This window comes from Polypterus senegalus, chromosome 8 (assembly GCF_016835505.1).
Source record: "Polypterus senegalus isolate Bchr_013 chromosome 8, ASM1683550v1, whole genome shotgun sequence".
NCBI classification, from domain to species: Eukaryota; Metazoa; Chordata; class Cladistia; order Polypteriformes; family Polypteridae; genus Polypterus; species Polypterus senegalus.
In genome coordinates this window covers 155,718,662-155,790,750 of record NC_053161.1, presented here as the reverse complement: position 1 = coordinate 155,790,750, position 72,089 = coordinate 155,718,662, and the positions used below count along the sequence as shown (strand labels likewise).

Below are 72,089 nucleotides of genomic sequence, written 5' to 3'. Positions count from 1 at the left end.
GAGCGTAGAACACTGGAACTTCATGAAGCCCATTTGAAGCGTGCACTAGAAACAGCAAGTATGTGTTGTGAAGTTAAACGGGATTGTATTTTGAGTAAGAATCTGAGCCATTTTCATGTCCATGCAGGCTACCCTCCAGATGTAGCACATGATCTGTTAGAGAGTATAATACCCCTGGAGCTTGCTCATTGTTTTTCTCTTTTAATCTCTAAAAAGTATTTAACCTTAGAAAAACTTAACAACTTGATCCAAAATTTCGAGTACAAATGGGCAGATAAAACCAATCGGCCTCATGCTATACCACAGGCTTTCTCAGTAAAAAAAAAACATTGGTGGAAATGCACACGAAAATTGGTCTCTACTTCGATTGTTACCTCTAATTATTGGTCCACTTGTTCCAGAGGATGAACCTGCATGGTATATTGTTTTGGATCTGAAGGACATTGTGGAGCTTGTTGTAGCCCCTGTCCAGTCTGATGAGTCGATTTCATACCTTGAGTGTAAAATCAGTGAACATCGCCAGAGATACCAAGAACTTTTTCCAAACAACAGTCTTCTCCCTAAACATCATTATTTGGAGCACTACCCGGCTCTGATTCGGCTCTTTGGGCCTCTTGTCCACAAATGGACAATGAGTTCGAGGCGAAACATAGTTTTTTTAAACAGATTGCTCGCCATACCAACTGTTTTAAAAACATACCCCTCACACTTGTCAGAAAGCATCAGCTCATGATTGCCTCTGACTTGCACTCTTCTGACCATAGGACACCTTCATCTCATCAGTACCAATTGATATTCTGCAAAGTGACATTGCAATAGCTATTAAGCAAAGATTACCAGATGAAACTGATGTCCATATTACAAAAAGTATGTCATAGAATGGCATGAACTACAACAAAGGAATGATAGTTGTCCATGGGCAATTATTTGGTCTGCCAGAGTTTGCAGAAATTCTGCAGATTTTTATTTTGATTGGCAGGATATACTTTTTTGTGAAAAAGTTCTCTGCTTGGTATTGAGAGCACTTCAGAGCTTTTGAACTTGACATGTCACATGTGAGAAAGGTGTCTCTGATTGAGCATGGGGAACTACTCGATGACTACCCGTTAGCTGCCTATTCAGTGGGAGGCCTACATCTGATTACTCTGAAGAGACACACTAACTTGCAGGGTAAACAGGAGTAATGTTTGTAAGTATTTTCCTACTGTATCACATGGTACTGTAAATAATAAATTATGCTTTGCAGACCAGCTGCTACTTAATTTATTGAGAATTGACTGTTGATTTTTTTTTAACTAATGTCATTAACTAAAAGAATCCAAGACAAATCTGGAAAATGCACTATTCACTTGTCCTTTTCCAGTTACAATTTCCTAGGTGACATCATCAAATTATTATTGATTGCCTTAATTGTTGACATTAGAATTTGACCCATATATACACACACTCACACATTATTCGATGAGTGCATCTTTATTTATTTTTTAAATAATTTTCCAGGTGAACATCATGGCCCAGCCCATAAGACTGAGGATCATACTTGGAGAAGATGATGCCAGGAAACTAATTTTACCAGCGGGGATATCAGACTCCATTGAGGAATTGTGCCAAGAAATAAAGACTAATTTTGGAGTGGAACAGGATTTTCGCCTTCAATATCAAGATCCTGATTTCGGAAATGAGTTCATAAACCTGACTTCGATCTCTGAAATAAATGATAAAGCAACTTTAAAGGTTGTATACTTATATACTCTACAGTTACAAAGTTTTACAGAAGATGAAGCAGTGACAGGTCAACCTGTTGCAGTCCAGAGTCCAACACATTCCTTTTCAAGCTCATCAGACACGGATAATACAAAGCCTGCTTTACCATCAGATTCATCGCCATCTACAAGACTGTCAGTGTGGCCAAGTGTCTTCACAGTCCCTCGTTTTAGCTATGAGGCCGAACTGCAACTTGAAAAGGCCAACACTGAGTTCAGTGCTGGTGGAACTCATTTGACCCCCTCACCAAAGCTGAAATCCCACATTTTAGAAAGACTGGCTGAAGAAATAATTAAATTTAAAGTCTACCCAACTGACAATGACCTGAATGAAGTTGCAGAAGCCCGTGTGAAAAAGCATCCTTTTCTGAGGGAGCAGGGATCCTTCAATGGCTGTTATGGCTTGAAGATTAGCCTCAAGTATAAAATGGCCAATGTCCGGACCAAACTCAGAGGCCTGGGCTGTGCTGAGGTGATGGTAAATTCACTAAAGAACAAGGCCCAAGACAAAAGTCAGGCAGCGTTGAATGTGAAAAAGCCTAGAAGGGCAGAAGTCAATTATTGTCCTCAGTATCCAAAAGGAGAAACCACTGACAGTCTGGAAAAGGAGAGAATTGCACTGCTTTCAGAGATTCAGAAGAGAAACAATGACCATATAGTGACAATGAAAATGGAGAAGACTTTCTCATACAGAAGGCAAGAAGTTATTCAAGGACAGCCCTTGATTGTAGACTTCAAAAGCAGATGGCCATCTCTGTTCACTCAGAAAGAGGTGCATATCCTATATGTAAGGCTTAATGCCCCAAGAATGTGTTATATAGTTATAACCAATTGTTTGTTTTTTCACTAATATTGATATAATATTGTGATCAAACGGCTAATAATTCCTGGTATGTCCTTTCTCTGTTGCATGTTGTGTTCTAACAGTGCAAGTCATAAGTGCATTGTTCATGTTTTTCAGATCGACAAGGAATTCCTGCGCATATTGACTGTACCACTGCAATCTACATTCTTTTCTGACATAGACAGGTACACTCCACGCATGATGGAGATCTTTCGATGCAAAGCAGGGGTGGCTGGAAGAAAAATGAGACACATCATGATGGCTGTTTCCAAGGTTTGTGTTAAAATAGTTAGACCTGTGCTTATGAAGTACTTTTTAGGCCCATATCATAAAAATTTCATGAGCAAAAATATCTATATAGATATATATTTCTATATCAGATATATCAAAAATATCATATGGTAGGCAAAAGTCCTAAGATGTTTTTACCTAATCAAACACTTAATCATATTGTCATACCAATTACATAAGCGTCAGTCTGAGATTAATAAGTAATTGATAAAAATTGATAAAATGATAAAAGACCAATTTCCATATGGTTAATTTTAAAACATTAGTGTGTGTGTGGTTGCCTTATTTTGCGTCTGATGTAGTTGAGATAGATGAGTACTTGCCTTTTGGTCTCCTCTGACCTAAGTATTGTCAACCATAGTTCTTTTTTCAAACTGCTGCCTAAAAGCTAAATATTGTCATAATGGATTTCCTTTTTACCCCAGGATGACACAATACATACAAGACGAGCATGCATCCTCAAGTCCTTGTGCGTCTACTTGAACGAAGACCACGAGAAACTTGTGAAAGAATACACAGTGAGTTACATTCATAACGTGTGACAAAGATGTAGACTTACAGCACATTTCATTCACACATTTACTTGTGTGTTAAGAAATTAACTGCAGGAGTTATGGGTAATAAATTTGAAATGTGAAATAGCAAAATGTGACACCCTGTACGACTAAAACATAATGTAATTTGTCCTTGTTTTTGTTTCATGTCAAATTTCTGAGGTTGGAAATTAGAGACATAGGATTTAGAATTTGGTAAACATATCAGTTTCTAAAACAATATTATTTTAATATATTTTGTACAGAGCTGGGCAAGTGTTGTAAATAATTCATGCATATGGATAAAATGCCCCACCTAGTTCCTCTAGGAAATTGCAGATGGGCTTTTTTATGTTGTGTAGGCAATGGTAGGCCACGTATATACAATTGTCTTGATGTGGTAGAATGAGCTCTTTTATAGCGATCATTGGTCTCTGTTACTTCCTCCTTTATTTCTACAGTTAATTCTCTCATTGCGCACTGGGATGTCCAAGCTTAGATTTCACTTTTTACTATTTGGTGCATCTGTGTTATGCTTGTACATATCTAATTGAACCGAGTACATTTTTTTTAGTCATAAAATTATGTTTTTATAATGTTATGATCAGCAGTCAGCATTTTTTTTGCACCCATATCTAGTCTCAAACAAATGTATTTATTATCATATTTTACTTCACAGAACACTGAGGCCAACACTGAAGCCATGGAGCAAACTGTGATGGGAGTGTATGTCATACAGCAGGAGGGTGCAGAGCCTGGACATGACCCAGAGAACATTGGTGTCCTGATTGAAGGTGTGGAGGTTCTCACTGGTTTGAGGAGCATCACGATTGATTGTGCTCTGTTATTTGGACTGATATACTGTCTGAACCTAAGCTACCCACCGGAGCTCAAATGCACTTTTGAAGTGTTGCAAAAAATTATCATGAATTTGGATGGGCAGAGGTTGTCATCCAAGGCACAGTTCCTAAAAAACAAGCTAATGGGGTGAATGATTCTTGAAACAGACTAATGGAAGCCAGATATTTTTCCATATCTCTGAAATGCAGATTGTTTTGTGTTTAACTTTGAAAGTTCAAAATTACAAAATTATAAAAATGTTTAGAAGCAGTATTTGGTTAGCTCAGTAGACTTGAGACAAAGATTGTTGGCTCAAAGTTAAAGTCTCATACACTTACAGTGTAAACAGCGATTTTACCACATCGACAATTGTTACGAAGTCAAATGTACACACTGGTTTTCAAAAATTGTTTCTAAGTGGAGCAGTCATACTCAAACCTTTACACACATTGAATGCTTTCTGCACATGTAAATAGACTACATTAATGGATACAGCCTGATTAAAATGGAACACTAATTTACAAAGATTTGACATCTCAAGTTAACAAAAGGTATACAAGCAACATTACAGTAATGTTTCATTTCTTTTGATTTATTTTTTGCAATGCAAGCGTCGAATGTTATAACAGTGCTTAAAATGGTGTTAAAAGGCATATTGTTGGTTCCAATGCATATTTTATTACATTTTTACAAGTGAGTTTGATCTGAATTGTTGCACTTAGAATTTTAAAACTTAAAATGACAAGTTGCGCACAAATCCCAAAAGATTGCTTTAAGGCTGTCATTTTTTGTTGGCAAAATATTCTGCATTTGTTGAACGTTAAACCTTATATGACAGAAGTGCCAACATTTTGAAGGATTATTTCTGAACTGTTTTATTTCCCACACATTTCCAGAATATGGCAGCATTGACATGACAATGATAGTTAAGATCTGGTGTAATGTTTAGTCCACAGAAAGTCAGCATGTCTTCATTGTTCTGGAAGTTCTGTAAGTCCTGCAATGCTGTTAATAAAAGATTCTAAATGTACCTGTTATTTACTCAGCTCAGTAAGATCTCTTAGCTTTGAACCACCCCTAAGAAGAGTGTGGTTACAATTTGGACTATTGATTTAAATTCTTGCGTGGTATAAAGAAAGTTATTGAGCTGAGTGGGTTGGTGCTAATAAGTTTAGTATGAGATGGTTGAAGGGGAGAAAGCTGGGCTGAACTGGGATCCTTACAGTTGTTTTAAGAATATTAGAGCAAAATAAAAGAGATGGTTTTGCAAGCTATCCTTTATGTATATTTCAGTAATTGAATTAAAATTGTTTACATAAGCAATAAAAAACACTAACTGAAACAAGTTTGATGCGATTATTATTACAGACAAAAGCTACATTAGTTCATTCAACAAGATTAACATTGGTGTAACATACAAAACATTTACTAGTTCATATAACATGGCTGAATTTTGTTGTGCCAAAGTGTTTAATCAATTTAAATGAATTTAATTAGACTAACTTGGTACAAATATGTTAATTTAATAAAAGCCAAATTAATTGAATGTAAATGTTAATATTATGTTACACTTACAAACATGGGTGGTGTTGAAACAACACTATCAAGATGAATTGATATACTGTAACATGATTTGTTTAGATGGAATATAAGTGGCAAGATAAAATTACATTCATCCAATGAATTATTTTTTTGAGTGTGCGGCCAAAGAACGTTGGAAAGAATGTATTATATAATTTTTCGTTTCATGTCTCTTATCTAACTTGTTGGAAATTTGTATACAGTTTTCTACTTTAGGATTTGATTAGTTGATTGTATGTTATGTTTACCTGTTTGCTGTTCACGTTTTGTACAACCTTTTAATAAAAACCTTATCTGTTAAAAAAAAAAAAAATCTGTTTTTATCAGTTTAATATCTGATACGTCTCCTATCTGGGGACCATATATTACATTGATTTTTTGAACAGGGAGATGGAATAGGGGCTTGCTCCGTCCACTCCACGCATCGACCTGGTATTGCAGTACTTCTAGGAGCGGTGTGCTTTCTCCTTTATTGGTATAAAAACAGACAAGCATCCTTGGCTGGGGTTTGGTTACTATGAGAGAAGGGAAAGAAACTTCATCCAGAGCAGGATTGATTCAATCAATCAATCAATAATCAATAAATAAATAGATGTTCCTTCAAACCTGTGTGCCTGTACGCCACTATTGCTTGTAGTACTTCCTGCATTCCAACAGATGTCATGCAAGGCTTTGAATTAGAAAGCTGCTGTTGTGGGGTGAGTGCAGTGCTGCTAGACGACCAAGCCTGTACCGCAAGAAGCCTTTGTGGTACTGCTTCTCGGCCTTTTGGCTAAGATCAAGTGTGCATCTTAGTCTTAAGTGTCTCACGACCATGCTCCGAGACGGATGGCTCCCCAGCCTATTATGGTGGTAACAGTGGGAGGTCGAGATTTTAGTTACAGGGCCCCTAAACTGTGGAATGGTCTGCTTGCTACTATATAAGATGCCCCTTCGGTCTCAGCTTTTAAATCCCAGCTGAAGACTCACTACTTCAGTTTAGCATACCCTGACTAGAGCTGCTGATTAACTGTACAAACGGCATCTTTGTTGTCAGTCATTAGCACTAAAACATAAGTAACATGATAGTTATAATTTGTTACTAACCCTCACCTATTCTGTTTCTCTTCTCGGTACTCAAATGTGGCACTTAGTGCTACGGCCCACCGGCAAGTTGTTTTGCCTGCCTAAGGTAAAGTCATCCCTGATTGAGGATCACAGGAATCGTGGGGTAGAGGGGTCCTTTCATCAGATCTTTGCTCAACAAATCCACAGGCAAGAAGTTCGCAATGCAATCCCAGCAATCACCAACACAAACGGAGACAAAATCATTGACTATGAAAATATAATGCACACATTTAGAGACTACTATAAATCCTTATATTCTACTGAGTTTAAAGAAGACAAGACACAATCTAATGTAATTCTGGATGCATTACAGATACCACAAATAGAAAGTCTCAGTGCAGAAGAATTGGATAAACCTCTGGCGCTATCAAAATTACTAGATGCTATAAAATCACTTATCACAATAAAATTCTACCCCAAACGTTTTGCCAAGCATTAATCACTGTTTTTTCACATAGGACTTATTACAATGGGCATCATACAGACCAATTTCACTTCTGAATAATGATGTTAAGATACTCTCCAAAGTCCTAGCTAGAAGGATGGATAAAGTGCTGCCTTTGGTATTATCACAAAACCAAACAGGATTTATTAAAGGTTGACATTTAGCTTCCAATCTTTGTTGCCTGTTTAATATAATATATTCACCTGCAAAGTCAAACACCCCGGAGATATTTTTATCGTTGGATGCAGAAAAAGCATTTGATATGATTGAATGGAACTAAATTTTCACTACATTGGAGAAATTTGGGTTTGGCCCGAACATTTGTGTATGGATCAAACTACTGTATACCAATCCACAAGCTTCAGTTTGTATTAACAACATTTGTTCAGACTACTTTAAACTAGAACGTGGTACCAGACAAGGATGCCCCTTGTCACCACTGGTTTTTGCAATCGCTATTGACCCACTGTCAGTTTACTGTAGAAATGCTTATGAGATAAAGGGGATTATCAGAGAAGGACTTGAACAGAAAATATCTCTATGTGCAGATGATATGGTACTGTATATATCAGACCCACAAAATACTGTGCCTGCAGTCCTAACAGCACTTACAGAATTTCAAAAGATTTCTGGTTTCAGAATTAATTTGACTAAAAGTGTGCTTTTTCCAGTGAATTCTCAAGCACACAATGTAAGATTAGACACCTTCCCTTTTATCATAGCAGATCGGTTTAAATACCATGGGGTAAACATTACAAATAGACATAAAGCTCTCTATCAACAAAATTTTGCTGTCTCTATGGAAAAAATAAGTAAGACTTGCATAGATGGTCAACCCTCCATCTCATTTTAGCTGGAAGAATTAACATTTTTAAGATGAATATACTTCCTAAGCTTCTCTTTTATTTCAAAACATTCCAATATACATCAATAAAAATAATTTTAAAAAGTTAGATTCAACCATAAACTCATTTATTTGGAATTCAAAACATTCACGTATCCAAAGAGCAACCCTACAAACCCTTCATGACTTACAAACCTGAGCGCACATTAAGATCTCAAGACACCGGTCTGCTTAGGATTCCAAGGATTAAGGATTAATAAAATAACAGTGGGAGGTCGAGCTTTTAGTTACAGGGCCCCTAAACTGTGGAATGGTCTTCCTGCTTCTATAAGAGATGCCCCCTCGGTTTCAGCCTTTAAATCCCGGCTGAAAACTCACTACTTCAGTTTAGCATATCCTGAATAGAGCCGCTGATTAACTGTACATACTGCATCTCTGTTGTTAGTCATTAGCACTATAACATAAGTAACATGATAGTTATAATTGAATACTAACCCTCACCTATTCTGTTTCTGTTCTTGGTACTCAAATGTGGCATTTGGCGCCATGGCCCACCTGCCAAGTTGTTTGCCTGCCTATGGTAAAGTCACCCCTGATGGAGGATCGCAGGAATCATGGGAAAGAGGGGTCCTTTCATCGGATTGGCTGGCCCAGCACTGTTTCAGCCGTGGAATGGCCAAATGGGGAGGCAGCTTGATGGATGAGGTCTCCAGGACTCTAAAAACATCCAAATCTTATTATGTGATATCATCTACTGTTAAATTCTGCTCCGTACTTCTAAAATTTTTATTTAATTGCTGTATTGAGGATTTGTTCTGTTCTGTGTATTGTGTTGTATTGACCCCTTCTTTAGACACCCACTGCACACCCAACCTACCTGGAAAGAGGTCTCTCTTTGAACTGGCTTTCCCAAGGTTTCTTCCATTTTTTCCTACAAGGTTTTTTTGGGAGTTTTTCCTTGTCTTCTCAGAGAGTCAAGGCTGGGGGGCTGTCAAGAGGCAGGGCCTGTTAAAGCCCATTGCGGCACTTCCTGTGTGATTTTGGGCTATACAAAAATAAACGGTATTGTATTGTATTGTACAAAGACCTAAGGCAGAAGGTGGCATGGCTCTACCTAACTTTCAACTTTATTACTGGGTAGCAAATATACAAACTATAAAAACCTGAACATGGACACAAATAGATGAACATACACAGTCTTGGTCGGCAATAGAAATAAAATCCTGCAGTACATCTTTATATTGTTTTCTTTGTAACCCAATAAATGCAAGTTATCGCCAATATACTAACAACCCAATTGTGCTTCACTCACTCAGAATATGGAACCAATTTAGAAAACATTTTTAGATAAACAAGCTTTTAACTGTGGCACCTCTGCACAAGAACCACCTTTTCCCACCCTCTCAAACATACAGTATGCAGTTTTTAATGTCTGGAGAATATTTCGGATTAAATCACTTAGAGATCTGTACATAGTCAACGTCTTTGCATCCTGTGAACAATTACATTCCAAATTTAACTTCCCAGCAACACATTTCTTTCACTACTTTCAAATCAGAAGCTTTGTTAAACAGAACCTGCCCAGTTTTCCTCACCTCCCACCAACCTCTATGCCGGAAAAAAATACTGATCACTTTTGAGGGCTCAGACATCATTTCTGTAATATACAAAACCATTTTACAGTCCCACCCTTTCAAAGATCCAAGAGGACAGTGGGAAAAGGATCTCTCACTCAATACTTCAGAAAAGAAGTGGAAAGAAGCAATGCAGAGAATCCACTCTAGCTACATATGCCCACAGCATACAATTATTCAACTCAAAATTATATATCAAGCTCATCTGTCTCGCTTAAACTTGTCCAAAATGTTTCCAGGGCAAGATCCAACCTGCGAACACTGCAATCAAGTTTCAGCCTCACTGGGCCACATGTTCTGGACCTGCACCAAACTAACATCATTCTGGACCAAAATCTTTAAATGACTATCAGACAGCCTTGGTGTCACACTCCCTCCTAACCCATTAACAGTTGTATTTGGTGTACTCCCAGATGGGCTTAAAGTGGAGAAGGACAAACAAACTGTAATTGCCTTTACTACACTATTGGCATGTAGACTTATCTTGCTCAGCTGCAAGAATCCTATCTCTCCTCTTTTAAGTCAGTGGGTAACTGATGTTATATACTATTTGAAACTGGAAAAAATAAAATTCTCACTTAGAGGATCTGTGCACAGTAGAACTTTTTCAGAACCTGGCAGGATCTAATTAGTAACATTTTAGAATAAGCTTTTAAAGCACTGAGGCTTTCTCCATTCATCATTATTCACTTATTAATTCATCTATTTACTTATTTTTACTAGCTTTAAGTTTTACTCTGCCTGATTAGCTCTCTTTCTCAGGGGTGGGGGTTGATTTGTTTTCGATCTTATGTTTGTAAAAATTGATTTATTTGTATTGAATGATGTGATTTTAATAAAATCAAAAAAAAAAAAAAGCATGAGCAATAGAAACCCAAATGCTAACGTCTTTTGGATTCATCAGAATCACTTTCTGTTTCATTGTCCATTCCAATTTCACTGTCTGAAGAAAGACTCACTTCATTGTCAACTGTTGATGAGAGGCTCCTCAACTTCACTACTTGTATCAGTGTCAAGAGCATGCAACACCTGGGGGTATTTTCCGTACATCGCTTAAATCATCCGAGATCAGATGCCTCATCTTCGATGAGTTAATGCCGGTGAAGCTCATCCGGGATAAGTCGGTTTTTCAAATGCAGTCGTGTAGTAGATTAGTCTAGCTGGATCTAATCATCCGAGATGAATGCGCGCGCCCGCGCTGATTGAAAATCCCATATATATTGAGTCTAGAAAACATGATCAGCAAGTCTTTGATACGCTGTAATAAAATGACGAAAGAACGGGCGCATTTTTTTTCACACAAGCAGAGCAGGACCTTTTATTTAAAGGATATGAAGAATTTCAACATTTAAAATGCACTGCAAAAGCTGCCCAAACCAGAAAAGACAGCTGGAAAAAAGTGGCCGACAAATTAAATGCTAAGTAGTGTGCATTGTACTTACTGAATGCAGTGTTTCATTTCTTATGTGTCAGATTATTATTTAATATGTCATAATTCCAGATTAAACATCAGCACAAGAAGAACATGGGAACAGGCTAAAGTGAAGTACAAGAATATACTTCAAACTGGTAAATATTGGTATATAACTATTTCAAGAATTGTTGACATAAAGAATCATATATAATAAAAAAACATTAATTTTAAAGCTAATAAGAAGGCAGACAGGCAAAAAACAGGTGGAGGTCCACGCGGTCCAGACCTAACCCCTGCAGAAGAGTTGGCTCTCCAGCAAAATGCCCATTGCCCTGTTTCTGACGGCATTTTTTTATTGGGGCAGTTGCAGGGAATGTCACATCCCTAGAACTTGTGTCTGACCAACGAGATATTGACGAAGGTCAAATATTTGATGAAGACACTGTGTCTGATTATTCATCAGGAGGAGAGGTACATTTTCCAAATAATGTTTGCTCAAACTCCACTCTGATCAGTCCCATGTGCCCTAATCACATTTGGAAATCCTGGGTAATGAGAATGTGAGATTCTTTATGGAATTGTGGGTGTTTTTGCCTGTGTACCTGCAATGGCATGAAACACTTCTTTTATTGTCTGCACACGCTAGTGTCCAGGAAACCCTATGAAAATAGTTCAGAGCCAAACAGACTTTACAAATTGCCTGGCAAACTGCACTTTTAGATGGATTTTCTGCATCACCTACAGTATATAAAAAAAGTGCTGCTTGCAAAAAACCTCAAAGCAATGCATACTGTCAGTGTGGTTGTGAGAACCCGACTTCGCCTAGTTTGACTTTGAATATAAAGTGCTAATAAATCTTTGAAGTACAATATTTCTCCGGTATCTTTTGAAAAGAATTTCCTCCGGGAGCAATAAAGGATCTTACCGATCACGCAAAACCCTCTCTATATGAAATTCTCTTCTTATAATTTGCGCACCGATATCAATTGATCGCTCATTCATGAACAGCAAAGCCATGACTGAATGAATTCCATGCACAGACACTGATTAAGTGTGTGAGTGAATCCTTGTTTACATAGAACAAACCTGCTCCGAGCAGGTTTGAGGATTTGGATGTACTGCTATGACAACACATCCAGCTAGAGTTTCGAAAAACTGACAGATCTAGGATCATGCCAAATCATCAACAATTACATCCGGCTAAATGAGTAATCCACGTATGAAAAATATTCCCCTGGGGTCTTATGTATAAATGGTGCTCCACTGTATCAGCCTGGCGAATTCCTATTGGCAGGCTATTCCAGATTTTAGGTGCATAACAGCAGAAGGCCGCCTCACAACTTCTTTTAAGTTTAGCGCTTGAAATTCTAAGCAGACACTCATTTGAAGATCTAAGGTTATGATTTGGAATATAAGATGACACTCCAATATATAAGATGGAGTGAGATTATTTAAGGCTTTGTGAACCATAAGCAATAATTTAAAGTCAATTCTGAATGACACAGGTAACCAGTGTAGTGACATCAAAAATGGAGAAATGTGCTCAGATTTTCTTTTCCTAGTTAGGATTCTAGCAGTTGCATTTTGTACTAGTTGCAGTCGATTTATGTCTTTTTTGGGTAGTCCTGAGAGGAGTATGTTACAGTAATCTGGTCGACTGAAAACAAAAGCGTGAACTAATTTCTCAGCCTGTTTCAATGTTGTAAGAGCTCTAACTGTTGCTATATTTTTTAAGTGAAAAAATTCTGTCCTAGTGATCTGGATTTAATATGTGATTTAAAATTCAGGTCACAGTCAAAAGTTACCCCTAAATTCTTTACCTCTGTCTTGAGTTTTAATCCTAATGCATCAAGTTTATTTCTAATAACCTCATCATATCCATTATTGCCAATCACTAAAATTTCATTTTTTTCTTTATTTAGCTTTAGAAAATTGCTACTTATTCACTCATAAACACAAGTAAGACATTGTGTTAGTGAAACAACAGAGTCTGGGTCATCAGGTGCTATTGATAAATACAGTTGCATGTCATCAGCATAGTTGTGGTAGTTCACGTTATGCCCCGAGAGAATCTGGCTTAACGGAAGCATGTAGATCGAAAAGAGCAGCAGACCCAGGATACAGCCTTGCGGAACACCATATAAAATATCATGTGTCTTTGAAGTATAATTACCACAACTAACAAAGAATTTTCAACCTGCCAGATAGGATTCAAACCAATTTAAGACACTGCCAGAGAGGCCCACCCACTGACTAAGGTGATTTCTAAGAATATTATGATCTATGGTGTCAAATGCAGCACTCAGATCTAAGAGATTTGTTTCGAAACCCGACTGAAACTTATCAAGAATAGCATGTTTATTGAGGTGTGCATTTAGCTGCAAAATGACTGCCTTCTCCAGAATCAGTCCATCAAGTGCTCTTTGTAGAACTATTTGTATTTATAAGTACAATTACTGTACCTCACTGTAAATTTGCAATACACTTATAATACTGCACAACCTGAGCCACTTTATAAAGCGCCTATTTATATATGATGACAATATCATTTTTAAGATGAAATGCAGCAACATATTACATTTTACAAATAAAATGTTAACATGTTTTAAATAATCTATATTAAAAGATACCTAATAACTAAACATGAGAGGACACAGTATCGCAGCACTACCGGCGAGCTGGTGCCCCGTTCAGGGATTGCCTCGTGCTGTATTCTTTCTTGCTGGGACTGGCGCGACACTAGATAGAATAATTAAACATGTACTACGAAGATATTTCAATGTTCCTTAAAAGTTTTGAAGAATTGCCATTCTAAGCTTACAGATGGCTTGACATCTATTACAGAGCTTATTGTGTGGCGATTAGGGACTTGGAGGAAGAAAATGGAAGGACAGGAATTTGAGGTTAGTACATTTAAAAGAGACAGTACTGCTGCAATAAATTATTTCATTGAAGGACACACATGGCATAGGAAGCATCTTACAGGAGGCAGGAACAATCTCTGGACGGGGTGCTAGCTCGTCACTATCACTACACCTCCATGTTCCCATGTTTAATAACATGCTTTAATTCTTATCATCATGAAAATGACATCAGACATACACCTCAGTATTTAAATTATTCAGAGAGCTGTAATATCATGAATGTAATGGATTCTGTGTCCTGTCGCAGAAAGAGAAAGCCCGTTTAAGAAGCACGTAGTGATTCACACACATAGAGCACATACAAGAACACATACAATACTAAACATTTAACAAGCTACTTTAGTTACGATGGTATTTGAGAAACTAGTAAATTTAAACAATTTTAAAATGAAGTTTCTGATGTTCTAGTTTAATGACAAAATAAACTACGTAATTAAAGTGGAAATTTCGAGATCGAAGTTGACATTTCGAGCTTTTCCCACTGTGTGACTAATTTTTTTTCTCTGTACTCTAATAAGCTTCCATATGACTCTCAGACGGTGGGCTACGACTCGCCTTTTCACTACGACTTTCATATATGACAACTGTCTCTGAGCGACTTTGTGAACTTGAACTTTCGAGTTTCTCCGACACTCTATGTTATTCCTTCATCTTCCTTTTGTTGTTTATACCACTGTTTAAACCAACAAATAGTAAGTTTTTCCTTGCCTCCACTTGGTTTACGCTGAAATTATTCTATATTTCCCCATGTTTTTGCCATTGTCTTTTCACAGAACGCTGAGCGTAAGGGCTATTTATATAGATTTGTATGTTCAAAGAGGCGTAATTCTGGGAGGATTTGCAAAGTGGCAACAGGCGCGTGCACATGCATTACTTTTCACGCTGTCCGGGATTTATGGAGCGGAAGAACATGGAAAGTTGGTGTACGCACAGATTTATGCATCTGGAGTTTTTTTTGCGTACTCACATTTCCGCTTTTGTCTGTACGCCACATTTTAGTGTGAATTTTACACACGGCGTTATGCATAAGGCCCCTCGTTGTTGAAAAACATTTCTTACGAGACGTCATTATGAGGCTAGGAGAAGATGCGGCTACACTGTGGTCATCGATCTGGCTAGTAATAGGAAAACAAACAATGTTAATCAGTGACAGGAGAAAAAATGAACTAGGCACTAGATAAATTTTATCCCAGGGGCCCAAATGATACATAATTTTCTAATTTATAGATTGTTGCTTAGGAATACTTAACTGTTACTTTATTTATGTATTTAACATTTATTAAATTTATGGACAATGTTTAACCAATTTAGAATAATTTTTTTCCTAACTAACCCAGCCAGTGCCTTAATTGGTTTTAATTATCTTAATGAATCTGTTTTTAATGATGGAGGATTTTATTTTAATTTTAATAGGGAAACACAATAAAATACTATTATAAATTTTTATAGGGTTTATAAATTATTAGATTAAGTTTTTAATTTAACTTTTTTCAGTAACAAAGGAATTTTTTTCTTTAGAAAAACACTTGAAATAAAGATTTTCTTATTTTTAGTTGACTTACAGTAGATTAACAAAGAATTTTTTTAACTTCCTTTTTTTATAAATATAATACTTTTTATTCAAAAGTGAATAACAAATACATGATTGACAACTTGAGACTCATTTGATTGTCCTAGTATTAATTGGTTAAGGATCACGCCTTAATTTTCTACATCTGGTTACCTACTTTTTACACCTGCGCCCTAATTACAAACCTTTGGGCCTATAAATAGGTGTCTCTCCATACAACTATGTTTCCCTGAAGAGGGTGGACAAGTGATATGTTAGGATAGAGATTTTTTTTTTGGCCAATATGGGTTGGGTCAAAAACATTTTTTCTATGAACCAAAAATGAGTACTTATTAAACTTCTAATTTTCTAAAATGAATTTACAAGGGCCCTTGTAAACATATTTTCTTTTTACATCAGGCATATTTTTATATGCACAATTTCAGTTTTTTGTGAATACTTTTATTAGTTTTATTTTTGGGAACTCTTATTGGGGTCTCTTTCTTTTCTTTTTTTTTTTTTTCTTTGAATTATCACTAACCTTTTTAAGTTTTTGTAAATTTTTCATTAGCATTATAGCACTTAAAAAAACTTTAGCACTTTCTGCTGATTGTAAATAAAACAAAAATATACATTGGAAACCCAACTGTTTCCCTTGGCTGATTAATGGAGTATTAGTTTAGACATGAAAGAAACCACTTTTTGTTAAGCAAAAGATTTGTATTTTACTTTTTGTTTTTCCAGATTCATTAAGTAGATGTAATAGATTTTTTTTGGAGTTGAATATTTCTGTTAACAGTACTTTTAATGTATTGAAATTCTTAATTTATACAAAAAACTTTGCCTATTTAATATTGTTTTAAGGTTCCAACTTCCAACTAATTTTTCTGTTTCTCATTCACTTGATGAGAATGGAATTTGACTTTACTCACAAGGCCTTTCTACTCAACAAAACAACAACAGCCTTTGCATAATAATACTAGATAGGACAAAGAGTATTCCAGATTATAACAAGCTATGCATCATTTGGAAATAATTTATAAAGCTCTCAAATTAAATCAGATTTCTTCCAATATGTTTAAACATTCTTTGAAATGAATTAACTTTATTAAACTAACTTCTCCAAATGAAACAGTCTGTCATAAAAATAAAACCAACACTCAAAATTGTCATCACAGTAATTTACAAATCTTGTATGACACTACTTAATTTATAATCTTGTACATAACGTATTGACCATAGAATCAAATCAAATTGAAAGGACAATTCTGCAAAAGTCAGATCCTGGGCAAACTTCTCACAATACTCAATTTCAATGTTTAATTCTTTCTTTATTTACAGGTTTGATTCAGGAAATTTAAATAAACATACCTCAGCTTTCTAAAAATCTGGACTGCAAGCCACTAATTCAACAACTACACCAAAAACATTTGAGTGGCAACAGGTTAAAATGTCAAAGAGAAATTTTAAATTCCATGCAGGATATACTCAAAATAACGAATTGCTTTCTTCAGAACAAAATTCTTTCTCTTCTTCATTTTTTAATATTTCTAAATCTTCCCAAAATAAAGTTCCTCCAATTGCTTCTTCTTGGCATTGTCTTTTTCCAATTTTAAAACATTTACCAGATATTTTAGAGTCAACGATTTCTCATCATCTTCTTTGTCATCGTCTTCAGATATCTCTTCTAAACATATCTTTTGCTTTTAATCTTTTCCCAACAAAATACAAATTTACTTCTAAAATTTCTTCACAATATTTATCTCTTTCTCCTAATACACTTTGGATTCTACTTCCTTATAACAAATTGACACACTTAATTCTTCTCATTCCATAACTAAAAACCCAGATTGTAAATTACTTTTTTGACTTTTCCATCTAATACTTTTCTCTCAGATTGCTTCTAGATTCATCACCTGAATCTCGTATACCTTCTTCAAATGTTTCTTCTCTCCAACTTCTTTTTAATTCTTCTAAAGATCAAATTACTTATTCCATATCGTTTAAAAACTAATTCCTGCACCATCTATATATATATATATATAATTCACTAAGGCAAGACAACCATGGAAAGCACGCCAGAAGGGGCGTGGATTCACTAAGCCGCTGACAAGTGACACCTATGGCGCACGCAGGAAGGAGCCACGCCCACCAACTCCAAGACCGTTGGATACAACGACAACTCACAGAGACACGCCCACCAACTCGGACGCGACGACACAGAAAAACCGGCGTCATTTATATTCATCTGTCGTAGAGGTCACATGCAGCTCCCACGTTGACTGTTAATACAGGAATGTTTCTCGCTGGACTTGAATCGCCATATGCGGCGTGTAAAACTGTTTGCGAGGGGTATCACATGGGATCCCTAAAACGTTCCTTTACAACTGAGGTTAAAGCACAATGAAGTGAGCAGTGTTTAAAAAAAATGAGTTTTCGGTTACGACGCATGATCGCATGCACCATAGCAAACTGTTTTACACGCTATATACAGCAATTTGCATCCGCGACAAACATGCGTCTTCTTAGATACTCCTGCACTTTGTACACACCCCCCCTCCCACCGTGGTCGGGCGTCATGGTGGATTATATATAGAAAGGCAGCCAAAACCGCACAGAGCAATGAAATGTCTACGTGAGTCACAGGTGCATCTGGACTGTACAAAGACTCGAGTGACGGAGTGGATGTCCTCCTCTCCTCCTGTTCCACCCTGAGCGCCGCACGGACGATTGTGTATTGGTTCTTTCCGTGCATTGGTTAAAACCCAATGAAGGAAGCACTCTTTAAAAACCAATAAGTCCTGTGCCTCTGTTTCATTACCGTCTCGCCTGCTTCACCAATACAGGCCCCGCAACAGGCGATCCGGGCAGCCAACCGGGTAACCAAAGTCTTAAGCTGAAACTTAAAGGAATTGACGGAAGGGCATCACCAGGTGTGGAGCCTTTCGCTTCATTTGACTCAACACAGGAAACCTCACCCGGCCCGGACACGGACAGGATTGACAGATTGATAGCTCTTTCTTGATTCTGTGGGTGGTGGTGCATGGCAGTTCTTAGTTGATGGAGCGATTTGACTGGTTATTTCCGAAAACGACTCCCGCCTGCTAAATAGTTACACGACCCAACAGCGGTCGGCGTCCAAATTCTTAGAGGGACAAGTGGCTTTCAGCCACGTGAGATTGAGCATTAACAGGTCTGTGATGCACTTGTATGTCCGGTACTGCACGCGCGCTACACTGAATGGATCAACGTGTGTCTACCCGGCGCGGGGAGGCCGTTGAACCCCATTCGTGATGGAGACCGTGGCTTCCAGTTGTTCCCCACGAGCAAGAAATTCCCAGTACGTGCGGGTCATATGCTCGCACTGATTACGTTCCTGCCCTTTGTAAAGCCCCCCATGGTCGGGTGACTTGGTGGATTATATATAAAAAAAAAAAGCAGCCGGAACCGCAAAAGAACAATGAAAAATCAATGTGGAATCCGACTGAGGCGGTGTTTGGAAAATTAACAGTCAACGTGACTCACAGGTGCGTGTGGACTGTACACAGACGAAAGCGACTCAGGTAGGGAGTTGGGGGCGGGCACATAAGCGTGCAGTGCGTACTGAACGAGCGACGTTCAACCCCGTCCTTCGCTTTTGGAAGGAGAGCGCGACGGCGCTCCTCCGGTTTTCAGTCACGGACAATTGTATGTTGGTTCGTAGCATGCATTGTTGCAATGTTACTTTTCTTGGTGGTTTATTAAATTACGGATTTTTCAAATGTTTATTTTTTCTTCTGTGCTTAAAAATCATTTAAAAAGCGGCCTGATTATGCGCGTATGCTACGCCGCAGGTTGGCTAGTATCAAATAATTCTTTGATTTCTTCTAATCTTAAATTAATTTTCTTCTTTACATATTTCCACAATTTCTAATGTCAAATGTCCTGCTGTGACTTCATCTCTAACTCCCATTTCAATATTTTTCATCTTTTATCTTCCATTAATTCTCACCATCACCTCATGCCTCCAATTTAATTTTCTTCGCAGCACAATCCCTTTTCTACACAGGATAATTTTTGGGGTGTGGGCCATAAGGCCTGGGGTCTCAAGCAACTTGGGTTCTTCTAATACTACAATAAACTATAATTCTCCCTCTTCCCTAACGAACCCTAATACTACATATTTTCTTGAAAAATGTAATCATTTTCAAATTTCATTACCACTAATGGGGAGGGGGTGGCAGAGAGAGCTAATGATGGACTAATCTTCAGAAAACACAATGTATGAGATTATCATTCCCACACAACCAAATGCAGCTACTATGGAAATTGTTAAATGGCCTATCATTTACAAAAGAACTGATTTAAAAAAAGAAAAATTGAATGGTCATTATACCCCCATTTGCCAAATATTACAATAGGTGACAATACTTTGGCCAGAATTCCTTTTTTTTTTTTTTTTCCAACTCTGCTATTAACAGTTTCCGAAGGACTAAGATTATTAATGTAACAAAACTCAATGTTTTACTCTTCAGTTGGCATCAACAATTTTTTTTTGGGGAACTTCATGGAAAAAAAATCTAAAATATAAAGTTCCATTTCCTGTTTCATAATATACACAAATAAAGGAATTTGTTACTGCAATAATCTTTCCATGCTACCAAATTCACTTGATTCACTCTTTTCAGACTTTATAAAATTAACTCCCAGTGATTAGTGTTCATTGCTCATTTGAATCTGCTTTCAGAATGTTAGACTATTGGCTGGAGCAGTTAAACCTTTGATGGGTTGTGGAAAATCTGTTTCATCCCTGAGTTAAATCTTTACCATCTGTCCCACTCTTTCAGAATTCTTATAACTCTTTTTTACAGAAGGGCCTCTCATTCATTCCCACCCCATCCAACGTGAACATGGAGGAACTTAGATGGGACATTCACAATTACCATAGGAAAGCCAAACATTTAGATTTTTATGAATATACTTAATCCCGACTATTTAAGGACCCATCAACTTAGATCCCTCCATCATCTAACATTAGTCAACCCATATTAGACTTAATGAAAATAAATTTGCATACCTTAGATCACATTCATTTTTCAAAAACACCATACAAGATAATTCAACATTCAGTTAGGTTTACACTGTCTATTTGGAAAATTTCCACATCCAGAAAGACCTGATTAAGCAATTTTGAAACTACTTAAACTCGGTTTATAATACAATGATTTTAAATTCAGTAGTAGCATTTTTCTACAAATTCATGGTACAGATATGGGTAAACAATCTGGTCCATATGCAAATATTTACATGGTAGAATGGGAGGAAAAAAATCCCATTTATTTATCAAGTATTTAGATGAAATATATGGTATTTGTAACAAAAAAAGTACAAGTTCAATGTCCATCATCCAACCATCAAACTTAAGGCTACAATAAATTACCAGAAATCTCTTAAATATGTTTTGACCATGTAAGCCTAATTGAATGTTAATATTAATATGGAAAGATTCCACATTCAATGCGAACAAGAAGAAAGAAGAGGTTTTAGGTTTTTTGATAATTTTCAGAAAATGACACGTGTCCGTAACAAAGCCGTAGTGTTTTTGTGAGATTGGACTGATGAACCAATCTATGTATTCAGAAATCCTATAGGATTCTGAAGAGCTATCTGAAACTATTGGTCTGCTAGACGGTATTTTAAAAGCACAAGGTCCATGATTCTGGAAGTTTATGGATTTTAGGGAAGTAAATAGAATTTATGTAATAATGGAATTGTGGGGCCATACAGGTTTTTTTTGTGTAGTCCATGTGTCCATCCTCAAAGATTGGATACCAAATTTGAAATTTCTCCTTTGGTTTTTGTTTGTAAAGAGGGAGAGAATGGTATTAAGTTGACACTTGGATCTCCGCGGTTTATTGCAGTTGTGGCTCAAATGCTTTAAAACCAAGAAGTCTGATTCAACAGCCTACATATTAAAAGGAACTTGAAGTCAATTCTCAGACAGAAAGAAGAGATTATATTTGAAAATAACCACATTTGTTTTTTCCCCAGATCTCTCCCCTTCAGCAGCTGCCAAATGTGCTGTTTTTTACAGTACAAAACAGTGCTTATGTAAGCTGAAATTGGATAGAGCCTTTTATTTGTCAGTCAGTCATTTTCCAACCCGCTATATCCTTACATAGGGTCAACGGGGGGTCTGCTGGAGCCAATCCCTGCCAACACAGGGCGCAAGGCAGGAACAAATCCCGGGCAGGGCTCCAGCCCACCACAGGACACACACACCAAGCACAATTTAGGATCGCCAATGCACCTAACCCACATGTCTTTGGACTGTGTGAGGAAACCAGAGCACCCAGAGGAACAACAAATAGTGAACTTTGTGAGCTGTAATATTAAAGGTCTTAATTATGATCTAAAGTGAAAAAAGTATTTCCTCACCTGACAGGTTTAAATGCCAAGGTATTATTTTTACAGAAGGGCTTACTTAAAAAGTAATGACCAGTCTTGGCTGCAAACAGATTGGATTGGCTAAATTTCTCACGCCAGTCGTACAAAGAAAACTAGTGGTGTGTGAATCTTAATACATGAAGTATTCTCATTTGTAGTATCAGACGTAGTATCTGATCTTGAAGTACAATATTTGGGTAATTTATTTAAATCTTAAGTAATTTTGATAAGTACCTACACACCTATTGTGTATGATTAGATTTCATTCAAAATGTATTTGCATCTATTTCTCATATGAACATTCATCAAATTATAATGGTAAGAGACTATGTTTTAAATCCAGACCGGGATAGGTCTTTAACTGTAGTTGCAGTAACATCTAATACTGCAAGAATAATCACATAGTTTGTAATGAATCATAACTTCACACCCCTGGAGATTTTTAAATCCAAACTTAAGAGGTATTTGTTCTTTTCATCAGTATATAATAATCATTTTATTGATTATTTCATATGGATAATTACTGCCTGTTTTTAAATGTTGTAAGTACAATACTATTGTTGCCTCTAATCCTGTCTTTTTGATCATGGAACTTAAATTATTATGCTCCACATACTTATTTTGTACCTGGCATATTCATTTTTTATTTTTGTAGGTGATGAGACCCATAAAGAAATTCACCTCCATGCAAATTGATTCTTTTTTTAGAGAGCGATGCATGCTCGGAGGTTTCTGCAGAAATATTTTGGGAAACTCGGAAGGCTTTTTTAAAAGGAAATGAGAAGGAGTCTGAGTTAATCAGTGAAATTATAAAAATAAATCAAGAATATGCCAGGTCTCCAAATGAGCCAATTAATAAGAAAAGAGGTTTTTTTTTACAAACATAATTTAACCTCTGAAACAAATGAATCGAACTCATTTTTAACTTGTATTACTATGAGCATGGAGAGAATGCTAATAAGGTCTTAGCCTAATAAATCTAAAAGAACGAAGTTGGCAATGTAATAACAGAAATTACCAACACAGATGGAGAGAAAATCATTGACCGTAAAAATATAACCCATGCATTTAAAGAGAACTGCAAGTCCTTATATTCTACTTAGTTTAAAGTAGATGCAATATTTACTGAGTTTTTGATGTATTACACATATTATAGCTAGATATTTTTAGCTCAGAGAAATTAGATAAACCTCTGACACTCATAGAATTATTAGATGCTATTAACACATTAAATTGAGAAAGTAGCAGACCCTGATGGCTATACAGTGGAATTTTATAAAAAAAAAAAAATTAAGCTCTACTACTTTTAGCAATGTTTATAGAAGACAGAGGAAAACAAAATTCCATGATAAACCTTTTGCCAAGTATTAATTACAGTATTTTAAAGAAAAATTACTGATTACAATGTGTATTGTACAGACCAATTTGACTTCTGAATAATGATGTTAAGATATGCTCCAAAGTTCTAACTAGAAGAACTGAGAAACTGCTTTCTTCTGTAATATCACAAAACCAAAATGGATTTCTTAAAGTTAGACCACTTCTAATCATCAACACTTATTTCATGTAATATATTCACCCAAAAAATCTAAATAGCCCAGATATTTTATTATCTTTGGACAAAAGAAAAGCATTTGACATGGTTAAATGGGACTACCTGTCCACCACATTGGACAAATTTCGGTTGGGCCCAAACATACGTGCATGGATACAATTTCTTAATACCAGTCCAGAAGCCACTGTTTGTATTAACAGCTTTATTTCAAACCACTTCAAACCAGAATGTGCTACTCGACAAGTATGCCCCCATCACTGTTATTTTTTGCGCTTGCCATTGAGACATTGGCCAATCACTTTTGAAATACATCAGAGATAAAGGGGTTTACCAGAGAAAGACTTGAATGGAAAATGTCACTATATGCAAGTTATGATTATCTCAGAATTATCAACTTCTGTACTAGTAGTTCTGAATGTATGAGAAGAATTGTAAAAGATATCCTGACTCACAATTTGATTTTTTAGTAAAATTTCTAGCACATATAACACAGGATACCTACCCATTTATTTTATCAGATCAGTTTAAATACCTTGGGGTCAACATTGCAAGTAAATTTTGCTATCAGCATGGAAAAAATAGTACAAGATGTGAAGAAATGGTATACCCTCCAGCTTAAATTAGCAGGGAGCATTAATAATGTCAAGATGAATATTCTCCCCAAGCTTCCTTTTCTATTTTATAGCATCTCCATATAGATTTAACAATAATTTAAGACATTAGATTCAATCATAATCTCATTTATTTGGAATATGAAACATCCATGCATGCAAAGGATGACTCTACAATGACCTAAAGCAGAAGGAGACATGGTACTACGTAACTTTCAGTTTTACCAGTGGGCGGTAAATATACAGCTATAAAGACCTGGAAATGGATGAATATACACAAGCCTGCTACAATAAAAGTAAAATCTTGCTGTACTTTATATGCCCTGCATTTGTGCCCTAGTAAATACAAATTGTCATCAATATAGTAGTAATCTAACTATCCATCAATCACTCAGAATATGGAACCAATGAAGAAAGCACCTTTTCCACTTATACATGATGATCACCTTTTACTGCCTTCTCAATCCTACATAGCATTTCATGTTTGGAAAATGTCCGGGATTAAAAAATACTTTGAGGATTATATATAGATAATGTCTTTGAATCTTATGAATAATTGCACTTTAAATTTAACTTCCTATTAACATATTTTCCATTTTAAAAATAGAAACTGCTAAAAAGAACTTGCCCGATTTTCTGAGCTCTTACCTATTTCTATTTTAGAAGAAATACTGATTAGTCTTGAAGACTTAGACAGAAGCTTAATATTTAAAAATATTTTAAAATCCCTTTCTTTTAAAGATTTCAAGGTATGGTGGGGAAAGGATCTTTTACTTTACAATGAACCATAGTCTAAATGAAAAACCCAAACAAAGCGGAATAAATGCAAAGAGTTTAATTAGCAATTCACCTATAGATATGCATTGCATTAGAACTTTAAAAACTGATTAAAGATTAAATAAAAAATCCATGCAAAGCGGCATAAACACAAATAACTTAATTACTATTTCAAGCAGTGACCCGGCATTTACGCGATAGACATATGAGCGCCGACAAAATAGCGCCCATTAAAACGCGGCGTCAAAATCGCAAAAGTTTCATTAAATATGAATTACTAGTTTAAAGCATATATAATAATGCTTATTTTAGAAGTCAATATTATGAGACACGGCACGCCATCAGCACGGCACGCAAATAGTCCTTAACATCACGCGCTGCATATGTAGAAAGAATTGCAGCAAGACGTCTTGATAGTTGAGCGTATTTAGACTTGCTGGCTGCCTGACTGCTGGTAATTCCGCTTTGTATATGATGCATTATGCCAACCCTCGACTGAGTTATTTGTTTGCGGCATACCATCAGCAGTTATAACCTAGCATAATGTGTACATAATGCGCACGTACGCATCCCACTCTCTTGGCCTCTCTCGCGATTTTGTCGGCGCGCATTTGTCGAAAACCAGTTAGCGAGTTTGTTGGCGCGAGTTTGTCCATCGCGGTTTTGTCGCTGCTCATATGTCTATCGCGCTTTTGTCGGTGAACCATTTCAAGCTGCCATAATACTCTGTCTGATTCAGCTCTGTTTTTCCGAAACCTTAAATGTGGCTTAACTAAATAGAGCATTAACAAGCAATATCTTTTACATTAATAATTTTATTAGTGATTGGAAAATCGACTTTTTTACTCTAAGTGAAATGTGACCCAGCTTTAATGGTGTGGCCGTGTTAATTGAAGCAGTTCCTCCAAATTACAGTTTTCCTCATTTGGTTCACCACAGCAAAAAAGGTGACAGTTTAATTGTCCGTAAATACTTGCTAAACCGTAAAGATGCCAGCTTTGGTACTTTTGCTTCTTTTGAGTGTTGCAGTTTCTTGTATTGACCATTTAAAGACCTACAAAATATAATACATAGTTTATTGAGGAATTCTTGGACTTTGTATCTATTATAATAACTATCTATGATTAGGTTCCTATTTGTAGGTGATTTCAGTTTTCATGTGGATAACCAATGTGACCCAAAAGCAAGAGAATTCATGAACTTACTTCACTATTTTTGATCAATATCAGCACATCAGCCAGTCCACACATATGGGAGGACACGTGCTGTAGTAATGTTTAGTAATTTCAAAAACATTCAAAGTTGACATGAGCCAGGTGGTGGATATTGGTATGTCGGACCATTTTTGCTTTTTTAATGTAGAAATACTGATGACTACAACTAATGAGAAGAAAGAGAGTAGTTAGGAGTATGCACTGATACAAATATTGCCGCACCCACCACATGACAAACCACCTCAGGATGCCAAGTTGGGACCCAAGTGCTGTCATGCAATGGGTAACACCTCAGCACTACACTAGTTCAGATGGAATAGAACAGTATGAGGTTTTTTTGTGGCTGGAGTGCCAATCCTGCTACCACCCCCAGGTTTTCCCAGCAGGTTGGAGGGCCTACTTGCAGGGCTGGATGCAGGTTAACGTCATACCCAGGATATCCAAATTCAAATTACCAGTGCAGATCCCTAGCCTCAGAGAGACCACTCTGCCCTAATGACAAGGGTTTTGTAAAAAAAAAAAAAACATAATTTTGATACATCTGCAGCTTCAGTTTTTGCTAATATTTGAAAAAAAATAAGTCAAGTTATAGTGATTACATTAATAATGCTGAGAGTATAGCCAGTAATGTAGAAAACGTTAACACTAAGTTTAGTGCTGCAGCTGACATAATGGCTGCTGAAAAGACTGTTAAGAAATCCACTAGCACTATCATGCTTTGGAAGACCCAAAAGAATATCTGATTTAATGAAACCACACCAGAGAGCTAAGCATAAATGGAGAAAAACTAAACTGATAGTCCGCTATGAAATATAGAAGGCAAAAATAACTGAAAATAACAATGAAGTTCACTTTGAGAGGTGGTCCTATTTCTCTAAAATAATGCTGGTAATCCAAGAGTTTTATTCTCAACTATTGATAGTCTTCTAAACCCAGCTCACTCAATAGAATGACTCATAAAAATTACTAGTGAAACTTGTGAGGATTTTGTTATATTTTTGAGCATAACATATATTGTTTTTAAAAGTAATATAGTACATCTGCCCAAAGTTAATCCTGTTGAACCCCAGTATGCCCTTTTAAGCAACTTAAATTTTTTCACTGGAATAGATCCACCTGAATTGCACAATATAATTTCTCATCTGAAACCCTCCACCTGCATCCCTGACCAGTACCTAAAGGTTTTTTGAAAGAAGTCTCTGATGTCATAGTTGATAGTGTACTTGACACAGTGAAATCATCATTAGATACGAGGTCTTCTCTGACTGTCTGAAAACTACAGTTGTTAAACCCCTGCTCAAGAAAAATCACAACTTCAGACCAATTTCTAACCTGCCTCTCAAGTAACATTCTAAGCAGCTAAACGATAGATAGAATAAACATTCTATTATTGGTAAGGTTCAGTCAATTTAGAACTAATCATAGTATACTAGTAGTATACTGGTTAAAGTAATAAATGATTTTGGGGTTAATACAGACAGAGGCCGTAGATCTGTTTTTGTTCTTTTAGAATGAGTGCAGCTTTTGACATCATAGACCACATTTTACATCGGTTTCAGTCTTATTTAACAGGATGATAAATCTTTGTTTGTTTTGATGATTGTACTTGGGAGACCCATGATATTTTATATGGTATAACACATGGATCTGTTCTAGGTCTGCTGCTTTTTTCAACCTGCATGCTTCCATTAGGTCAGATTAACTCAAAACACAATGAGCTACCACAGCTATGCAGATGACAAACCTTTATTTATTATTAGCACCTGATGACCCGGACTTTCTTGGCTCTCTGATCCAATGTCTTAGCAGTATATCCGACTGGATGAGTAAACATTTTCTCAAAATAAAAAAGGAAAAAACAAATCTTAGTGATTGGTAAATCTGGAAATAGCAAGAGTATCAAAAACAAACTTGAACCCTTAGGTTTAAAACTCAAGATGGAGGTAAAGAATTTAGGTGTAATCATCGACTCGGACCTAAACTTTAAAACACATATTAACCAGATTACTAGGGTTGCATTTTTTACTTAAGGAATATAGCAAAGATTAGACCGCTTATAACTTTACAAGACACTGAAAAAATTAGTTTATCCTTTAAGCTTTTAGTCAACTAGAATACTGTCATGCACCTTAACAGGGCTACCTAAGAAAGACATCAATCAGTTGCAATTTCTTAAGTAGAAAAGAAAAGTGTCGTTAGACTGGTTACCTATGTCATTCGGAACTGACCTTAAAATACTACTGAAGTGTAAAGCCTTAAATCTCGCTTCATCCTATATTTTGGAATGTCTGTTCCCCTACTCTCCCAAGACGTAACGTTAGATCTTCAAATGGAGGTCTGCTTATAATTCAAAGAGCCAAACTTAAAAAAGATGTGAGGTGGCCTTTTCCTGTTGTGAACCTAAAATCTGGAATACTTTACCAATAGAAATTTGCCAGGCTAATAATTTGGAACATTTTTTTTAAAAAAACTGCTAAAAATCCAATATTTTAATGTGTTTTTTCTGTAGATACTTATTTTAGTTATACAGTAATCCCTCCTCGATCGCGATGAAAATCCGAAAAGTAGAAACCATATGTTTGTATGGTTATTTTTATATATTTTAAGCCCTTATAAACTCTTCCACACTGTTAACATTATTAGAGCTCTCTAGACATGAAATAACACCCTTTAGTCAAAAGTTTAAACTGTGCTCCATGACAAGACAGAGATGACAGTTCTTTCTCACAATTAAAAGAATGCAAATATATCTTCTCTTCAAAGGAATGCGTGTCTGGAGCAGAGAATGTCAGAGAGAGAGAGAAAAGCAAACAATCAAAAAATCAATACATGCTTTTGGGCTTTTAAGTATGCCGAAGCACCGCGATAAAGCGGCATTTTTTTAGAGGAGCGTCCGTATCCTCTAGGCAAACAGCCCCTCTGCTCACACCCCCTCCGTCAGGCGCAGAGAATGTCAGAGTGAGTGAGAGAGACAGAGAAAAGCAAACAATCAAGCACCGCGCGAGAAGCATATTGTATATCATTGAGGCGTTTTAGTTAATACGTAATACATGCTCTGATTGGGTTGCTTCTGAGCCATCCGCCAATAGCATCCCTTGTATGAAATCAACTGGGCAAACAAACCTGAGGAAGCGTGTACCATAAATTAAAAGACCCATTGTCTGCAGAAATCCGCGAACCAGCGAAAAATCTGTGATATATATTTAGATATGCTTACATTTAAAATCCGCGATGGAGTGAAGCCACGAAAGTCGAAGCGCGATATAGTGAGGGATCACTGTATTCCTAAAAGGCTATATGGGCATAGAATTATCATATTCTTCAGGGTCTAGAATCTTTTATAATCTCTACTATTCTGTCTCTTTCGGTTCTTCTGTGGTGGCGATCTGCACCACCACCTCCTGATCGATGCACCATGCAGCCACTTGTGATGATGGATTGAAGGCGGGTGTCTCAGCTGTCCATGGAAGAGGAATGCATTAAGAACACTTGTTAGGTAGAATGCCGAGTTTGGGCTGGGTGGACTTTTGGCCTTGGAACCCATGCAGATTTTGTTTTTCATCCAGTCTAACTAGAGTTTTTTTCTGTCCTTACCTTGTTTTTGTTACTTATTCTTTAACTTTATTACCTAATCTTCATTTTCATTCTGGTAACTTTCTCTTTGACATCTTTGTAAAGCACTTTGAGCTACATTATTTGTATGGATATTTACTATATAAATAAATAAATAAATGTTGATTGTTGCAATTCCATAAAATGAATTTATGGCATCCATGCATAGAATACATCCTAGCTTTATATGCACAAGCATTCAATCATTTAACTTAAATATACTTGATAAAAGGATTTATCTTGTTTAAAATTGTCCAACCATGTATCAATGACAAGATTTATCCTGTGAACATTGCAATCTAGCTCCAGGCTCACTGGGCCACATGTTTTGTCCGTACATGAAATTAATATTATTCTGGGCAGAAATCTTTGAATGTCTATTAGACAGCTGTCCTGGTGTCAATTTCTGACCCATTAACAGCTGTGTTTTGGTGTGCTCACAAGATGGGCTTAAAGCGGAGAAGGGCAAATTGATTGTAATTGATTACATTATATCACTAGTACGTACACTAATCTTGCCCAACTGGAAGAATCTCACCCAACCTGTTTTATACTGTTTGAAGGTGGGGAGAAAAAAAATCTGTTTAAAACATTTTTAAAAATATGGTAAGATCTAACTAACAAGTTTACAATAAGCACTTATATCAAGGAAAGGATATTCACCCTTTTTTGTTTTCAAAGATTTGCCCTTGCTGTAAATAATTCCTTATGTTTATATGATGCTTTTCTCACTAATCAAAGTGCTTTAGTGAGTGGAGAACCACTTCAGCCGCCTCTAATGTGCAGCATTTATTTGGATGACCTGGTGGCGGCAGCCATTTTTGCGCCAGTACGCTCACCGTGCATTAGCAATCAGAGATGGGAGATGATTAGGAGGCCAGAATAACTATGCTATGGTGAGCATTTTAGCCTGAACTTTGGGATAAACCTTACTTTTTATGAAGGATGTCCAGGGAACTTTTATGACCACAGAGTCAGGACTTCAGTTTTACATCTAATATGTAAGCTGGTGCCGTGTTTAGAGAACAGTATCCCTGTCACTGCATTGGGGCATTGGGATCCACTTTCAGATCACAGGGTAAGTGCTCTCTATTGGTCTCAACAACACCTCCTCCAGCAGCAATCCTAGCTTTTTTCTAGATAGTCTACCATCCAAGTACTGACAGGGGCCAAACATACTTAGCTTTAGACAGAGAGCTTGTTCTGAAGTGTATGTGGTATGGCTGCTGGCTCTCCTCTCTTTCACTCAGTTGGGTTGAATTCTGGTTTGTTTTGGCTTGATTGTATGTAAAGTTATTTTCTTGGTTGTAAAAGTTAATTTGTGCCTTGTGTGCTTATACTTATATTATCATCTGTAATACTTGTGGTTAATTTTTTACTGAATATTTACTTTGTGTGACTACTGGGTGATTATTTTTATATTTAATATTATGTTTGGTGTGTTCAGTGTAGTCATTTTTACTTTCTCGTATACATGGTATAGAGAATAGGAACCCTGAAAAAATCTGATCTTGAGATTTTGATGAATCTTGACATTTTTGTCTGTTTGCATGTAAACATGATAACTCATAAAAGCTTTGACCTCGGTCAATGACATTTTGTATACCTGCTTTATATCAAAAATAAGGAATCCTATCAACTTTTGGGCCACTTTCAGCAACTGGAAGTGGTACTTTCCTAAACACGTTTAAGATTTTTTCAAGTAAACTATGGTTATTAATAAAGATATATGATTCAAATTTTGTGTGGAAATTAGAAATGACAAAAAATAAATAGATGTGAAATTTGAGAAAAATCCCACAACTGGAAATGGTAACTGAATACTTTTGCAAATTTTTAAGTAAACTATAGCTATAATTACAGATAGATTAATCAAATTTTATATAAATATTTATAATGATAAAAAGCAAACAGATATGAAATTTGAGAAAAATTACTCAATCGGAAGTAGTACTTTATTTAAACAACCATCAAATTTTTTGTATTATGGAAATATAAATGTGTAAACAATATTAAACTGTATTCAGTATAACGCATATTCTTTCACTAACTTAATTTTATTGTAATTTATACATTATCAGTTTAACAATACTATGTAAACATTGGACATGCCATGTAAACATAAAGATGTAATGGGAACAATAAGCTGCTACATCCCCATTTGTATTCTTGGTAATACATTTAATTTTACTTTTTTTTTTTTTGCCATTATCATAATTAAATGTAGCTAAATGCAGTTTTATGTATAGCAATTTATTGCAACAAATATAATGCTAACACTTTTTATTTTTTTAGGTGAATATACAGTAACTCTTTTTACTTTGCATGTAATTTATGTAATACATATGTAATCATGAAAACATTTCACCACCGTTTGACCACCCTAAGTGTGAAAATAGTATATTTTAATATAAAGTTTGATTATAAACGGATAAATGATTGTGCATTGATATTAGATATGATGAGAAACAAGATATGATATTTGAAAAATATTGCGCAACTGGAAGTGGATCTGATAACCTTTACCTATATTCTTAGCATACGAGAACGTCGAGGGGAGTACCCTCCCAATTTTTTTTATTGAATATTTATGCTGAACACTGACTTGTTTATTTTTAGATTTATTATTAATGTATATTACTGCTGTCATTTTTTTATTTAATATTTTTTTAAATGAGTGATTAATAATGTTATTTTAATATTTGTTATTATTTCCAGGGTGTGTCCACAGTGGTAATTTGTTATTGTACATTTTTTACACACAGCTGTACCATGAATTTGCAGCAAAATGCTACCACTAAATTCAAAATCATTGCGAATTAAACTGAGTGCAAGTAGATCCAAAATTGCTCTATCAGGCCTTTCTGTGTCAATGGTTTTGAAGCTTTTGAATCAGTTTCCTCTTTTGCTGTGTGTTTTACATACTGAAAGAAAGCTGAAGACATGACCTTGTCCTGCTCTTTAACTTCTGCTCTGTCTTTAACAAAGTATCAATTTCCCTTTTTTGTCATAATCTTGCCAATGTTGTATTGAGTGATTTCATCACCTGCACATTATAATCCCGGCCAGCATTACACCGACTATATTTGTATGCTAGCTACTCCTGTAGCCACCTAACAGCTCTTTGCTCTCTGTGAGCTTTCCTTCTCCCATAATAAATGGAGAATAGCTGAATGTAATCTTTAAGACCCTGCCTCCACTCTGAGCAACTGTTGATTCACATCCGATGCCTGACCAGGGGCCTCATGTATAAACGGTGCATACGCACAAAAATGTTTCGTACGAACGTTTCCATGTTCAAATTGCAATGTATAAAACCTAAACTTGGCATAAAGCCATGCACATTTTCACGGTAGCTCCAACCCTGGCGTACGCAAGTTCTCCACTCAGTTTTGCAAACTGGCGGCACCTAACCCACTGCGCAGAGACACGTTGAAGCGACGTCTTTTCTACGTCATTTTTGCACGTACCATTTTGGTCCTCTGAAGGTGCAGATAGTGACGCCAGATGACGTCTTTTTTTCGACGTCTTCCGAACGTCAAGTATTGACGTCCCCAGGACCTCCAGATAAGGGCTAATTCTAGTCGAAATGAGGTCGTTGTGAGGTCCAAATGTGGACGTTTGGATTAGAATTACCATAGCATGTTATGCTAATTCTAATAAAAATGTTATCTCGACATAAAATTTAAACATATTTAAACTCATTTAAGACATTGTTTTTACAGGTCTACTGTTTCTATTCTCTGTACACTGTAGTTCCATTTCTGAAGGTGGCATACTGTAGTTCCAGAAGGTGGAGGACCTGTTTACTGTACCAGTTTAGTTTCCTATAGCTTCGTTTGACTCAGCAGCCGATTTGAACTGGAAATGCTTTACACTTTTGTATGCATTTTGCATGCATTTCCAGTCATCATATTTTTATTCAAATAAGAAAAAAAAACACAATTCACTCATCACACATTTCTTTCCATTTTTATTAATTCCATCCACCATATTGAATACAAAAAATTAAAAAGTTATGATCGATGAGAGTTGAGAGATGAGTGTGTCCACTCGACCTCCACATCTTTGTGGTGCATGCTTTAAATGCTCTGAAGCACACATCCTTATAAAGCCCTCTGTGGCTGCCTGGTCAAATTTCATGACTCCATCTGCACGAGTTGAAAAAGACAAGTGATTAGAATTATGAAGGTAATCTGCAGTCATACACCAAGTCCCCATATTTGAAAGCAAAACTTGGTTGCCTATGCATCCACTACCAATACTGGATTATTAAAAAACCATGTCTGCAAATGTTAAAGATAGTCACAGCTAGTAGACATTAGGCGGAAATCAAGTTATAAATCAAATTATTACAGGTTGGCAAGGGGTAATGTTCTTGTCTTAGCCAACATGGGCTTACCTTGTATTGCTCTATAAACCTTTGTGTTCTCCAAAGGTTTCTTGCCCCTTTTCCCCTTCCCCTTCATATTAAACCTCGCCATCAGGACATTACTGAAGAGCCTAAAAAAAAAGACATTTATAAATCAATGTGAATGATATACATAGGAACAACATCAATGTAGTATAAAGGCTTTATGACGTGTGATCAGTGTACCCTAAGTTGGCCCCCTCTTTTCAGAACAGCTGGTGATGGTCTATAAGACCACAATGCGTTGTGAATTTATAATTTCACTTAATTTTTATCTATTATGACATACTCAGACATTGTTTTATGCAAACAGAAATGAATGTTATAATGGGAGTCAATGGTGCAAAAAATGTCTGCAGGGTAAAAGATGGAACTTTTTCTTCTGCAGTATATTATATTCCTATTATTAGATCCAAGATTCAAAATTTCATAAACTGAAATCCAAAAAATTTATCAAGGGGCACAAAAGGGTTAAGCAAGAAAAAAGGCAAATAAAAACATGTAGGCTGGTCCACACCCAGAATAAAAAAGTTCAAGCAGAGCTACCCATCCACCCACCCACCCACAATTCATACTGTATGTAGAAACATACCGGTCAAGGACTTTGTGGACACAGTCCTTGGTGTTCTTCCCTCCAATACGTGCAATTTGCAGCACCTGTTGGAATAAGTCCATTATAAAGTTGACTGACACTCCTCAGAGGAACCGAACAGTTTTGTACTGTATTGTATTGTGTTATGCAAGACTCCATTATTTTCAGACTTGTAAAACCTACCAGGGTATCAAAAGCTTGCGCATCACAGAGGCGTTGCTCCTCTGCCTCAAAATCCACCATAGTCTCCATCCTCAAAATGTGCACGGCTGAAGAGGCAGGTTCTGCTTTTTTGTACTGATCGCGCAGGTCAAACAGCAGGGTTAAGACCTTTTTCTGAAACACTGAAATACATTTGTTGATTACTATGATTACCTTAGAATAGCAAGGCTAGCTAGCTGGTTCAAAATTATTTTTGTAATCAGTTTCAGTGTTTATCAATACAGTAGATAGTGTTGGAGAAAGAAAAAAGTTCAAACAAATGTTATAATTGAACATGATTGAAACTACCCTACAATTGATGGTAGAAAAACAAGCCACTGCTATAACTGAAAAGCAGTTTGTGTAGAACGAGAGAACAGTAGACAAAGAGAAAGTTGTAGTATTAAGTCTCTCTCTCTCTCTCTCTCTCATCTCACACTGCCAATAGATCAAATACTTACCATCCGTAGGCAATGGGAATGTCCATTTTAGATCTGTCACTGCATCTGCACCACAGAAAGTTTAATTTAGACATTACCAAATGACAAACTTTAACAGATTCGGGCAGGATTAGAAGAGAAATAATCTTAAATATTGTGATTAAAACAATTACAGGTTCATCAGTACGACTAACTGAATTGCAAAGTGTTTTGATGAAATTGCGGCCTTTGGACAACTCGCCATGCCTTGGCCCATCATAGGGGGAGCTGGTAAGATCACTGTGCCGGGATCTTTCATCACATCTGTAGGCATCAGTAGGGTGTGACCCATCATGCCTGTCCGTGTGCCTCGAACCACCGTGCCGTGACCTGGATCTGTCCGTGTTCCTCGAACCACTGTGCCGTGATCTGGACCTGTGTCTGGATCCTCTGCTGGACCTACCTCTGGACCTAGTACCATTTAAATTTATTTTAAATCACTTGGACATAATACCATAACACGGAAACAGACTAACACCTACTGGTTGGCGAACAATATGTGCTGGAGACCAACCAGTAGAAGCCAGCCAATGCTGTGCCTTATCCTGTTTCTTTACCTAGAGCGATAGCCATCCATGGGACAACCTCCTGCTGCATGTCGAGATCCTGAAAAACCACAAAGAATGTTCTTACACAAAGATGATAAAATAAAAAAGTGACTGTTTAAAGTGAGATGAGATGAATTCTCACTAGGTGTCGACAGATCTCCACACCGAGGTGCTGTGCTTGCAGTTTGAGGGCCTGAAAAAGACAGAATATTCAAAGGTGCAAAATTATTGAAAGGAAACAAAAAGATGACCTTTAGCTGTGATGGACACTTGGGCTGAATCCCATTTTTACCCTTAAGCCCTCTTTTTAGCCCTTTCCCTTTATGCTCAATTCAGAAGCAGTGAGAAATTCACCATCTTGAATGGACTTTTAACTTTGTTCAATGGGATGGATGATGCAAGGGGAGAAGTAAATACTCACAAGGAGTGGACATTTCACTGCCCTGAGAACTGTCCGCACGCTCCACAGACCTGGCTTCATCTTCAGAGGCTGAAACACATGAATCAGTGTGAATTGTGTGTATACACAAGACAGTACCATGCTTCATAAGTTGTCATTATTCCCACATGCATTGAGATTCAAGTTGGTACCTTGAATGGACCACAGCTTTTTTGGTGCAGTGGGGTATTTGGGCAGCTTGACACCTATACAGAGGTAATACAGTGAAAATAAGCATATGCATCTCCAAAAAAAATGGAATAACCTTATTAAAAAAAAGTTATTAATCCTGAAACAAATTATAAAGTCATTATAGAAAACCATTACCCCTGTTGTTCTCCTTATCTGAATCTGTCAATTCTGCAAAAAATGTTTATACACATTTAAGTCAAAAATTTGAGGCCCAATGTGTCAGATTACAAATGTCATCTATCTATACATGCAAGAAACATCTGCCTGTGTACGAGTGTCTGTGTGTGTTTTCCATGCATAATTCTCAAACCATCCATCTGACTGACCTCAAAATTGATACACATCTTGTTACTTGAGAGTGAGAAACATACCATTTCTTACAAAGCCCTCTGGAGTTCCTTTTTTAGTGCGGTTCCTCGTCAATTTAAATGGCACCTCATCATCGTCGTCGTCCTCTGCCTGACTGGTCAGGTTGTAATTGTCACATTCACGATGACTGGCTACAATTCAACACTAAAAAAAATATATATATATATCAACAATATTTTGACTTGGATATATATTTAAATTTCTATTCATCAAAAAACTTGCCTGACGAAAATTTTCTTTTGATTAAAGGGAACGTCATCCAGTCATCCTGGGGGTTAATTTTGTCCCTTAGAGCCCTTTCAGTTTTTGTGGCGCTCATACTATGTGGCCACCTAACTGTTCTGTTCCTGTCGATCCAATTTTCAGGAACTACACCCTCCTCCTCTTGTTCACCCTCCTTCCAAACAGCCATTGTGTACATGATCTGGAAAGGACAGCATATGCATGTTACTTGAAGTTTTTAACATTTTAATATAGCTTATACATGGAGTAGACCAGTGGTTCTCAAACTGTTTAATTTCAAAGACTCTCATGACTCTTAATGTACCCTTACAGTTCCATTGCATTTCATTTGTGCAGACCTATAAGCGTCCAATTTAGAACCCAATTAAGGAATCCCGAGGGTCCCTTGAACCCATTTTGAGAACCACTGTAGCAGACAAAGCAAATCATAGGTGTAATGGCACAGAAAAGGACACAAACCTATTCAACAAATCACCCATTGTCATGTTAGAAGACAACTCAGAAATTAATATGCAATGATTTTCATTGGGAGTGATAAAGCCTGGTTAGTGGATAAAGCAAGCGAGGTGAGGTTGAGAGTGTTTGGACATGTGCAGAAGAGGGATGAAGGCTACTTTGGGAGAAGCATGTTGTGGTAAGAGGTGAGAGGAAGGGAGAGAGGTTTATGATTGTGGTGAGAAAGGACAGTCAGGTGGCAATCACAGAGGAAGATGCAGAAAACAAACAGATGGAGAGAAGTGATCGGCTGTGATGACCCCCGCTGTGATGTAGCTAAAAGAACAAAAAAATTTCAACCTTTAGTGTTCCACACCATGGCGAAGCGGTATGAGGACAGAACCTCCAGTTCCTTGTGGGAGGCAGGCCACCTTCCGGAACAGATCCCTTTCACGCAGTAGTCCATTTTTCATCCTGACCTGACCTTTTCCTATGCACACTATATTCAGAAGTCCAGAGCTACATGGTTGGTGAAATAATGGTGAAGTGTAATGCTGGTTCAGGATTTCACAAGCAAAGGTACCGTCTGCATTTTTCTGTCGACCAAAAGCAAATCTGTCTCTCGAGAAAACGGTCCCTTTCTTTAACAGAAGCAAACACCTCACGGTGCATTTTGCTTACGTTCACTTCTGAATCTTCCATTTCTGACAAACGCCTGGTGACTTGTTCCAGGGGACTTCTCCCACTCCTCACATGTTGTTTAATTTGTTGCAGGTATTTTTCGAAGGGAAAACAGGAAATTTCATTCAAGGAACAGTTGAAGTGGCTGGCATCTTCATGGAGATGAACTAGTCCATGCACGTTGTATACAGGAAAGGTCTTGCCATACAGGTCAGCACAGCACATGACAAAGTGTTTGATTAGTTCATGGGCATATTGGAGATAGGCCTTGCGAATCCTATCATCTGACTCCAGCATTATTGACATGGCCACTGTCAGGGACAGGAAATGTGTGTATCTTTCAGGGGACAACACAGTTTTCAATACCACAGGTCCTGTGTATAGCAAAAACTGCCTTAGTTCAGTTGCTTTCCACCTATCTATTTCATGTAAAGCCTGCAGCTGCCGGGCAAATTCACTCGGCATTTTCCCTCTCAGTGCAGTTAGTTTTTGGGAAATTGCATCCTTTTGCCTCACAGATAAACGGCAGATTTTTGGGCCACGTGTCCAGTAAAACAGGCGTCTAACTACTCCCAAGCAGACCATATGCATATAATCTAGGACAAATGAGCTAACACAAGGAATTCCTGCAGCAATGAAGGGACTGACATCAATTTGGTGGTTCCTGTACTCCACTCTGGAGAAACTGTCATCTGTTCGAGAAGTGCATTCCTGTTCACTGAAAACTATTCTTCCCTCAAAACGAGCACCTCTGATTAAACATCTTTCACAACTCTCATAGGAAGTATGACCCTTAATACATTTTAGATATGCCCTTGCTGGCGCATCACAGATCAGAGCATCAATACTGACAGAGTAAGTCATAAACATCTTTGAGATGTTTGTACTCTGTCAAAAAGTCTTCAAGATACTCCTCGATTGGACTTGGCTTCTTCTGTCCACTAAACATAGCTACAATAAATGGACCAAAATGGCCACACTTTGCCAGTATTGGCCAGAATTGGACATTACTACTTTTGAAAAGTGGTATGCCATCAATGTTTACACTGAGGTGCACATCATTACTGTCCATCTGACTTAAATGACGACAGATCCCTTTTTCTAAGCCGTAGTACACGTACTTCCGACCACATTTAGGCTCTGTTGTATTAACTTGTGGTGTAGCAAGGAGTGTCCGGCAATCCAAAGGCAATAGGTGACCTTGCTTCCTTAATATGGGCAATAAACCATTAAGCGCTCTGTGCGTCAATTTGTGCTCCAAGGCCCACTGTCTCAGGTCATCTTCAAAGCTGCTGGTCACCTCAGCTTCATCATTTTGGTTCCTTTTTTGAGTTGGCAGACCAATAGTCCACAAAGTGGCAAAGTCAAAACTATCTGATGTCACAGGGACGCTGTCACTGCTGAAACTATGTGGGGTACCAGGCACATTTTCACTGCTGCAACTACTCAGAGTCCCAGGCACACTGTCACTATTTTTCAGTGCCCTGGTGTTCATCACTGTCAGAATAACGTAGAAGTAGATCGAGTTCTCTTTTCCGTTTTCGCCATTGTCTCATTCTCAGAGCCATCTGTAGACACAGATGTGAGTTTAAGTTTATAGTCTATAGTATATAAGACTATAGTTGTTAAAAAATTGATTGGCTATTCATTTACAAAACAAAACACTGGCCAATTACCGCAGCCAATGAAAGATGAATAAGTTCACAATTTCAAAGAAGACCCACCTCACAGCACCTGAGGGATAGGGGAAAAAAAATGGGTTAGACGCCTTAAAAAAAAATTCAGAATCACGCCAAATGCTTGGCGTGTTGCCTAGGCCAATCAGAGTGGCGTTCAGTTGGGCTATGATGACGCGCTGCCTCGGCCAATCAAAGTGGCGTTTACTTGTTGGGATATGGCCAATTTTTAGCTAACGTAAGCTGATGGGTAGAGAGGCAATGCTGGTATAAGACCACAAAGCTAAAACGGCTAACACTTACAAATACATAAATGAACATACAATTAACTCACCTGGCTGAACGTTCACAATTTCACAAAAGAGACACCTCACAGCACCTGAGGGATAGGGGAAAAAATTGGTTAGACACCTTAAAAAATTTCATTTTAATTATGGCCAATGTTTCGCTAATGTAAGCTAACAAAGAGGCAATGCAAAATGGCCCACAAAGCTAAAACAGCTAACATTTTTTTTTATCTTTCTTCGCAAACAGATCATAATAAAGTCTCAATTAACAAACATAACAGTAGAAGACAAAACAAAAAATAAGTAACACACAATATCCTAACACAAATAAACAGCTCACACTTACAAATACATGAATAAACATACAATTAACTCAACTGACCGAACGTTCCTTCCGCTTGTTGCAAGACAAACTGAGCAGAGCCGAGTGAACAAAGAAAAATTGTGATTCGCGCCGGGTGTTGCCTCGGCCAATCAGAGTGGTGTTGGGATATGATGACGCGCTGCCTCAGCAAATACGTGGCATTGACTGGATGAAATCATGCCCACCATAATTTTTTTATTACTTTTTTTTTAATGAAAAAACTTAATTTAAATTAATTCATTAAATTTCCTGCACGTGTTAGACGTCCCCATGATGTCCAAAAAAGTTAGGTCCGATGTTTAACGTCTTATCGACGTCTAAGTGGGGTCATAAATCGACATCCAAATAGACATAGTTTGCACGTCGTGTAGAAGTCGAGAATTGGTCTTGGACCGACGGACGCAATATAGACATGATCTGCACGTCCATACGACGTCTAATGTTTAGTTTATGTTAATGTTTGTTTATATCAAGGAAAGGATATTCACCCTTTTTTGTTTTCAAAGATTTGCTCTTGCTGTAAATAATTCCTTATGTTTATATGATGCTTTTCTCAATAATCAAAGTGCTTTAGTGAGTGGAGAACTACTTCAGCCACCTCTAATGTGCAGCATTTATTTGGATGACCTGGTGGCGGCAGCCATTTTTGCGCCAGTACGCTCACCGTGCATTAGCTGTTAGGTGGTGAAGGGGTGAGAGAGAGCCAATCAGAGATGGGAGATGATTAGGAGGCCAGAATAACTATGCTATGGTGAGCATTTTAGCCTGGACTTAGGGATAAACCTTACTTTTTATGAAGGATGTCCAGGGAACTTTTATGACCACAGAGTCAGGACTTCAGGTTTACATCTAATATGTAGTCTGGTGCTGTGTTTAGAGAACAGTATCCCTGTCACTGCATTGGGGCATTGGGATCCACTTTCAGATCACAGGGTAAGTGCCCTCTATTGGTCTCAACAACACCTCCTCCAGCAGCAATCCTAGCTTTTTTCTAGATAGTCTACCATCCAAGTACTGACAGGGGCCAAACATACTTAGCTTTAGACAGAGAGCTTGTTCTGAAGTGTATGTGGTATGGCTGCTGGCTCTCCTCTCTTTCACTCAGTTGGGGTTGAATTCTGGTTTGTTTTGGCTTGATTGTATGTAAAGTTATTTTCTTGGTTGTAAAAGTTAATTTTTGCCTTGTCTGCTTATACTTATATTATCATTTGTAATACTTGTGGTTAATTTTTTACTGAATATTTACTTTGTGTGACTACTGGGTGATTTTTATATTTAATATTATGTTTGGTGTGTTCAGTGTAGTCATTTTTACTTTCTCGTATACATGGTATAGAGAATAGGAACCCTGAAAAAATTTGATCTTGAGATTTTGATGAATCTTGACATTTTTGTCTTTATATCAAAAATAAGGAATCCTATCAACTTTTGGGCCACTTCCAGCAACCGTAAGTGGTACTTCCCTAAACACGTTTCAGATTTTTTCAAGTAAACTATGGTTATTAATAAAGATATATGATTCAAATTTTGTGTGGAAAGTAGAAATGACAAAAAATAAATAGATGTGAAATTTGAGAAAAATCCCACAACTGGAAATGGTAACTGAATACAGTTACAGATAGATGATTCAAATTTTATATAGATATTTATAATGATAAAAAGCAAACAGATATGAAATTTGAGAAAAATGACTCAATCGGAAGTAGTACTTTATTTAAACAACCATCAATTTTTTTTGTATTATGGAAATATAAATGTGTAAACAATATTAAAAACTGTATTCAGTATAACGCATATTCTTTCACTAACTTAATTTTATTGTAATTTATACATCGTCAGTTTAACAATACCGTGTAAACATTGGACATGCCATGTAAACATAAAGATGTAATGGGAACAATAAGCTGCTACATCCCCATTTGTATTCTTGGTAATACATTTAATTTTACTTTTTTTTTTGCCATCATTATCATAATTAAATGTAGCTAAATGCAGTTTTATGTATAGCAATTTATTGCAACAAATATAATGCTAACACTTTTTATGTTTTTAAGTGAATATAACTCTTTTTACTTTGCATGTAATCATGAAAACATTTCACCACCGTTTGACCACCCTAAGTGTGAAAATAGTATTTTAATATAAAGTTTGATTATAAACCGATAAATGATTGTGTATTGATATTAGATATGATGAGAAACAAGATATGATATTTGAAAAATATTGCGCAACTGGAAGTGGATCTGATAACCTTTACCTATATTCTCAGCATACGAGAAAGTCGAGTGGTGTACCCTCCAAATTTTTTTTATTGAATATTTATGCTGAACACTGACTTGTTTATTTTTAGATTTATTATTAATGTATATTACTACTGTCATTTTTTATTTAATATTTTTTTAAATGAGTGATTAATAATTTTATTTTAATATTTATTATTATTTCCAGGGTGTGTCCACAGTGGTAATTTGTTATTGTACATTTTTTACACACAGCTGTACCATGAATTTGCAGCAAAATGCTACCACTAAATTAAAAATCATTGTGAATTAAACTGAGTGCTAGTAGATCCAAAATTGCTCTATCAGGCCTTTCTGTGTCAATGGTTTTGACCCCTTAAAGTTTTAAGCTTTTGAATCAGTTTCCTCTTTTGCTGTGTGTTTTACATACTGAAAGAAAGCTGAAGACATGACTTGTCCTTTTCTGTCATAATCTTGCCAATGTTGTATTGAGTGATTTCATCACCTGCACATTATAATCCCGGCCAGCATTACACCGACTATATTTGTATGCTAGCTACTCCTGTAGCCACCTAACAGCTCTTTGCTCTCTGTGAGCTTTCCTTCTCCCATAATAAATGGAGAATAGCTGAATGTGATCTTTAAGACCGTGCCTCCACTCTGAGCAACTGTTGATTCACATCCGATGCCTGACCAGGGGCCTCATGTATAAACGGTGTGTATGCACAAAAATGTTTCGTACGAATGTTTCCATGTTCAAATTGCAATGTATAAAACCTAAACTTGGCAGAAAAGCCATGCACATTTTCACGGTAGCTCCAACCCTGGCGTACGCAAGTTCTCCGCTCAGTTTTGCAAACTGGCGGCACCCAACATCAAAACAGTGCTACTGTTCCAGTGTGGTTATCCTTTCTTTTTTAGATCAACATCCCTGACACGGCTTTATAAATACACTGAAATTAACCGCATATTGTTTATTAGTTTAATGCATCTGATTGTAATTAACCTGTAACAATATAATGGTCAAACTATTCTAAATACCATAGCTGCTTTAGCATTGTTGCTCTCACTGCACCTTTTTCTTTCAACTGCTCCCGTTAGGATCATCTTTTTCCATATTACTCTCACTGCACCACTCAGGAGTATTTATATCACTGTATCTGAGTGGGGAATCGCAGCTCTACAGCAGCTGACTGGAAAGAGAATTATCGGTATACAGCATCAAGCACACGCTGCCTCAGCCGTGCTGTCTGTTGAACTGCTCTCATACGGCAAACGCTTCAGAGCCTTTCCTTGCGGAAACAGTTTCATCCCAAGAACTATAAACTCAATCAATCAGTCCAATTGCTCCTTGTAGAACGCTTTGTACTTGAGTACAATTACCTCACTTTAAACTTGCGATACAGTTATAATATTGCACAACCTGAGCCACTTTATAAAGTGCGCATTTACATATGATGACGATAATTTTAAGATGAAATACAGTAAAATATGTTTTATTATACAGATAAAGCTGTAACTTCATTTTAATCTATATTGTTAATAAAACATGTAAGGACATGGTGCCGCAGCGCTAGCGAGGAGCTGGCACTCCGTTCACGGATTGTTCCTGCCTCATGCTGTATTCTTGCTGGGGCTGGCGTGACACTGAAAGGATAGATGGATAGAATAATTAAACATGTATTACGAAGATATTTCAGTGTTCCTTAAGTTTTGAAGAATCGCCGTTCTAAGCTTACAGATGGCGTAACATCTATTACAGAACTGATTGTGTTGTGATTGGGTATTTAGAGAAAGAAAAGTAAAGACAGGAATTGGGGGTTAGTAGATTTGAAAGATACAGTACTGCTGCAATTAATTATTTAATCGAAGGTTGCACACGGCGCAGCAAGCATCTTGTGTGAGGCATGGACAATCACTGCGCCACCGTGTTCCCGTGTTTAATAACATGCTTTAACTCCTATCATCATGAAAATTATATCAAGTATACATCTCAGTATTTTAATTATTCAGAGAGCTGTAATATTACAAATGTAATGGATTCTGTGTCCTGTCGGAGGAAGAGAAGCACGTACTGATTCACACACAGAGCACATAGAAGATCAAATACAAAACAAAGCATTTAACATGCTACTTTAAATTTACTAGTTTCTCAAATCTGATCGTAACTAAACAATTTTAAAATGAAGTTTATGATCTACTTTAATGACAAAATAAACTACGTGATTAAAGTGGGAATTTCGAGATTTTACATTTCGTGCTTTTTTCCCCCACTCTGTGTGGAAACACATGTTCATAACACAGCAGAGGTAAGGAGGTTCACCAAGGAGTGGATGTGGGGTCCATCAGTGTGGGGGGTAGGGAGTGCACTTTCTGTGAGTGCGGAAGTTCTGTTTAAGAGGAGTCTGTGGGTTATCACTGAAGTCATGGTGGACAGGTTGTGGGCTGGGAGGAAGTACCGCTTCATTAATATCTATGTTCCGAAGAACATGAAATATAGAAGAGAAGTGCTTGGGGTGCTGATGGATGTATTACTTATAGATAAGGATGTGGTGTTGGGTGGGAACTTCAATGTGGATGTGGAGAAGTCGCTGGACTCTGATTATACGAGGAAATCTGATACAACTTATAAGAGAATTTGGTTTGTGTGATGCATACTGTAAAAAGGTGACGGGAATGACTGGACATACTTAGAATAATACAAGGGAAGCATCTAGTAGACTGCATTTTTTTCGTTGTTTCTTCTGCGTTAGAGGTGAACTGCTGTTTGGGTCTTGTGTGGTTTGCAAACCACTCTATGGTTCAGTGTACCTTTGAAGGGGGAGGGCCAGTATTTGGTAGTGGTTTTTGGAAGCTGAATGTTCAGCACTTGTAAGATCAGCAGTTCCTCCCTCCTCTTAAAATACATATTCACCACAGCCATGTCCATCCTTTTGGCAAAATCCACTATCCTGTGACCTTCTTCATTCCTCTCGTTGACACCATACCTACCCATCAACTCCTTGTCTCATATTCCCCCCACACACACAAAGTGAAACACTTTTTTCCTCAGAGCCCTAACCACCCGATTGGACATGGGAAATACTAACCCCAAGTACAGACAGCATTGCAGAATCTCTGTCTTCCCTATGGTTGCTTTCCCCACCAAGGATAGCGATCTGGCTGTCCACAGACCCAGCTTACAACCCACCATCTGCAGCTGCTTGTCCCAATTCTTTTGACCACTCTCCTGCCTAGTACACAAGTTCATCCCACATAAGCTCTCCATTCTGTCCCTCCACTTCCCAAAATACATCATGTTCGACTTGTTCCAGTTCACTGTAGAACCCATAGCCTTTTCAAAATCTGCTAAAATGGTCAGTCCTTTCTGCAAATCCCCCTCCCCGGCAGCAAACAAAGTCTCACATCATCCACATAGATGGCAAGTTTAGCAGCTACACCACCACTTCCTGGTAAAACCGGTCCCAAAAAAGCCTGCTCCTCCCTGATCCACACCGCCACAGGTTCCAAATAAATAATATATAGCAAAGGAGACAATGGGCAACCCTGTCTCACCCCGGCCCCCTGTGCCACCTGTTCACCCGACCACCCATTCATGTTAACAACACTCCCAACCCCCCGTATATGACCCTCAACCATGCCATAAACTTGGGCCCAAATCCAAAACGCTCCAAGACTTGAAACAGAAAGGCATGGTTTACCCTATTGAATACTTTATCCTGGTCCAGGCTAGCCACAATTAACGATCTGTTCCTATCTTCTGCCCGCACAATCGAATCCATCACCGATGCCATATTCCACCAAATTGATCGTCCCAGCACACCACAGGTCTGATCAGCCCCAGTTATTTCTGCCAATACCTTCCTCAATCTCCTTGCAAAGACCTTGGCTAGTAACTTATAATCAAACCCGAGCAAGGTAATCAGTCTCTAATTTTGCAGATCAAACTCATCTCCTTTCTTATAAAGAAGGGAGACAACACCGGTTGCCATCATTTCTGGCAACCTTCCCTCATCAAAAATGGCCTTATAAATTTCCATCAAAAGCAGACCAGGCAATTCCCAAAAAGTCTCATAAAATTCCTTAGGCTGTCCATCCTTCCCCGGAACCTTGCTCCTCTTCATAGATTTCATAGCTTCTTTTAGCTCCTCCAGTGTTACCCCCTCCTCCAAAACGGTCACATCTTCTTCCCGGACCGACACTTTTACTGATGCCAAAAACTCCTGTACCATACCCTCCTGCCCTACCCTGGGCGAAAAGAGCTCAGTATAAAACTACTGATCCACCTCCAACACTTCATTCTTATCCCTACAAAGAGCACCATCAGCTCTTAAACCACCCACCACACTTTTAAATTTTTTCTAATTGCTCGAAAGAACCCGGTCCCCCCGTATGCCTCCCCCTCCAGTATTTTGCCCATTCAACCTAGAAAAATATCTCAAAGCCCTCCCCTTCACTATTTCTCCCAGCTCCCTTTTAACCTGCCCCACCACCTCACAATCCAACACCCCTCCCCTATTCAGGACCCCATATTCCTTACACAATCTTTCTGGAGCAGTACGATAACTCCACTTTCCCATCGAGATCTACGAATCCCATAGCTCCTCGCCACCAAACCCACTTTCAATTTCAAACCCTCCCACCAATCCAAAATGGACACACCCCGGTGATCCTCCTTGATCCATCCCTTCAGCAGCACACTCAAGTCTTGTCTAAACTGTTGGTCCTGCAGATGCAGAATGTTCAGCTTCCAGAACCCTCTCCCAAAAACCGGCCCTCCCCCTTTCAAAGTGCACTGAACCATAGAATGGTCCGAGAACCAAACAGGACACAAACAACAATTCATCACTTCCATTGTAGAAGTAACAAAAAAGTAATCTAATCTACTAGACGCCCCTCTAGTATTACTCCATGTGTGTCCCGTCATCCCCACCACCTTTTTGCGGTACACATCACATAAGCCAAACTCTTAAGTTGTCCCAAAGAGACCCTTGTATAGTCAGAATCAAGTGGTTTTTCCATGTCTACATTGAAATCCCCACCCAGAACCACCTCACTATTCATTACCATTACATCCCATAGTGCACCGAAGACTTCCCCTCTATATTTCACGTCTGTTGGAGCATAAACATTAATGAAACGATACCTTCTCCCAGCCCACTCCCTGTCATCCATGATAACCTGCCCCCTACAACCATCACTACCTCAGTTATAGCCCACTGTCCCCCTTTGAACAGAACACACACAGAAAGTGCGCTCCCCACCCCCCACATCGATGGGCCCCCACCTCCACTCTTTGCTAAATCTTGTCCTCTCCTCCGCGTCTTGAACATCCACTTCCTGGACAAAACAGACTTGGAAAGGCAAAGAGCCCAACCAAAAAAAAATAGCATGCCGCTTATCTCTCCCCTGCAACCCCCTCACATTAATTGTTGCGCAAAACAAAATTAAACCACAAACCACCCTAAAAACCTGTCAAACCTCCCCCAGAAAAAACAAAGCCCCCGTTCAATGACCATCTCCATTTCCTCCCCCCCAGCCAGGCCTTGTAGCCAAATCCCCCTGGCCAGCTTCAACTTCCACCTGCACATCCGGAAGTGACTCTGGCACCACCAAACCTACAAGGGTTAACTCCCCTAAGTCTACCTGGCAGCGGTCCTCCATGTTGTTCACACCACTCTTCTCTCTAATATCCACCATTTTAGAACTGTTTCTGGCCCCCTCTTTGGATATCCTCTTGCTTCCAACAACCACTCTTGTCCTGAGGCTCAACCGCCCCAGCTTCCGAGAGGTTCCCCATAGACTCGAAATGACCAGTGTCTCCCACTTCATTGACACCTTCCAAATCCCCACAAGAAGGAGTAGTTTCCTCCACAGTAGTAGTTTTCCTTCACCTTCTCCTTCATACCCCTCCAAAACTCCTCCCTTCCTTGTTGTACTCGTTTTCTCTTCCCATAATCTTTTTTTACTTCCTCCTCTTTACCCCTTTGATTATACCTTTTTGTCTAATTGTTCCTGCAGTTGAACTATTTTTTCATGTTGCTTTTTCTTCCTTTGCCTCCCTTTCCTCTGGGGAAAAAAGAGTTTTGTCTTTTCCTTCACTAAATCCCACCATTCGCTGCTTGTTTGAAAACAATCTTTAAGTGTAGCCCACTCTTGGTAAGCCACCTTATACTCTTCATGTATTTTAAGGTCTTTTAACAACTCCATTAAGTTTCCAATATCTTTTCCGTCTCTCTTCCCCCCCCCTTTCCAGCTCTGCTGTTATATAGCGATGGTCCAAAAAAAATTGCAATTTGTGTCAACTGCTTTATACAATGCTCTCTCAAAAACAGTATATAGGCTATATGGGAATTTTTTTCCTTTTCCTCCTTTCCACATATGTCCTGCACCTTTCCCACCGCCTTCCTTAAAGCTGTCTTAATTGGTGGTCCTGCATGATTCACCTCAATAACCTAGAGTTTTTATCGAATCTCTTCCTTTGGTGCTCATCTACTACACAGTTGAAGTCTCCGCCTATAATTACATCTGGTTTCCTTGCTATGATCAGGTTAAGCTTCTGGAGCAAATAAAATCTTTCATGTTTTCCGCTTGGAGCATATATATTTAAAATTTCATTTTCTCCCCTTAATTTCAATTTTACTGCAATAATTCTTCCTTTTACTATTTTCTCAAACCTTACTTGTGTAATCTCTTTACTCTTTATAATGAGACCTACCCCCGCATTTTTGTTTTGGTTTGTTCCTGAAAAGTAAGTTTTCCCTTCTTCTTACCCCTTTCTAAATCTTTGTAGGATTTCTTGGATGGTATCCCACATTCTTGTAAAGCTATTACATCCGCCTCAATGTCTTTCATAAATCCATAAATTACATTTCTTCTACTCCTTACTTAGAATACTTCTTACATTTATTGATGCTACTTTCATTTTTGGGAAAGGAATTATATTTCCTTTATGGTCTTCCTTTTCTTTCTCTTTCTTTTCCTATTCTTTTATATCCTTTTTCTTTGATCTGCGTTATTCTCTGAAACGCCTCCACTATATCCTTAAGAAAGGGTTGCTGCTTTCTGCCACTTCACCTTCTGTTACTTCTGCCTCTGACACCGATAAAGGACCCTCTTTATCACTCGAGAGGTCACACCACTTGTTTTCATTTTCCTCCTTTCCTTCCTTTATTCCCTATATTACTTTCCTTATTGAGGGTGCCTCTTCTAAAATACTTTGTATGTCCTCTATTTGGGACTTGGTCTTATTGCTTCTTCTAGCATCCTTTTGTTCTCGATTATCCTACTGTGTTTTGTCTCCATGAAGTCTTGTCTGCCCCTTGCTTGCCACTGCTACTAAGGAGAGCACTTTTCTTTCTGTTTTTCCCTCCAATTGGGGTTTGAAACAGGAAACACTTTCTTCTTCATCTTCATCATCTTTACTGTCTTCATCTTTTCTATTTATTTTTTATTATTACTGCATTGTTTTGCCCCCTTTTGCTAATATTTGCAAAGGACTTTTGGTAGTCTCTGAAGCTGTGAGAGGGATCTCCACAAAGCTTACAGATTACTTTCTCCTGGCATATTTTCCCACTATGCTCTATTTGGTTGCATTTACGACATTTTTCTATTTTACATTCTAATGCTATGTGGCGGATTTGGTCACCCCTCCTACACATTTTAGGTTTGGCCAGGATAGAATATTACTCCCCTAGCAGCTCTCAACTGAATGGTGAGTGGTAAGTGTTTTATTGTTCCATTCTCATCCCTTTTCAGTTTAACCTGGAAGCTGAAGTATCCTGTTTTATCCCATTTTCATCCCTTCCTACTGTTCCTGTCTGAACAGAGCAAAACTTGCTCAACCAAAGTTTTATATCTTCCATCTGGACCTTTTCATTGAACGTTGCCACATTTACCACTTTTTCCTCTCTTTGACCAAAGGCCTGTATTACGAATTTACCTAATAATGGATCTATTTTATTTTTTCAACCAGTTTGCATGCATCGATCTACCATTAATGAAAACCACCTCAAAAACTTCCTTACTTGGAAGTGCGAAAATAAAATCCACTTGCCTGGGGGTGAAGTTCAGTTTTCCCAGAAGAATGCCAGTGGTAAAATCCTTCCGATCCATCCTGTCTCCTTTCGGTAAGCTGAAGCGCAAAACGTTTCTTCGTTCATCTTCCGTTGTTCTGTACTACTCCTATTCCAAGGCAATCTGGATCGCCACTGTTAACTTTTTTGAGCTCCTCTTTCAATCCACCAAAAGTGAGTTCTTCACCACAGAGAGTCAAAAAATCAGAAGAAAAAAAAAATACTATTCCTGCCACGCACTCAGGAGTCGGCTCCAAGCGGCGGACCTGCCTGCCTGCTTTTTTTACTTTGTCAAGGGCTGTGAGGCGTTCCCTAGTCTCTTTCTTTTTCACAAGAAACCAAATGGAGGACTGAGCCATCCAATTCAATCCAGCCAAAAGGCAAGGATGAGAAAGGCTTAAAAACCACCATCACCATCTCCAGCCCTGCCCCTAGATGTACACAAAACAAAGGAGACGTCAGTGAAGAGCAGTGACTAGCTAGATATCCCTCGAGACACCACGTTCACAACTCTTCAGACACCACGTTCACACCTGTTGGAGATTGAAGATGAAAAGGAGAAGGCACATCCTGGCCCGCCTGTGTGAACAAGGCCTCGAACACAGGGGGCGCTGCAGCGACATCAGACAGCCTGCAGGACTGCTTCGTGGTTTCTGGGAGCTTAATAAGGCTTCCTGCTAGCGGTACAGGCTTGGTCGTCCGACACTACTTCACTCACCCCACAACAGCGGCCTTCTAATTCCGAGCCTCGCCTGACATCTGTTGGAATGCAGGAAGTACTACAAGCAATATCAGAGTACAGGCACATGGGTTTGAAGGAACATCTATTTATTTATTTATTGAATCAATCCTTCTCTGGTTGAAGTTTCTTTCCTTTCCCTCATAGTAACCAAACCCCAGCAAAGGCTGCTGGTCTGTTTTTTATACCAGTAAAGGAGAAAGTGCATCGCTCCTAGAACTACTGCAATACCATGTCGATGCGTAGAGTGGACGGAGCAAGCCCCTATTCTATCTCCCCGTTCCAAAAATCAATTTAATATATGGTTCCCAGATTTACTTTAAGACCAACCTAATACTCCATTCTCTTCACAACTTTCAGGGGTAAAGACATATTATTATGAATAATAATTAAAAGTAGTCTAAAAGCATGTGAAAAACAATTCAAACCAGTAAATGAGAAAATAACTGCATAGTTCAAAAATACTTGTACCCCACTCCTATGCAGAAACCCTTCTATTTCTTGCCATACTTGGTTAACCCACAGACATTCCCAGAAGGCATGCTTTATGCTCTCCTCCTCATTACACTGTGGATGTGGGCACGCCGGTGACCTAGAAAGTTTGTCTGTATAGCCTCTGTCTTACTGAAACTCTTCCCCATAGCAGGAGCCAGTTCAAGTTCTTGTGACGATTGTTCATTTATTTTGGTTGCACTTGTTTCCATACCGGTGTTGGGACCGACACTACAGATGGATACTGCGATTCTTACTGCTCACGTACTGATAGATACAAACTCTTTTCTGATTTCACCATATTTACATCTTGAAAGGCAGGATATTTCTTTTTCATGATTTCCAACTGCTCATAATGCCATGGGCGGTCTTCAGCATGGGGAACAGCATTGGATTGAAATGAAATTTTGAGAATATCTTCACACCATAGTCGAACTAAATATTTGTGCTTAATCTTCTCTTGCATTAACAGAGTTTGACACACAGTAGCATAGTAAATGCAGTCAAGTTTCAGCTGAAGGTCAATGACACCACTTCCTCCCGTGTCCACTGACTTCTCCATGTCTACTCTCCTTACTGATTCATATTTCCATCCCCAAATAAAATTAAAAAGTATCTTCTTTAATCGTCTACTGAAAAACCTTGGCAGTGGGTAGACTATCCCCAAGTAAGTGCAAAGTGGCAAAACCTCTGCTTTAATAACCAAACTCTGTCCCACAAAGGACAGGTAGCGTGTGGTCCATCGACCTAAGCGTTGCTTAATTTTTGCGAGTCTTCCCTCCCAATTTCTGTGCACACTGTCTTCTCTATAAAAGTTAACTCCTAAGATTTTAATGTTGTCAGGTTGAACTGCGAGTCCATCTAAGGAGTCTGTTATCTCTCTCTCTCTCTCTCTCCATTTTCCTAACCACACAGGGGACATATCAGATATTAAACTGATAAGAACAGATTAAAAAAAATATATATACTTTATTTACATATATATTTGGGTAATACATATAAAACACAATCTAGTAATCTTACAATCCATAGCAATTTACTACCTCAAATAGAATCAACTGTATTCAGCTATAGTCTGATACAGTCTTTCACTATCCATTACCTACTACACCTTATTTATATATACATAGGATGTGTATATATATATATATATATATGTGTATATATATATATATATGTGTATATATATATATATATATGTGTATATATATATATATATATGTGTATATATATATATATATATGTGTATATATATATATATATATGTGTATATATATATATATATATGTGTATATATATATATATATATATATATATGTGTATATATATAAACCACAATCCTTTACAATATTACAAGCCATATTAAGTGTTCTGTCAATAACAATTGGTTATTTTCGACTACATCCAATACAGCGTTCCACATTCTGTTACTATTTACAAGTTATTGCAGTCTCGACTTGGTCTCCGTCTCTGAAGGCTTGTCCTCAAATAGGGGGCTTTGCCAAGGACTGCAGTAAAACAAAGGTTACGTTAAAAAGGTCTCTTGGAGGAAGAGGTGGCTTTGAAATATCCTCAGTTCTTCAAGGAGTCCAGGATAGAATAGTCTCTGAGGAGGCTGTGGATGTATCTGCAGCAGTCCTGTATTGTCATTCTTTCCCTCCTGAGGATGAGGCGGTTCCTGGCGACCCATACAGTGTCTTTCACACTGCACATGAGACACCATGCCACCAGGCTTCCAGTGAGTGGGTACCTAGGAAAAGTTATAGAGCACCAAATAGTGCGAGAGATTGTCTCTGGGCACTGACTCTTCCAATTCCTCTTCCAGGGCGTCAAAGAGTGACTGTGCCACTGGGCATTCCCAGAAGAGGTGCAGTGCGTCTTCTTCCCGCTGGATGCACCACGGGCAGTGTCTAATCTGCACAGATTCCTGGCATGCATGAACGAGCAGAGGGGCAGTCCCCCCGCATGGCCATCCACGCCAGGTCCCTGTGCCTGTTTGTCAGTTCTTTGGAGGCTATGTTCTCCCAGACCACCATGGCTGTCGCTAATGGTAGGATTCCGATAGGCTCCGTCGTGTCTTTGGCTCTGATGAGCTTGTAGATGGTTTTCGATTTCCACAGATCCGGCTTGACTCCCTGAAGTCCGTGTACCCTTAAGAAGCAGACAAGATCCGTGTAGAACCATGGAGCGTCCCAGTTGTCCCAGCTGAGCCTTTTCGAGACGGGCAGGACGAAGAAGCAGGACATGGAGTTTCCGGACAATCCGTTGCTGTACTCCATCAGTGTTTTGCGGATGCCGTTGGAGGCAAAGAGGGCCCTGTGCAGGGTGGGGATGTCGAGAATGCTTTTCCCACCCTTTAGGGGTTCTTTGTACATGACTGCCCGCTTGACTCTGTCCATCTTGGAGCCCCAGATGAAGTGAAAGGTGATGGCATTGCAGACTGTGGAGAGTGGTGGCCATGCCTGGGCTGGGTACTGCAGAATCAGGAGGATCTCGTTCTGCAGCACTAGCACTTTGCCTTCCATGGTGAGGTCCCTGAGGCTCCACAGCCCGATCTTCTGCATGACTTTGGCCAGTCTTGTCCCATGTCTTCAGGGCCGCTCCCTCTCTGCCAGAACCAGCTGCCCAGGTTCTTGACAGAGTCCCGTCTGATGGTGAAGGGGGCAGAGGGTGCCAGGTGCCATTCCCCGAGGAGTGTTGCCTCTGACTTCCCGCTTTTGACCTTTGCCCCCGAAGCTTGTCCAAAGTCTTCGCAGATCTCGCCCAGCGCCTTCATCAGTCTCTTGTCCGCACAGATCACGGTGGCGTCGTCCATGTAGAGGGAGCATCTGATCTCTCGCTTGTCTGGTCCCGGTGCAGTGATCCCTCTGATCTCCAGTCTTCTTCTGATTCATTCCATCAGGAGCTCTATGCAACAGACAAAGAGAAGAGGGGAGAGAGGGCAGCCTAGTCTTACCCCGGACAGAACCGGGAAGGTGTCAGTTTTCCAGCCATTCACCAGCACCATGCTGGAGATCCCTCAGTACATCAGGCTGATGTACGAACAGAAAATGTCACCCATTCCGAGACTTCGCAGGGCCCCAATCATGAACTTGTGGGACACTCAGTCGAAGGCTTTCTCTTGATCTAGGCTGACCAAGGCTGCAGTGATGCTGCGTTCCTTCACATAGTGTACCAAGTCCCTGATCTTGGCCAAGCTGTCGGCGATCCTGTGTCTGTGGATGCCGCAGGTCTGGTCTGGGTGGATGACCTGTCCGATCACCTTTTTTAGCCAGTTGGCTATTATCTTGGCCAGGATCTTGTAGTCCACGTTCAGGAGGGTGATGGGGCACCAATTTCTCAGATTGCATCGCTCTCCCTTCTGTTTGTACAAGATCGTGATCATTCCTTCTCTCAACGACGCAGGCTTCTGCCCTCCGCCAGCATCTCCGGGATCCACGGTTTTGTTTATACCTGCAAGGAACCGGTCGGTTGCATCTGCTTCAGTCATCTTTGGGGAGTAGAGGCCGCTGTAGTAGTCCCAGACCACTCCCATCACTGCCTCCTTCCCCATCTTGATGACGCCTCCCTTGTCTCGCAATTCTTTCAGGGGCGTGTGGCCAGAGTGGAGTTTCCTAAAAAAAAAAGAAGTTACACTTCTCACTAGAGATGCACCAATATGGAAATTCTGGGAGATACCGATAACCGATATGTTTTTGTCCATCTTTGCCAATACCGATGACCGATATATTTTTTGTTTTATTCAGGTATGAATGTTTTAGTTATGCTTAAAATATATTGCTAATTATCAAAGAAACAACAGTAGCATTTGAAACAGAGATTAACTTTTTATTAGCTTGCTGAATATCTTTGCTATATAAGCAGCAAATACTTCATGCTGTGGAAAAAGAGAGCAAGATATGGCTCATCTCTATAGAAAAAATACTCCAGGCCATGTACAAAAATCTGCTTAACATACAAATTCTGACTAAGTTAAGCACATCAAGACACCATGCCATTACACAACATGACATTGGGTATATTAACAAAAAAATGAATGCATATTCTTTGTGCGATCATCGACATATATTACTTTAAGTAAAACTAAAATAAAGGGTACAATGAGGCCAGTAACCCTGAGCTTAAGTTCTCTTCTTTAAAAGTACAACTGGTAGGTTTTTCTTAACAAAAAGAAGCATTTCTGCCTTTTCACCAGCAAGCCAGTTTTTCTTTTCATTTACTATATTTGACACAGCTGAAAAAAGGCGTTCACTGTCTACACTGGTACAAAGTGCCAATACTTGATCACTGCCAAGGTTGGGAAATGGGCTGCATTGCTTTTCCAATACTGGAGGGCGCAGTTATTTCTGGAGATAGGGGGCTCTCTGAGATAGTTAGTTATTCAGCTGAAAAAAAAAAGTTTACAGATGTTTACCTATATTAAAATAAAATAAATTATTATTAGGTTGACCAGATTTGTGGTAAAGAAAAACAGGACAACCACCTGTACCAACCACCACCATTAATAAAAATTTGTGATGTTGGAAGCTTCATGTATAATGATTTGGGTCATATAAAGGGCATTCTGTAGAAGAGATACAGCACAAGCTGTTCCAAAATGAAACACTCTAATGCAGGTGTACCTTGAAATGTTGAGAGACTGCTGTATATTTCAGGGTGATTTTGTCTTAAAGTAATGCTTACATTAAAACTGGAATAAATCTTGTCTTAAAATCTTTTGCAGTTTAGACAGAGGAGACGCATCTTTCACAAGGTATAAAACTTGAAACTGCATTCTACCATGCAGGCAAACATGTTCCTCCTTTTTGCTAAGTACCCACTAAATTAAATTCCTACACTAATTTTCCACAGTGATTCGACTACTGTATCTACAATGGAAAACCCACAAACTGCACCATTGCAATGACAGTTTTGTAAGCAATCTGACAAATATAAATTGTAAAAACCTGACGGAAAAAAGCAAGGTGATGCCGTTAACGTGCTCCTTTTCTTCTCGGCTAATGTTTGCAGAGCAGTTTGCCCCACACTCTTAAGTTATGCACAGTCCCAGCAAGCCACCTCATAGTGCTGACTAAGTTTCCGGTAAATACAGGACGATACTGATTGGATATTTGGAAGCTGCAGTGTATGGTTTGTGTTGAAAACAAAAAATTAAATCCTTAACAATTTTTTTTCCCCATTCAGGATGTCGGGTCAACCTAATTAGTATGATTATTGTTAATTTTATAATCCTGTTATTCTACTTTGGCGGGAGTTAAATGTGGTTTTGCAGCCACATACAAATTTTCTTCAAGAATTTCTGCATATATCTCCAGCAATGAAGCAGAAACATCTCTCTGAGTGCAAATCTTTTTCTCTTATGGTTAGCTATTACTTTCACCATCTCCTTCACCAGCTGACATCTCGACCAGTTGTTTCTGAAGTGCTTCTTGCACTTGTTTTTTGGTATTTTGGTCAAAAAAATCAATCTTTGTACCGTGGACTCAAGGACAGTTGATAGATAGTATAGTGGTTCGGAGAATACACTACTGAAGTGTGGTTTTCACCGTCTGAACTCCGAAATCTGTCTTGACACACTTTTTAAGCAGACGTGTAAGCACTACAACAGACGGAATCATGTCCGCAATTATAGATGAATGTGCGCGTATGTCTTTAGTAAGTTGCTCGAATGGTTTGAGTAGAGTAATCATGTTTTCCACAAGTCCTCTCTGATGCACCATGAGAGAGGCAGGAAGCTTGTATTCAGCACCATATGCAGCAAGAGTGGGCTTCTGATCCACAAGACTTTTCAGCATATAATACGTGCTGTTCCAACGAGTAGGGATGTCCTGCTGAAGCATTCCTGTTGGGGTACCAAGGTCTGTTTGTATTTCTCTCAGTCGTGAAATAGCGAGCTGTGAGTGCTTAAAATGAGTAATTATTCGCCTCCCAATGGCAACACAATCGGAGATGCTTCTCTGGCTCAATAAGCCTTCATTTACGACAAGCTGCAAAGTCTGAGCCATGCAATACTATCCACTTGCAGAGCCACAGCACCATACGTCTCCGCAGTTTTAGACCTGCAGTTTTAGACCCGCGGTTGTAGACCCGGAAGTGACGTTTCAGGACTGACTTCGTAACATTACTTTTGGAAGGTTTCAGCCAGTCTCGGCAAGTAAGTCTTCTCCAGGTCAGAACTGCTGTCACTGCAGTTTGAGGACGGAGAATCGGAAGATAACTTTTGGAAGGTTTCGGCAGGTCTCGGCAAAGCTCAGAAAGTAACATCGGGTGTATTATCGACTATATTTTAGTTACCCTTTTCTTTGTCAGGTTCGTTATTTGATTGGTCTACTCCCGCACCCTATATAATAACACACACGCATACATAGATACATATATACTCAGACCTTAACCACAACAGTGCCCTATGAATGACACACACACAGTTGGCTAACTTTTAGCACTTAAAAGTAAAAGAACCACACAAATGCTTTAGGTATAACACAACTTGTCACTCTCTCAGCACATCAAGAGACTTTTTTACTATCGGCACGGACAACATGCAATGTTTTAAATAGACCTCAGACCTAAATATTACTTTTGGTCTCCAAGAAAATATTAAAACATACAAAGACTCAGTATTCTTGACTATAGGCCATTTATTAGCCAAGAACACCTTCTCGCATTGCCCCTAACTTTCGAGCGGCGCCCTCGCTCTTAGCCTTAAAACCCCGCAGCGTAGAGCTAAATGGCAAAATCTCTATCTGCCTCAGGTGCTCTTAGAAATCTACCTTATTACTTCAATCACTCTAGAAATTAAGACAAAGCATAGAAAGATGAAAACAAGTTACTTTTTATTAAAGAACAAATAATAAGTAATAGAAAATAAGTTCGATAGTAAAGTCTGGATAAAATAGTCTTTAAAAAGCTTAATGAAAGGAATCCGTGATGTCAAGGATGAAAGTCCCAGGCGGCGGTTGATTTAGCAAACGATGTTCATGAGACTGCTGTTAACTGACGATCGGATGAAAACTGGTTAAACGTGTCTTTGTTGTATTCTCTGACGTGGCTCTTTCATCGTCACTGTTTCTCTTCTTCTGCTTCTGACGTTGCTTAAAAATGAGGCATATTTATTATAAAGTTCCATGCCATGGTTTCACAGCACATGAATGTTCCATGCACCTGATTGGCTGGCTGTCAATATGATGAATGAATTTTGCTCCCCAGGTAATAAAGTTCTTTGAGATTGCCTCAGTTCTTCCTTTCTCAGGCTGTAAACCCCATTGATGTCCCAGATGTCCATCTGTAAAGTAATCAATAGCCTGAGGTATCAGGTCAGGCTTTCTTTCTCAGGTTGTAACTGTTATAACAGTGAGGTATACAAAAGAGGATATGTCTTTTTATTATAATGCCTCCTACATCTGAATTAATCTTGTTGGGTTTGAGCAAAATATAATACAGAATAAAATGTAGATTTTATACACCATAATATCGGGTGAAGGACCCGTTCAGAAATTAAAAGATAAAACTGAGAAGGAAAAACAGTACAACAAACTAAATAATACGCATCCTTGTGAAGTTCGGAGGGTTTCTGCCATCACGTTGTGTCATACATCAAACTAAACAATACGGATCGTTTCTGTGAAATACACTATTAACATTTACGTTGTGTTCGAGTCTGTGGGAACCATTCAACATGTTGATAAAATTAAAATTGTTAGGATTTGTGTTATTTAAAAATAGTTTTTCTTTTACATTCATGAAACGAAATATACAATATAATTACAATGTTTGCACCACGTTAGATTTTAGTAAAACGTTAGTAATAAAAGTGATTACATTTTTTTACAATGTGCTATGCATGCGTGCAATATTGTTCTAAACCAATGTAGAGTAAACATTTTAGCCAATCTAATATTTTTAAACATGTGAAGAAAACGGCAATACATATTCTACACTGAATTATGCTATATATTAATTGCCTTACATAGAACTACTCTAGTTTTTGACACTTATTATTATCCATCCATTTTCTAACCCGCTGAATCCGAATACAGGGTCACGGGGGTCTGCTGGAGCCAATCCCAGCCAACACAGGGCAACTTATTATTATAAGCCACCAAAAAATATTAATAACCCTAATTTATTTATATAGCACCCTTGCTATGCCCAAAATTCAGAAAGAACAACAAGACCTATATAACATTGGCTACTGTGGACGAAGACTTCAGACAAGACAGCAGGTGTGGTTATAAAGCAGCTTTATTTTGCAGAGTCACAGTGAGAAGAGTTTCAGAAGAGCAGACAATCAAATACTGTATATATGACAGTGTCAGGGCTCTTCTGAACCCCGTCTATTGGGTGGGGCAAAGTTTTTATACCCCTAGAATGCGTGATTTAATATCATTATGAAATGTAACAGTTCAACACTTTTATTATACACAATCCTTGAGCCCCTTCAACGCCCCTTATGCAACTTGATTTCTTGGCCCCTTTTGTTATGGCGCTCAGATGTAAGCTAAGGGAAAACGTGATAAGGCAGACTCATGTGTGGAATACTTAGGCCTTGAGTCCTTTGGACAAATATTTTTCTGTTTTGCTCAGAAAAGCATGCTTTTACATCAGACATGAATTAGTACAAGGGAACGAAGAGAACATTCATTTTCAACACTACAACTATCTCCACTAAATAAAGAAAAATCCAAGATATACAAAACATTCAAATAGAATAAAAGACAATAATCCAGACTAAAATACAACATATAATGCTACAAAATATTTTTGAACAAATAGAATAATTTGTGATAATGCAAACCCCGAGTACCTGGACAGATAGGGTAAACTGAAAGAAGGGGCAGAATGTCAGGTCAGTTTAATGTCTTCCTAAACAAATGAGTTAAAAACAAATGAATTTGTTTTGTCAGCTGATCTCATTAATTTTGGGAGGTCATTCCAGTCTGGGCGCTATACAGCTGAAGGCCCTGCTGTCACCCACAGAGTGCAGGTTAGTGAGGGGCACTGAATAAGAGGACCATAGTGGGCAGGTCAAAAACAGAATTTGATATTCAATCCTGTAAGACACAAGGAGCAGTGAAGGTGCAGCAGGATGGCTGTGATGTGCTCGCTGTTGTTGGTTTGTGTCAGGACTCTTGCAGTTGAGTTTTGAATTAGCTGGAGCTGTGATATAAGATTAGAGGTGGCACCTGCCAGTAGTGACAAATGACACATCCTTGGTGCACAATGTGACCTGCACAGGGATAGGAGATTCCATGGCTAGAAATGATAATAGACTATAAAGCTATAAAAAGATGAGTGGAGAATTTAGACAAAACATTATGCTGGATGCTGGCCACAGGCAATTTTTTCAATATATTGAACATCTCATAAATACTTTTGTCATCTGGACAACCTTGAACTGAGACTGGAACAGGGAGAAGGAGAGGAGCAGGTAAACCATTGGTGACACCTCACATGCTACTGGGACATCATGTGCCAAAGACCCCAGCATGTACAGCCAATGTGTCGAATCAACAGTCAATCCACAGAGGAACCAATGACGGTACCTGTAGTGTGTATGAGTGTCTCACTATGTGAACTGTACAGTTATTACAGTATTATGTAGAAAATGAAAATATTCAGTTCTGCTTGATAAACACACAGAATGTGATCTGAGGGTAAAGAGTAAACAGGTTATTTACGTTGCTTGTTAAAATAAAGTGACCATCTGATTAAAAAAAAAAAGTCCCTCAATAGTACATATGTAGCAAAAATGTAATCATAAGTTGAGATTCAACATGATTATTTTTCATGCTTCTCAAAAAGAAATTAAAATATGATGTTTGTAAACTTCTGCATTTGTGAAGGACTGAAGTGTCTAAAACTATCATTGAGTTACTTCAGTAATGTGTGTAGTGACTTAGAAAACCACAATATTACATTATTGCACAGCAGCATCTTCATAATGTCCAAGACCTCAAATCTTTCACTGCTGTACCAAAATAATGTTCTGTCCTCCAAGGAAACCCTAAAAAAAAAACCCACTACATTATCTCCAAAAGGAGACATTTTTACTAATTTTGTGTTTGTTCTGTGATGAAATATTTTTAAAACTTATTTTAAAAGAGTCTTTAGATAGCACTAAGTGGGCTTTTAAAATACTAACATAAGTAAGAAGAACTAATATCAATATTTCAAAATGAGCAGCATACCCAAAAAAAGACTTGCAGTTAAATTGTTTATTTTCAAAAACTACCCACCGTCAAAGGAAAACAGAAAAATCAAAGTATTATAAACTGAAATCAACAGAGCAATAATGCACAATAAAATACAAGTAACAATCAATGTAGCAACAGACAATAATTATACTGATTCATTAAGTATGCAGTTTACTTTAAGTTTCATTTTATCCCGATATTCCTGAGTGAAAAGTTCCATATCATCCTTAAACTGAAAAATAAATAAAAAGGGTTCTTTTGCCAAAATTAAATCTTCAGTTTCGACTGCATCGATGATGTCCTGGAGAGCTCGGCTTTGGTCCTCATTCTCCATCTCTAGAAAATGGGGCTCAGACACGGCTCCTCTGAACAACTGTCTATGTTGGCGCAACCATTTTACTGCAGTGTGGACGTACTTTTTTATCAGTGGTTCCTTTAGATAAAGACCACAAAGAGAAGTAAACAAAACATGTATTTCTACATGCCTGTTTAAATAATATTAGATATTACATATATACCTCCTCACTGCTCTGGGCACTCTCCAGTGCCCCTTTAGTGAACGCCTTTGTCCTGTAAGAAATATTCACACGTGAGAGAGAGAGAGAGAGACAGACAGACCTTCCAACAGCAAAATTCTCCAATAGAATAAAGCACCACCACCTCCTGATCAGGGGTAAATCACACTGCCATGCAGAGGGAAAAAAAAACGAACATTAAAACCAATAACAGATATTAACAAATAATCAGAGACATAAGTGAAAGCTTACAGCTGTGAAGTCAAATGGCACATCCAAGACAAGGCATACTGTGGAGCACACAAAAGAATTATTTCAAATTAATATTGAATCTATTTGCATACAGTACAGTGCACACTCTGCTTATTGCAATTTATTTATTGTGGTTCTAAAGTATTCCCAACCTAAAAAATATGTTTCTTTGATTTTCTCACCATCAACATGAATCCTCCACAATCCACTTACCCAACCAACTGCTGTGGAAGATTCTGAAATTGAAATGGAATCACATCACCTCATTGTTTTAAATATTTCATGTACACACAAATTGGTGATCAAAATTGGAGAACATTTATGAACACTTATTTTTTAAAAACATTGTTAATCTTCATTATTCCAAATTTGAAGGATTAGTAGCTGTGGGTATTATCACTGTTGTACTACTTACAGAATAATCAAGGCACTTCAACAAAAATCTTTGATTTTGATCACTGCATTTCCGTCAAAATAGACACCAGTATCCATTGTAGCAGAAAATATGATTACAACTAAAACTTTTGGAGGGTTACAGTTTTCAATAATTGGTGTCATTGTAAAGCTGAAATATTCTAGAAATCAGACTTGGAACGACAGCTTCTCTTGCAATGGCTGAAATGGTTAGACATTTTGCCTTCATTTGGACAACCTGCTGTCACAGGATTTCAGTCAATTTTGATTGGCTTGCAGTCTTGCAAAGTAATTAGCAGTGCTGCCAAATATATAGGGCTTGTCAGATAATTAGGGAAATTAGCACCAGGTGTTAGAGTAACAACAGTATCCGTGATGTATCTGAAAGTATTTAATTGTGATCATAGTTCATCATATTTCTCATTTAAGTTTTTTTTTATTATTATTATGCTTCAAATATGTTTAAAAGATGAAATATACCTAAAATCTGCCCTTCTATTCCAGTTAGGATAGCTTCCATTAGGTACAAGCAGTGACTCTGAAATTTAGGAAATTGTAAGCTGTTCTCTAATTTTGATTGAGATTATATATATGATAGACAGAGAGAGAGATAGATAATGCATTGTGTGTGTGTGTGTGTTTCTATCTTCTAAACCTACTTTATCCTGAACAGGGTTCTTGGTGATCTAGAGACAATCCTATAAAGTATGGGCTATAAGGCAGGAATAAACTGAACAGAGCATCAATCTATTGCAGGGTGAATTTGCACATGCACTAACACACACACACACACACACACAAGTATATATACTATATACTGTATATGTGCATAGTACGGTGTCAAAAAAAATTTTTAAACAAAATATGAACAGTTTCTGCAAGTATGTTGCGAATTCCCATATTATATATACTGTATATGCATAAATACTATTCAAAATGCACACATACATGTATATATACACAATATGCATGTTGATAGACACACACACAAAAACATTAAGAACTGCTATTAACATCATGCAAAACAAAAAAAGAATGAAAATTTGAACTCCATGCAAACTCTGAACCTTGAACAGTAAACTTTGAACAGCGAACCTTGAACCGGTTCCAAACTATCAAACTTAAGCAACCTGAAAAGCGTCAAGTATCAACCATCTCCCAATCTATAAGGATTGGCTGAATCAAGAAAGAACTTTTGCCTGTCTTTGGGCTTCATGACCTGTGAAACACATTTTGAATATTTTTGAATGTAGAAATAATCACTTCAGAGGGGAATAAACATTAATCTCCACAGACTTAATTACACAATACACGAAGAAGTTAATACATACACATAGCATCCAATGACCAGGCTTCCAAGCAGGAAAAAGCAGATAAGCCTTGAGCGCAATATTATTCTGGAAGTCATTTAAAACATGAAATTAATGATCTTGACAAGTTATTTGCTCATGCTTTATTGTTAATTGATGCAGAATGTTTTTGTTAACTTACTGGAAATGATAAAAAAAGGATCTTAAGTGGTGGTAGCCACGTAACCACAACATATGCATCAACTGCCAGTACATCCTTCCCCTACAAAATTCCACACAATTCAGAGTTAACAAAAGCAATATGGTGTGTTTGTGTGTAACTGTTTGTTAACTACAACCCACCTGTACATCAGCCACCAATGTGAATGCTTGCAGGCAGCTATTTGCAATCTAGAATAGTTGTAAAAGTAACATACTGGTGTTACACCATACATATAAAAACATTTCCATAACCTTTATTTATAGTGTAGACTTACTGTTGCCTCTAGCACTTCATTGTGACCCAAAGTCCAGAAGTCCTTTCCCTGGAGAGTAATGTTCCCAACTTCAGCCACTTTCTCTTCTGGGTCATTCTTGCCCAAAACCCAATCAAGCTTAAAGACCAACAGAAATATATAATGACACAAAAAAGATTAAGTATAACTGCATTAAACAAAGTACTGAATTAATTATCTATGTAGTAGAACATACTATTTTTATTTGTTCATTGCTTGGCTGACAATCCCAGCAAGTTCTACTGGCAGACAGGTCTTGAATCTGATACACAATCGGGTATTCTGTTGTGACAGACAATTGGAAAATTCATTTTCATGCAAAATACCTTTTTTAAAGTTACATTACGTTTTGTAGGAACACTTACCTTTAGTTGAGGCACGGTTCTCCTCCGATTTGGTTTCAATAATCAAAAAGCAAACAAACAAAAGATATCAGAGTTGTGAATCAGAAGACATAAACTTACATCTTGCAATAAGCAGCAAAAACACACCTCTTGTAACTGTTGCAATGTTAGCAAGGGAAGAGGTCCTGTCCATTTCAGGATTTGTTTCCTCTGGATGCACATCTGGATTTCCTGTTTCAATACATATATCACAACGTGAAAATGAACATGTAAGTAAACTAGACAGTAGGAGCACTCAAATCCTGTCTTTTAAAGAAATAAAAATAAACTAACATTTCACAATAGTTTTACATATTGAAAAAAAGATGTCAAAAACAATATTACCCAACATGGCCGGTCCATGAACATTCATCACCATTTCAGACCCAAAAGTCTTCTTTAGCCTGTTTAAAATGTTGTTGTTCCTGTTTTGATTGTAGTGATGAATTCTGTTCCTCGTTTGAAAGAGATGGGTTGATGGCATTGTCATATTCAAGAAGTAGTTCTTTTTCCTCATCTTAGCAAACAGTTGTTCAGCAACCTGACTATTCACCTTCCCAGTTAGCTGAGGTAAAAAGGTGAGTTTCCTCAGGATATTCCTAAGGTTTTTGGTATTGCTCTCATGAAATCTATCATACAGTGCATAATGATCAGAAGAACCCATTGTGGGATGACCTTCTGGATCTGCCATTATCTTTTTAGTGTTCAGCCAAGGTAGGGACACTTTCAGCTTTCCGCATGTGGCCAGCGCTAGGCTGCTTTCAGTAGGTTCAGCTAAACGTCCTTCAAATGGAGAGAAGGGCAGCTTTTCTGGTACCCTGAGATTGATATGTGTGGCAAGACCCCTGGCAAAGTCATAAATGACCACATTCGGTATGTGTTTCCATGACAGCAGCAAATCGGCTAAGTCACAAGGGCTCTCAGCTCGCAGATTACATTTAAGGCTGTAAACAATCCCACATGGATACATGATTACTGCCCATCCACCTAACAGAAAGAAGTCATTTAGATTGTGTGGAGCCGACCCGGACACAGACAGGCGGACATGTTGTAAATCACCACCACACGTTTTATTTACAATTATTTACAATAAATATGGTCACTCAGACCCAGTCCAAACCCCAACACACAGTCCTGGCCTCACAATGCCTTTCTTCAGGCCGCCTCCACACACCTCTCGTGCCTTGTCCTTCTTCCACCCGACTCCAGCCCTGAATGAAGGGAGACGGCCCCTTTTATATTCTCCCAGATGAGCTCCAGGTGATTCCCGACACTCCTTCATTGGCCACGCCCCAGCGTGGCGGAAGTGCCGGCTGTTCTCCCGGCAGCTCTCCGGGCGCCCTTTTAATTCTTCCCCCCAGCACTTCCTGGTGTGGCGGAAGTGCTGAGGTAACAGGTCCCCAAGGCATTGGGGTGCCTCCTGGCGGTGACCACGGGCCCCTACAGGGTGGGGCTTCCATGCCCTCAACCCGTGGCCCCCAAAGCAACCAGGAAGGCAGCCCCCACGTGATCCAGGGTGGGCGTAGACCCACATCCGGTCCCTCACGGCGTTCCGGCCGGGTCGTTGCCCCGGCATCCCTGACAATTGTTACATTTTCGAAATAATACTCAATAATAAAATATGCTACGGTGCACATTAACTTAGCTAAAGTTATTTCAAAGTTCATTTATTTTTTTGAATGCAAGAAATAAATAAAAGACTACACTAGGTGTAATACTTACCAGAGACTGCCCACATTTTTTGAAATATTTTGTCATACATTTGCCTAGACTTAATTTCATTCGATAGTCTAAGTAGCAGGTCACTACATGATCCACTGGAATCCAATCCACACTCCTTACACAATTTTCTTATCACTTCAACCTATCAAAGACAGTTTTAGTGTGTAACCTGGGAGATTGAAAAATGGAATTTTTTTTTCAGTACTCAAAAAAAAAACCTTCTGCTTCAAAAGTTCATCTATAAGTCTGTCTTCTGAAACTGAAATTTCAGCAGCCTCTGACAAAGACTTTGGAGAATGAATCTTTTCAAATTCAGTGTTCACCACAACATTCGAGCGCCGAGTCCTCCTTCCTATACAAGGAGCCCAAAAGTGAAAACTTGGTGGTACTGCAAAGGGATTACATCTTCCACCTAAATCAAAAGTATTACAGATAATCAACATGTAGGAGAGCAAACAGGTATCATGTGTAGTCTAGTATTTGTAATGAAATGGCCAAGACAACATACTTACTGACAACAAATCCGCGACAAATCATCTCCTTGGACAATGCCTCCCAAAAAGTTTCAAAATCAACCTCTCCTCTGAAATTCTCTGGTGTTTTTTTTTTTATATCATTTACTAAAAATAAAGGACTTATGTTTTATTTTGGACAAGTCAATAATGGCTTAGGTGTGGTAAAGTGATTGTGCTGTGAACATTGAAACAGTAATACCTAATATCTTGAAAACACCTTTTTTGTGCAAATCCATTACCACCACTGGGGGATGATCACCACAAGTGACATATGAGTACTTATACTCAAGATCCGTAAGGGCCTCAAAATGTAAATAGGCATGCAGCACTGTGTCCGATGGTGGAAACTGCACACCTGCTGTGAGTTGTAAATTTTCAACAGCTCTGCTCAACAGTACGGACCTAAAACAGGAAACTGAAAATGACCCCTCACTCTATAATTGATTTACACACTTCATATATATCTTTCATTACATGTTGCAACAATATCATGAATTAAGGGTTACACATGGCAAAACATGTCACTTATGTTTTAAAGTGAAAATCAAATAATCAAAGCAATTATAAAACTGGTACCCAGGTTTTGGTTACTTTATAAGATTCAGAACTACAAAAAGACAAGGTTACATGGAGAAGGTTTCTCAAGGTCAGGCATAATGCCAAGTCAAGAATAATGTAATCGTTGAAATTATGGAGGTGGTCTTTCCACTCTTGGTAGCGATAGAACATTCCACACTGTGGGCACTGTTTGCAGTAAGTGGAAATATCTAAAAGATAAAAAAAAAAATTAGCATTTTTTGCAACATTTTTTGCAAAATATTATACCAAGGATTAGGACTTGATACTTGCCTTCAATAATGCACCAGTTGGTCAGTATTTTTGCCTTTCATGTAATCAGCATAGGGTCACTAAGTGGGACAATGCTGGGGCATCTCTGGCACATTGTTTCTTCCGGAAAAAGGCTCTTTGGATAGTGCCTGTAACCTGTTGGTACACGCAAATTCTTTGGCAGGGCAGCAAGTATCTTCTTGTTCCTCAAAATATAAGTCACTATACTCTCTAGTCCCGCACCTTTTTGGAGGATAAACAGAATGGTCACCTTTCATATTCCTTTCTTCAAAAGAACAGAGTCGCTTATTTGCTTGCAGTGCTTCCTCTGTACTAATGACAGTCCTGAAAAGTTCACGGTGGGTCTCAAGCAAGTGCCATTTGGCAATATATTTATGAATGCAAGATCGCCTTAATCCGGCACATGGACAGCGCCAGGTCTTCAACTTTGCATCATAAACAACAATGACACGTCCCAAGCGGCTGTAACCGGACATAGATGGTTCATAGACTGAAATACATTTTTTTGTTTGTGGTATTACATACTGATATTAGAACCCTGTTGGTGTTCGCAAGCTGCTGTCGAGCAAGGCAGGTCTTCTTCTTTTCTTCACTAAACCACTTTGTGCTCACCATCTCTGACAATACCTTCTCAGACAAAGAAACAGTCTTGGCCGAGGAAGCACAGTAGCTAACTGACCTGATGTGTTTGCAGTTGTAAGATACAAGGCCACTCCTTTGTGCTACTTCCATATTGATCTGGCATTCATTGGACTCACATAGCACAGTGTGAATTTCCCTCTATGTTTTACACTATACATGAAGTGGTATGCTATGCCCTTTAAATGTCTTCATAACAGCAAAAATGCCATTTTTTCCCATCAGTGCATTGACTGGTAAGGTGGCTCTAGCATTGATGTCTTGTGTTTTTATGCTCCGTGTGTTTGCGGTCAATATGGTTTTTTAAGTTCCATTTATTAATTTGAACATTGCAAATTGGGCACCTCATTCTGGCCACTGCATGCAAACAAACCTTTCTGTGTAAACAATGGTTGTATGTGGAACGGTCATTGTGGCACAGGCAGTTGGTGGAGTCTGCAAGGCTGGTGGAACAGTAACTGAGGCAGTGGCACTTGGTGGAGTTTTCAGGATTGGTGGAAAAGTCATTATTAAACTGGTAATTGGTCTGGTTTCCAGGGTTGAAGATGGTGCTTTGGTGGTTGAAAAAGTATCCTGTTTGTGTTTAGAAACATGCAAGTGATTTTCAAAGTCAGTTCTCCTAAATATTGTAGTCTGGCAGTAGGACAGTGATAATGCTGTGATGGCCTGCAATCTAAACCACATCTGTGGTTGGCGAAACCTAAAATGTGTAACAGTATAAATTGTTATAATGTAGAATACCGAGTTAAAAGTATATGTACCAGTACTGCACATACATTAAAAATCAACTCTCAAATGAACTTACCTTCATGGAGAACTGCCTTCTTGAAATGACTCTTTAAATGTTTTTATTTTTTTATTTTTCCAGTTTGGAGAGCTTAAAACATTACCACTACACAAAGGACAATGGAACAAGGGGCAACATCTATTGCATTGAGTCAGCAGTGGTACTGACTCTCCCAATTGAATAGTTATGTGTTTCTATAAAAATGACAAAAAAACAGGATGGCTTTAGCAAGTTTAAATTCTGTATCTACGGTAATCACTCACAATACTAAATAACTGTTTTAATCAAGCAATCAAATTTGAATTATTTTGTGCATTTTACAATTAGCATTGTCACAAAGCAGCTTTAACTATTTCCAGGCCATAAACCCGGAGACAAAAATCTTGGTGTCAGTACCAGATTATTATTGAACAAAATAAAAAATGGTCTGTTTTGTTTTACACAAATTAAAAATAATAAAATAGCAAGTTTTAAAAGAAAAGACAAAGGACAAATAGGAATGTAGATTCATTGTAAATTTTACTTATTGGACTGACTAAACAAATATATTTTTATCCTGGATCTGAAGGCTGACAAACTGTCGGAATCTCATACTACTATGGGAGGGTTGTTCCTAAAATAGTGTGCTTTACAAACTACTGTTTTATTTCCAGTTACAGATTTTTTTATTCTACAGACAACAAGATATCCCACTCCCTGTAAGAGTGATTGTAAGGAATTAACAAGTAACTCAAATATTGAGATCCTTAACTATGCAAAGTGATACAGGTGATCACCAGCACCTAATAATTCAATACGAAATAATACAACATTTGCAGAAAGAAAATGTAAAGAAAGCAAAACAGTGGTGATATATGCTGTTCATATTTCCTGGCTCTTGTAAGCTCTTCAGCCACTGTATTTTGAACTAAATTAAGTCTGTTATCAGCCATAAAGCCTTATGGTGATCCATGTAGAAGTAATAAAAGCACGGATAAGTTATTTAGCATCATGGAATGCTAACATAATCTAAGTTTTGTAATATTTCTTAAATAAAATGAAGGCTACTCTAGATACATGTTTAGTATGTGTATCAAATTAGTATGTGTATTCACTGTAGATATACCCAAGTTTAGAATTAGTGTATTGTGAGTGATAGGGGTGCCATCAACAGACATGTTACATTCAGACTGACATTTTTAGCAGATTTCGAACCAGTGACTAGCACTTCTGTTTTGTTAGAATTCAACAAATAAATATTTCAAGGAATCTACTTTCTACTAGGCAAACCTCTATTTTAGAACACTGAGATGGTTCATGTAGTTGACCAGATGAATATCATGGTCTATAATATCAAATGTGGCACTTACTATAGATGTAATACTATGGGCCTAAAAATGCAACCATGGTCAGCGGAGTGCAAATCATTGAATACTTTGAATAAAGCAGTACCTGAGTAAAAATGTTACAAGAGATTATTTTTATTTGCAAAAATATAGAGAACCACTTACCTACAGCTTTCTCTAAATTTTAGTAATACAAGAAAGATTAGAAAATTGGTCTATAATTTGATAGATCACAGGGATAAAGTTTTTTTTTAACCTTAAGAA

At 38.1% G+C, this 72,089-nt stretch overlaps 2 long non-coding RNA genes and 2 pseudogenes across 2 annotated transcripts; 1 reads left to right on the top strand and 3 right to left on the bottom strand.

The window, feature by feature from the left end:
- The first annotated feature begins 6,137 nt into the window (after window positions 1-6,137).
- LOC120534804 lies at window positions 6,138-6,318 on the top strand (annotated as a pseudogene).
- A 28,679-nt stretch (window positions 6,319-34,997) lies between these two features.
- LOC120533242 lies at window positions 34,998-35,675 on the bottom strand. The gene is made up of 3 exons (XR_005634466.1): window positions 35,630-35,675; window positions 35,151-35,311; window positions 34,998-35,032 (listed from the first exon to the last, which is right to left on the bottom strand). It is a non-coding gene; the product is annotated as an uncharacterized LOC120533242 (long non-coding RNA).
- Window positions 35,676-36,032: 357 nt separating this feature from the next.
- Window positions 36,033-36,916, bottom strand: LOC120533239. Its single transcript, XR_005634459.1, has 5 exons — window positions 36,787-36,916; window positions 36,617-36,685; window positions 36,338-36,388; window positions 36,205-36,253; window positions 36,033-36,058 (listed from the first exon to the last, which is right to left on the bottom strand). It is a non-coding gene; the product is annotated as an uncharacterized LOC120533239 (long non-coding RNA).
- Window positions 36,917-52,132: 15,216 nt separating this feature from the next.
- On the bottom strand, window positions 52,133-52,251 carry LOC120534784 (annotated as a pseudogene).
- Between the last annotated feature and the right edge of the window lie 19,838 nt (window positions 52,252-72,089).